Below are 70,898 nucleotides of genomic sequence, written 5' to 3'. Positions count from 1 at the left end.
TGGGGAATTTGGCGGGGGTGGGGGGGCGGGGGTGTCCGGGTCTTTCTCGCCTCCGGCGGCTCCCGGCTCCCTCCTGCAGCCGCGAAGGCAGAGGCGGGATGGTTTCTGACTACAGAAACGCAGTCCTCAGGACTGGCTGGCAGTGCGGGGTGCCGGGGACGCTAGGAGGACTGTGGCACTCCTAAAGGGCCGCTGGCACCTCCAGGTTTTGTTGACAGAGTCTCCCCTAAGGTACTAGCACAATCTGCTGCAGTGCAACTCTTCTGACTGGCAGCACAGTCCTGGGGGAGATCAACTGTTCCTCCCGAGGCTGTGATGCCTGCAGACCTGCTGAGGGTGCGCTCTGTCCAATCGTCCACGTCATCTACAAAGATGTGAACCTCTGCTGGCCCCAGCATCAGCCCCAGGGCGCACTGCTAGTGGTGGCTTTGTGCTCCTGATCGTAACCCTCTGAGCCCTTCCGAAGCCGCCTGGCCCTCCACCTACCTCGCCTGCACCTCATCAGTTTGTCTAGGCGGATGGCAGGGGAGACGGTGCTGAAAGCCTTGCTGAAGGCAAGGTAAACACCATCGCCTGCCTTCCCCTTGTCCACAGAGTTTGTGGCTGTGTTGTAGAAGGCTTTCAGGTTGCTCAGGCCTGGTTTCCCCCTTTGTAAATCCATGCTGACTACTCCTAGTCATGTTTCTCCTGCCCTTGGGAGCCCAGCACTGAAGGAAGCACTCCATCTTTGCCCTTCCCTGTGCTCAGTATCACAGATCTGCAGTCAAGAGTCGGCCTTTTGCATAGCACAGACCTTACTACAGCAGCATGTGCTGGTGCATTCTCCCGGCTGGCAGTCACCTGCGGTTGCTATGGCTGGAGGCACCGTACCTCAGAAGTATGTGGGAATATAGTGATAAGAAATGAGATGACACTGGAGAAACCCTCAACTCTGGGAGGACTTTTCTGGAATGTAGTCATAAGAAATAGAAACAGAAATCGTAAGGGAAACGTGTAACCTGTTTGGACAAAAAAAGCAATTTGCCTTGCGAGCGGTTTCAGCCGCTACTTTTGAGGGGAACAGCAGGGGTAACTGTGAAAGAATAATGCCATCTTGCACAGTGTGAACCCTGCTTTGGACTGGTGGCCTGACTACAGGACCCCACCCTGCGAGAGGGGAGCGCTCGCATCAGGGTTCCTCCACGACTGACAGGGCACTGAGGCATTGCCCTCCTAAGATAGCAGCTTAGTTGTGAACCCAAAGCGCACATAGCAATATAGCCTGGCTACGGTGGATTAGGCTGAGAGATTAATCTAAGAGTGAATAATACAAACTTACTGCTTGCTGCCCTGCTACGTTTGGAGTCCTCGCTCTTTCTACAGTTCCCCTTAAGGTAGAGAACATTCAGAAGAATCTGTGGCACACACCCTAGCTCTTGACATGATGTTAGTGGCAAAGCGTTGTACGTATATTCCTGACAATAACGAAAAGATATGTGATGTCTTGGAAAAAAATTGTAAATTGACCGCACAACTGCATCAGGAAGACAGCTGGAGTTTGTGGGACTGGTTCAGCTCTCTGGAAACTAAGCTCATCTATAGGTGTCTTATTGTTTTCTGTGGTATAGTAGTGTTACCCTTGCACGTTTTCTTCTTAAGCGTCGTCCGTTATATTTTTGTAACCATTGCTTACACTAGAAATATCCATCAAGCCAGCAAAAGGTTGAAGATAAACAGGGTATCTGCCTGGCTATGCTGGAAGCTCACGAGCAACAGAAGGGAAAAATTGATAAACTTATGCTCATCTCAATCAAATGAGGGAACCTAAAGGCAAGAGCGATGAAGGGACAGAATGGCCTAAGCAGAGAGAGGTCCTGTTTGGGAGCCTTGAGCTAAGCATCTGTGGCTCTTCTACTGCACTCGAGGTGTGAGACTGGTAGCCTTGTTCCTACGTGGTATGCGGAGACCACATTGGTGAGGCTTATTGTTACCATTGCTGCCATGTGCTCTCTCTTACAGCTAGCTGTAGCAAATAAAGCTGCTCTTCTGACCAAAACCAGAAGTATTAAGAATTACTTTGACAATGGGAAATTTTTCCTGCAAAGGCACTTTACCTTGGCAGTAAAACTCTTTTTTTTCTTCCTCAGAAGTAGGACAGCTGTCATCACTCTCCTCTTGCTTGCACATTCTTAAAAAGGGAAAGAAAAAAAAAAAGAAAGAAAGAAAGAGGAGGAGGACTTTCTCAAACCTTTCCTCTTTTAGCTAGGTAAAGACATCTGGGAAAAGATATTGTTTGAGTCTCACATTCCTGAGGGAAAAGCCATCTCACTGTTCTAATATTAATTGACATATTTAGCATGCCAGATAGTCTCATTTCAACAAAACATACAAACATTTACATCTCTACAAGTAGTACTAGAGTGAACCGCAGGATAGTGAACTGATTTTTCAAAACGTACTGAACTTCTCTCTCTCTCTCTCTCTATATATATTTATAAGTGCAGTTACATTTCCTTTCAGTTCTTATACCAAGTTCAGGAAACATTTCTAAGCACTAGTGCGGCTAGTGAGCAGACAGTTAACTGATGGTGGTGGTGGTTTAAGAGGACAATAACGAAATACTGAACTATTCATACCACACATGCAACATCACAGGCAGGGACTTCTTTTCTTTTTTTCCAACACGTGCTTGAAAATGCCGTAAACTACCCTGCATTTGCCACTCTCTACAGCCCTCCATGGGTCACTCTGAAAATTGAACAGCATCGCCAGAATCAGAGGACTATCCTCATGGGGAAGAAGCACCAGCGAATCTCTACTCCGTACCAAAGGGTCTGCGACAGGCAAGAGGGACCTAGCTGTGCCATTGTGTATCACACTCCAAGCTCTTAGCCGTGGGATGAAGCCAACCTGCGCTCGGGCTCGCTGGATAATTCAGGTCGGAAGGGACTTCAGCCCTGCAGCGGCTCTCCCAGGCTGCGACCACCGGTCAGGGCTGGGCTCCTCCGAGCCCGCTGCCCCCTCAGCTCTCTGCGCTACCTGTCTCAGTGGATCAGAAGGGCTGCTCACTCGGGCAGCACCACGCTGCTCACAGACATACAGCCCAGGAGTCAGCAATGGCCCGGAGCGGGGGAGCAGTGAAAAGCGATTCCATCCCACAAAACACACACGCACACACAGCGCTAAGAGCGAAACACAGCAGACCCAGGGGAACGGAGCAGTCACTGCCGCTGGTGGCGGTGGCGGAGCGGTGCTAAGGGCCGGGCCGGCTCGGCTCGGCTCGGCTCGGCCCGGCCCGGCCCGGCTCCGCCCCCTCCCAGCAGGAGCGGCTGCCGGGCTCTGGTCCCGAGGTCGTTCGCCTGCTGGCCCCGGCAGCCAATGGGCTCGCGGCGCGTGTCGCCCTGAGGCGGCCGCAGGTGCCGCTCGCCCTCACTGCTCCCGCCGGCTCGACGCGGCCGCTGGAGCCGCGTGGCGGTCCGCGCCTGGTGTGCCTGGGCCGCGGCTCGGGGCTGGCGGGGCCTGCGGTAAAGACCACGCTGAGGGCGTGAAAAACCCGTGGCCCAAAGGGCTGCGGTGTGCCTGTTCCAGTTAGATTCCCGGGGCCCGAACATCCAGTTTGGCAAGCCAGCACGCACACACGCACACACACACACACACACACGCACACACAGACACACAAACACGCTACAGTAGCAAGCAGCTTATTAGTAGATACTTACAGACAGACTGACCCGATGGTGATCTCGAGAAGGACCACCCCAATGCTTGTCCCAATCGTCTGCCTGAGGAGAGAGAGTCGGCAGGCACAATCCTTTCAGGCGTCCCCAAGGAGGCAACGTGGTCCTCTGCCGTGTAGCAGCCTCTCTCTCCTTCAGAAAAACCCCGGTATTTATGATTATTTGCGGTAGGTGGGGGGTCCCGGCACATGGGACCAACAAGTGCAGGGAGTCTAGCCCAACTCCGCCCCCATTGCATAACCGGGCTGTGATACTGCGCACGCGTGCAGATTTATTTTGGGGGCCACATTGACTTTGGGGGTCGCTATTTCACCACTCTTCAACTTGTGACCTTCATGTTGACTGCTTCTCGGGGTTATTCTGTGGCTGGAAGCCACAGAACCTATATGTAACCAACCGCTGTTCTTTCTCACACCTTTCCAAGACCTTCTTAGTTGCTTCTTTGTGTTCCGCTTAACACAGCCGTACTGTTCCAGGCACCAAAAAGTTACAGCACCGACTATTCTCACCAAGTATCACACAGTACAGATACAAAAGTTACAACACGGACCATTCCCACCAAGTATCACCTAGTACGGATCCAAAGGAGAAGTCTTTCTGCACTTGCCTTTGCTTTGGAGAGAGAAGAGCAAGGGCCCAGCACTGAACAGAAGGTTGGCTTTGCCTGTCACACTGCAGGGCAGAGAAATTGCTTCCCCCGCACACTCGCAGACTGGGTGAGGTTGGAAGGGGCCTCTGCAGATCATCTAGTCCAACCTCCCTGCTCAGCCAAGGTCACCACCGCATGCGGGTGGGTTTTGAGTTATCTCCAGAGACGGAGACTCCGCAACCTCTCTGGGCAACCTGTTCCAGTTTGCTGAAAAATCAGACTCCCTGACTGGGAATTCAACCTGGACCACGGTGCTGAGAGCACCAGATCCTAACCACTAGAGCACCAGGGAGCTTTGTTCTTTCCCCTTTGCACACTGCACATGGACCTAATACCCTTCCAGGCTTTAAAACCTCTCACCGCTGCCAGAAGATCCCCCCCTCCCCTCTGCCCAGACCACAGGGAGCCTCCTTCTACAAGGCAGCAGGAGTCAAGAGCCCCAGTAGCAGCAGGACCTGAACTCGAGGCCCCCGTCTCAACACACTCCTGCTTGCAGCCTCCACTGGGGAAAAGGACACAGTCCGCCTTCTGGCCCTTGGCTGGGCTGCCGGGGCAGGCTGAAGGAGCAGCCGGCAAGCCAAACGAAGGCAGCGGAGGAGAGCTCTCCCTTGCTCCAACGGCCTCTCTTCCCACAGCCCTGCACGTACCTGATTCTAGGCCAGATCAAGGTGAGAGAGGGCGAGGGAGGGAGGGAGAAGGGCTAACCGCCTGCCCAGACTAAGCCTTCAAAACCACAACTTTCATTGTGCGTTCTGGTTAGGGCTGAGCAACGCCAGTCCTGGGACAAAACACAGCTGTTCCCCTACAATGCAGCAACAGGCCAGACTCCCACCAGCTTTGCCCCTCCGGCACCAAGACGGCAGGTACTGTTCTGGAAGAGACAAGCGGCGGGAGTAAGAGGGTACAGTCATATGGGCAGGGCCGCCTAGGGCAGGAAGGGGAATGGAAGAAAACAAACACACGTACTGGATTACAACATTTAGTAAATACAAAGCTGGGACAGAACACGTTCAGTTCAACACAGCATGTTGTTATGGACACACCACGCCATTAAGAGGTACAAGGCACATTTCCTCAGGCTTCCTTCGTCTCATCTGTCCACACTCAGCCTTCTGCAAAGGTGAATTCCTGTGCGCCAGCATCTTCCAGTCAGCTGATGACGACTGCTGCAGGCGTGAAATGACAAAGGCAGCTGTTCCCGAGCGGCGGCTCCCCAGCATCTTTTGTCAAATCAGATCACATCCTTTTGGGTCAAAACATCGCAGTGCTCATGGGTTGCCCTCGAAAGCGGCTCCTGCTCTACGTTCTCGGAAGAGCCTTCAGAAGATGCCCAGGCAGCACCTCCCACCGATGCAGTTTTCACTTCAGCCACTGCTGAGGAGGCCAGGTGGGGCAGGGGGAAGAAAATGCCCTCGTTAGTGTTACAGGAGGAAAAGGCAACAAGTCCCCAAACCAAACAAACCAGATCAGCCCCAGCAGACAGGCACCTCCATTCACAACGCAAGCGGATTCCAGGCACCAGACTTGCGTCCGTCCAAGCAAAAGCAAAGACCTATAAAGCAGCAGCCGGCCACTCGCTAGGAGCTTAAGGAGCTCTGGAACAGAAGGAATTGCTCTCAGGGGCTACCCGCTTGGAAACAGGCCCAGGCACTGCAAAGCCGTGACTCTGCGGGAACGATTTTCATGAAGAGCTGGCATTACACAGGGCTCTGCGGGTCTGTGGGTACGCGCCCGTACCTTGTTCTTCCCTCTCCCTCTTGTGTAAGGCAGCTGCATTATATTCCGTACCACTATTATTCGGATAAGCAGGAAGTTTGCACATCAAGCGCCTTGTTGGAAAGCTACTAGAAAACAACTGTGCTTAGCACAGCAGCTTGACAGCTTTCAAGTGGTTGTGTTCAAAAGCTAGGGACCGTCATCTTCCTTCATTACACTGCTAGCGTATCCCCACAAAGTACCTTGCTCGAGCTCTTCAGCGATAGCTTTGACCACTCCCGCCGCACCTGGAAGCATAGACAGGATTCCCTCAAGACCTCACAGTTACCCGCTTGCAGGACTAGCTTCTACAGCCTTTGGAAACCCAGCTGTAACGTGGAATAACAACTGGAAACACCATCCCCCACACTGAGAAATACTTTGTCCACCACAACGCAGCATTCTCATTACTGCGTGGCATTAACTGCAGCACAAAGCAGCCTGCAGTTCAGCCGTTTTCTCACATTCTGCTTTTTAAAGAGGACAGCAAAAAGCACAAAGACTTCACAGCAGCGGAGGCCTAGAGGGCTATCCACAAGGGCACAAGCAGCACGGTTACACCGTTACATAAGGCTTGTGAGGGTTCATCACGATGCAGGCCGAGACCCCTAGAAGCGACTGTCCAAACCGAGAGCGTACAGCTTCCGGGCTTAGGCAAAGAGCAAACAGCGCAAGCTGAACCCCTGTGGGCATCACCACTAATTCTGGCACACACACAGGCTCACCCACCAACACACCCACCCAGAGAAGAACCAAAACGCTGCCGAATTTAATTTAACGGCTCTTTTTCAGCCAGCACTGCTGGCTTACTATTTAGCCACCGGGCTGGCCCAAGGACGGTCATCTGGATCACCCTGTGAGACTCCACAAGACAACGCTCACAGCTTAGCAACTCAACTCGACAACATTACCGGCACGGGTACAGGCACAGGTACAGTACCCAGGCACGTCACTGAAACAGGATCCTTGCTATGCGTGGGGCACCACAGCACCCATTTAGAATCAGAGGTGCCCGTACACTTCTCACGGATAGAACAGACGGAAGAGGCGACCTTGCCCAGGCCTCCACTCAGTGCAAAGGGGGCAACGGATCACTGAAGATGCACTTACAGTGCCTTACCTCAGCCATATGAGCTTCCACTCGCTCTTCCACAGAGGAAGCATTGCCCACTGGGTTCATCAGCAGAGAGTGGCTTCTGCAGCGCTCATGAGCAGGTGCGGCAACGGCTTCCACAAACCTCTCACTAGCTCTGGCTCGATGCAGGCGTTTTGTGAGGGCCAGTTCCCATTCTAAATCGCTAACTCTCCGCTGCAGTCGGCCTACCGTGGAAGCTTCAGTAGCGGCTCTGATCTGATCCACTCGCTCCTGGGTGGCTGCCTGTGTCTGAAGCAGATCACGCAATTTCAACCCCCAGGAAAGAAAAAGAGAACGCCCACCCCTAGTCAGCTTCACACACCCAATTTCAAGAGCACAACCTTACTCAGCGAGGCAACAGTGCCTCCTCACTGCCCTCAACAATCAGGGCTCAAACTCTAAGGCACCAACTTTTAGAGTTTTCAATCAAAGCTCGGACTAAGCAACCTCTGTCTCGGCAAGACACTACTCTCCTTGCAATTCTTCTCTTGGTGCTGTTACCTGATTCCCCAGTGACCCGTGTGTGCAAAGAAGAGTATTCATAGACTCTCAGGGGGGGTTCAGGAGAACCATTCAACAAGCTCACAGCCTTCAACAGCCTCCTGAAGACAGAAGGAGCCCTTGACTCCACAGCCCTGACCGGCAGAAGCAGGAAGTACTGAGAAATGACCACAGTAAGGAAGAGAGGAATGACAAGGCACAGATGCACTGCACATACTAGAGGGAAGGAAGCTTACGCGCAGAAAGAGATTGACTTCCTCCAGTTTTTGCCTTAGCTCTTGCTCTGCTCTTTCTTCAATCTCCCTTCTATAGTCTTCACTGTGCCTGGGATCCATCTTCTTGGCCTCTAAATGACGCCTGAGGGCAACCACCTCCTCTTCCAGCAGCCGCTTGCTCTTCCGCAGACTTTCGCGGCTCCCATGCATCCAGGCCAACTCTTCTCGCAAACCTTCATTTGCTTTCTCTAGCTGCCTCGATCTTCTCCGCTCTCTCGCCAGCCAGTTGGAAAGTTCGTGGACCTGTACACAGTGGAAGGACAGGCTCACTTAACCAGAGGCATGTTACATGCCTGCCACACACGCAGGACAGAACCCACAAGAAACACATCCTCTTCTGCCCATGACACTGAATGCCCATGACAGCTGTGCTCCAGAGAGTAGCTTTTCAAGCAGTGCAGGAAGAAGGCATTTTCTCTTCTAGATCCAGGGGGCTGTTTCTTTTCAGAAACTCTTAGCAAGCACCAGGACTTCAGGAGGCCCCAATGGGCAACTCAAACTCTGTCTTCCTTCTTCTCCTTTCTTCTCCTCTCCGCAGAAATTCACCTTTTCCACACCAGCACCCTGGTATTGCAACATCTCTTCACTTACCAAAGGATTAGGCAGAGGTTTTCAGGGAACATATGGAAAAGCCATTTGTTTCAAGACACAGCCACCAGGTAATTAACAACACCAGACAAAATTGGGGAAAAAAAATCCTACAGGTTTCCAAAAAAAAAAATAACCAAAAAAAAAAAAGACAAACAGATCAAAGCTCACCTTTGCTCTTAATCTACCAACTTCATCGCCCTTTCCAGAACATGCGCCCTCTGTTTTGCTCTGGAAATCCAACTGGGACTCACTCTCTCGCCTCTCATACGCCCTCAGTTTCTTCATAGCTGTTTCCAGGAGCCTCTTGGACCTGCAGCAATTTGTAAAGTAAGTCAGCAAGTAAAATGGGAAGCCCAAGGACAGTCAGCCTCTGCCTGAAAACACAGGTACAGAGCTTCTTCCTGCCCTGCAACCCTCCCTTCCCACAACAACTGCAGGGCAGCCTGCACTTCCACCTACCTAAGGCCATACGCTTACGTACAAAGCCACCTGCAAGATCTAAAGCAAGGCTTGAAGTTGCTTACACTCCTGTGCTCAAAGTCACAGGCTCAGGTAAAGCTTGAACCCAGCCTAGCCGCTACGTCTTGCAAGTACGGAAATCCTGCACCTACCTGTTGCACTCTTTCTGCAATTCGATGTTTCTTTGCATTTCTTCCTCCAGGCGGGCTTCTGCTGGTTGTTCCCACTCTGCCAGCTTCTTCACGGACTTTCCGTTGCTCTCACACTTCCCAAGCAGAAAGGAGAAATGGCACACGCGACTCAGTAACGGCCTCTATACGCACTCGCTGCAGGCAGCGTTCCTCACAAAGCTGCTACAGGACGTCTCCCTCTGCTAGCCAAGGGATGGCCGCGGAACTCCAGGGCACAGAATTCCCACGTAAAGGGCAGCGCCTCAGCCTTCCCACCACACAGGCCAATTCCGAGGGACAGAAAGAGTTGCCCGTCAGCCCTCCTCCCGCTCCCCTCCTCCCCCTCAAAAGTGAACGCCACTCGCTATGAGGGGCTCGCGGGGGGGAAAACACACTGGAAGAAGAAATTCACAGCAACCGTTGATGTACCTGCTGATTTTGGTCTTCCCCCAAAGGCACCCGTCTTGTCCCTAAGCCAGGCATCAGGTCCTCCAGGCCATTATGAACCTACGGAAGCATTAAAAGAAGTCAAAAAGCCATACGGACTCCTTCCAGGCAGAAGCTGACACCTCACTCAAGGGGTATGACCAAAAAGAAATGCCACAGACCTTTCTCCATCTCCCTACTCCTTTACTAATCTAACCCCAGTTCCAGTCATCCAGCAGTTCCCCTTCACTGAGGGCTTGTCTCTACCCACCTAGCCCCAGCACACCAGAATAAAGCTGCCCACGGATGGAGCAGGACAATATTACTTGCACCTTGGCTTCTTTGGAGTTCTTTGAGTCACTCCACGGACTTACACCTCTGAGCCGAGGAATCCATCGGCACTACACAGGCAAGGGGCTCAGAGGCCGGGAATGGAATTCTTGTCACAGCCTGAGCTCGCCAGTTAGGAGGGCTCGGCGACAAAGCGCTCGGCACCAAGGCAATGCCACAAGCTAACTTGCAGAGTGCCTTGAAGGCAGGAACGTCTGAAGTGCTGCTGCCTGATGCCTTACGCACCACGACGGGGATAAAGCAGCAAACATTTAAACCAGCACACGAGTGTCAAACCCGGACCTCAGCCAGTGTTAAGGAAGACTCAGCAGAGTACCCCGTGAAAACTCTCAAAACCAGGAAGCCGGGCAGTGCACCAACAGCAGCCGATCCTCGGTGGGCTGCAGCAAATGCTTTCTTTCCCCCGGCCTCCCCAGGAAAATCCCTTCTGAACATCCCCCCACATACACACACACACACACACACACACACACACACACACACACATAACTAGGCTCAGTAGCTCATCAAAAAGGAAGGCCATGACCAGCTTACAGAGGCTGAGCTGTGCAGCTCTTCCTGAAGAGCTTCCAGGCGAGCAGTCTGTTCCTGGGCTCTGCCTTCCAGGCTGGCCTTTGCCTGTTCAAGCCTTGACAAGAAACACAGGTCTCGTTAACGGGAGCCCACAAGAGCACAAACACTGACACAACAGCGTGAAATAACGTAAGCTAAAGCAAAAGCCTCTCTCAAAATCACATACTGACTGGCTGCCATGCAGCAAGGTGATCCTGCTGCTTTTGCACCATCCCAGAAAGCTTCACTGCGACAGCTCCTTACCGTGCCACTCGCTCTTCCACGTCCTTCCGGCTAATGGCTCCCGAGGAGCCCGAGGAGGCTTCCGGAAGGTCTTGCAGTTGCCGGCAAGAAGCCATCGCTTCCCTTTGCTCGTCTTCCAGGGCCCTCTTCAAATCCTGAGCACAACGCTCGGACTGAACGCGCTGTTCTTCCAACTCCTGCAGCTGTAAAACCCCAACCAGGACCCACGGTAGGCAGCTTGTTCTCATACAGACAAGTCGACTCCTTCGACTCCCGAGTCGACGCTCCAAAACCCTGGTGCTTCATCCTCTTGCATACTGGCCTCTCCCATCCCCAGCTCAACTTCCTACAAGCGGCCCTAAACACTGCTGCAGCACCAGCCCTACTCTTTCAATGACCCGTGACGCTCCTGGCCTCCAGCCGGTCGCCCCTCCCAGGGGAAGCATTACTCGCAACGTTCACCCTTCTCCTGCAGCGACTTCCCAGCTCCATAATAACGGCCGTGAGCACAGCAGTCTGAACAGCAAAATGCACAACACACTCCGGGCATCTCTAGCTCACCCACTGTCACCTTCAAGTCAGCCTCAAAGCTCAGGCGGCTTGTGACAGGCAACCAACAGCTTTCTTCAGACCTACCCACCAGAGGGCTGCTCCCCACACACTGCTTCGCCCCTCACGCTTGAAACAGGCTCCTTCAAGAGCCCGTTGTGTTTGCCACCGCCTTCATGCCTTACCACAGCCTAGAATGACTGACTTCCTCAGACTCCCCAGGCGCTTGGTCACAGAATACTGCTGGGCCCCTTTTCATCGGTTACAGGGAAAAACAACATTCTCCTCACAGCCATTAATATAGTTACAGCCTTTGCCTACCTTGCCTTTAACCCTGACCAGCTCCTTCTGCAGCCGCAGTTTGTCTTCTTCCAGGTCCCTGAGATAACGCGTGGCAACCGCCAGCAAAGCTTCTGACGTCGACCGCTTTTCAAGGGCGTCGGTAACCTCCTGCTGCACCTGTCCGGCCATACCCTGATGAAACGGTTACACGCGCATGAAGAAAAGGGTACGAACACGGACTATGCTTTTACTTTCACCAATCAGATTACGTAAATACGTCAGTCTTCAGAGTGAACTCAAAGATGAGCAGTTTTGCCCACCACCAGTGTGCATCTGCACAGCTGCTCACTGCTATCCATCCTGGCCCACTGAGGGCAGCTGAACTATCGCTGTCTCTTAAGGAGGGTCGTGGTTTCCTAATACTTCATTTAGTATTGGGACTTTAGTTCCTTGTTTCTCTCCTCCATCAGCTAAGCTTGCTTTTCAGTGTCAGCTCTGAGTTTATTGAAAATAGCTTCAGATGTGCCCTGACACCCCTCACTACCTTTCCTTTGATGATCCTCTTGTTCTGCCTATCTCCTAGCTGCTGACAGAGGAAAAGGTTTTCACTGTGGAGCAGAGCCAGTCGTTCCTGCAGAGGTTCTTGCCTTATCGTATACTTGCTTACCTGATCTTTCTCAGGCTGGCGAGCACGGTCACATTCCTTCGCCCGACTTTGCGCTGGACTTGAGTCTTTCGGCACCACTTCTGAAAGCAATGTTCTTTCTCTAAGCCTCCCTTTCAGTTGGTGAAGTTCACTTTCTAGACTACTAGCCTTGCTCTCAGCTTTGCTCAGCTGCTGAGACAAGCTCTCGCTAGCGTCTCGTGCATCACAGAGGTCACGACGGAGCTTGTCCTGCAAACGAAGCCACTCGTCACGCTCTCTCTGAAACGTTTGCTCAACATTGCTTTTCGATGCCTCATGACGTTCAAGTTCCTCAAGAGCAGAGCTCAGGCGGGAGCGCAGCAATTCCACCTCTGCCTCCAGTTGATCTTTGCTTTCTTTTGCCTGCTCCAGTTTGCCAGTCAGCACTGCCGATTCCGTCTTTACTGAGTTCAGCTGCCCGTTGTACCGACGAACGGTTCGTGTTAAAGCCTCCTCGTTCAGCTTAAGTTCCTTTCGAAGATCTTCATTCTTTTCTTTCAAGGTCCCATTTGACCCTAAATGTTTTGCTTCTTCCTCCTGGCTCCTGCGCCTTTCTTGATCAGCCTCGAGTCTTAGTACGGCAATCTCATCTCGTACTAATCGATGCTTGTACAACAGCTCCTTTTCTCTCGCATTGCTGCCCGACACCTACGTGATAAAGAATACAAATAAATAGAGAGTGGGGAAATGAACCCACAAGAACGCTTGAGCAGCAAACTGCTTTTTAACATTTGCAATACTGAAGCAGGACTCAGACAGCAGCTTAGGTATTACCACAAATATCATTCTCATCCCTGAGCCTATGCACCCCTACAAGCAATGCACACACTGGAAGCAGAACATGCCCTCAAAACCCTAGTGAATGCCCCAAGTCTAAAATGTCTTTTCTCCCCCCGCTAAATCCGGCAACCCAACAATAAACTTAATTTAAAAAGCTTAACAAAATACTTTTTGCCTTCTTTTTAAAAGTGACAGTGCTAGGTTGCATATGCATGGTATATTGTCTATTACAGGCCTTCAAAATATTTCTTTAAAGGTAAATGTAGGTGTGCTATGAAGTCTGGGAAAACAGGCCTAGCAAAGGTATTTTGCTTCTCTGACATTTAGCTGAACTGCACTAAACATGAATGCTGCTTCTCAAACGCCTCCTTCACACTGTAGCCTTCTGTATCACGACAGGTTAGCTATACAACCACAACCTACCACCCCGGGGGTGTAGTACTCTGATTAATTTCCTTCCTTGTTTATTATATATGCAACCTTCTTGTGCATATATAATCTTGTGCTCTCTGGGTACTGTAGCATAGCACAAATAATGCTTTCAAGCACTGGATCTGCACAATGCCTTCCGTTAACTCTTTTCAGGATTTCTTTAAGGAGCATTCTTATGATCCTTTCTCCTCCTCCTCCTCCTCCAATTATTTTAATTCCTAGAGAGAACTTCATTCACTGGCGATACTCCTTCATACCATTTCCAGTGGTTGAGGTGGAAAAGACACTCCCCCCCCCAATGCACGTTTTCCTTTCCTTTTCTTTTCAAGTAATTTTGATGAGGATATAAAGAAAAGCACGCAACAGGATCAGATGATGCTCTGCAACTAAAACTTTCAGACATACTGCACAACAACTACTTTCCCGGTCAATCTCAGGATACCTAGGTACCTGAGCACTGCTAGAAACCTTAAAATTCAGGATAGCAGGTCTACACAATGGAAAAAAAAAACAGCAGACAGCTTAACAAATTGGGGAAAGAGTGTCTTCCTTTGTGTTGGTTTCCTACTTGCACTTGCGCTTCAGCTACATACAAGACTGATGCGGTCTTGTATGCTGGTCCAGAATTTTTAGAGACAGAAGGAAAAACAAACAAACAAAATGGTATTTCCACAGTCAACTTACTTGACACACCAGAAGTGATCTGGCAAAAAGCACAGAAGTTATTGCCAGGAAGATCTATCACGATTTTAGAACAAATATGGTGAAATCAAAATCACTAGAAATAAAACTGCCTACCTCTGAAACTTTCACTAGAGTTCTTCTTTCTTCTTCTGGGCCCTTCCGTCTCCAAGCAGGGCTGTTCAAAATTCCTTCTCGTAGGGCTCTGGCACTCTTCTCTTGAGGAAGCGCTCTCTGTGTTTCATCACGCTCTTCTTCAGCCTACCATAACATATTTGAACTACTTAAACCTTGAGAAAAATCAGAGCCAGCAACTCTTTCCCCATTTTAGATTTAGTATTCTTTTGAAAAAAAAACTACTTTGAATGGCAATTCGGAAGATTTCTCTTTTCTTTTTTTTTTTTTTTTTCTCTTTTTTTTTTTTTTTTCTGAACTGGTGTCAGTTTCTGTGGTGGGGGCCAACAGGAACTGCCAGCCCCCTTAGAGCCCTCCAAACACATCCATAGATTAACACCTGGACAATACTAACGCTCTTCTATTTCAACACCAGCTTATGGACTACGTTCCTCTTTTCACTCTCTACATCAGTCTACAGAGCGATTTTTCAGTTTGCCTGCACATTATTTCCCTGTCCATCAAAGCCAGGGCTTCCTACTCCCAACCCATGGCTTTCATCTTTCGTGCGGGTCTTTCATTTCACAGATGTAAAGAAACGATTTCTGCAATACATCTGAAGCACATTTGGAATCTGCTACTCTCTGTGGTCTTCCTCCCGCGCTCATTTGGGAAGCACAGCTTGCTTTACGCTAACACCTTCATACGTCTTTAACACAGTCACCTGTCCGTCACCCTCAAAGTCTGTCTTTGTGGCAGCAGCCTCGTGTCCTTCACGCTTCCCTCCCTCCTTTGCAGACACCTGCGTGAGCGAGAACACAAACGAGCAGAGAGTGGGGCAAGGTATCTCCAGGAACCTTCCGCATCAACCTCCATTTTAACTGGTGGCATACCCAGCCAGCACTTGCATCGTCGCTTAAGCATTACCTGCAGTTTCACGGCTGCTTCTGCACTCAGGCAGGATGTCAAGGAATGCAGGCTCTGCAAGCACAACAGCCCTTTCAGAACCCAAAACACTGCTCGGAGCCTACCCCGACTGACTTTTTTTTGTCCTGGTGATTACTTGGCTGCACGGTGCCAAAAACACTCCTTTCTTTGCATACCGGGGCAAAGAAGCGGCAGCCCTTCCAGCCACTTGCAGAACCAGAATCTTCACTCTTTCAACCTTACACTAGAAATCACACTCAAAGGCCAGTTGCCGTCACCCCTGCGACATTAGCACACCCGAGCTAGTCACAGGGCTCACTGAACAGCTTGCACAGAGCAGAAGCTGCTCAAGTTCACAGGAACAAACGGATGGCGGAAGCAGCCCAAGAGGGAAGTGAGCCTCATCACTGCTCGGGCCCATGTCCAAAGCGAGATCCCGAGCGATTCCCCCCACTGGGACCCCACTGCGCCCCTCACTGAAAGCACCTCCGAATCCCAGGGAGAGTCGCTCTCTTCCTCCTGCTCCACTCCTGCTGCCGATGTAACACCTACAAAGGAAGCAAGAAAAGACGCACCGTGAGTCCTCCTTTCATTCTGCTGCTCTCCTGCTTCAACCAAGCCTTGCACCAGAATGCTTGAACTGGCAATAGTTCAGCTACAGAGGCAAAACATACAACTGTCATGCAAGGGCATCTCCACTCCCAGCTGCACCACCCTGTTCGCACCACTCCCTCTGCCCTTCTCTGCAGCAGAGGATGACAAGCCCAGCATGACCCCTCTCACGGCTACAATGAACAGCCCCCAACAGGTGGCCACGGAGCAGCCAAACGAGGCTCTGGCATGTCAGAGTCCGGCAGCAGCCACCTTGGGGACAGCTCCCCTCCTAAACAGGGCACCACACTCGGGCACTCACTATCACTTTGCACATCAGTAGAGGAGGAACCCTCAAAGCATGAGCCAAAACATCCTCACACACACAGGAACGCACCAGGACACAAGACTCCTTGCCTAGCACTACCACAAAACATCGCCCTCACTTGATGGTCCCTTCCCCCCTGGCACTTGCTGGCAAGGCAACAATTGGGTGCTGGCCCATCTCACAAGCAGGTCACCATTTCCCTTTGCTGACTCCGCACAACGAGCAGAGAAACAAGGGCGATCAATGTTTATTAACTCACCTCTCACATCAGCAGGGGCTGCTGCAGTATGGGCCACTTCAGGACCACCACTAGCCACTACTCCATCCCTTTCAGGGGATGCTTCCTAAATGAGGCCAGACAAAAGAGTTGGAGAGGACAGAAACAAGCATCCCCGGCACAGGCAGTCAACACCTGCCAAAATACTTCTCTTCTCTCCACCTGCACACGGAACTCTTCTGACTTCTCTTCTGTGAGGCAGAACCTTAGTCAGACCTCCTCCTCCTCCTACCTCACTTTCACTCTTCACACCACAAGCACATCTTACTGTCCTGCAGGACCTCTTCACACGCAGCATCTGCAACACTCTCGCAAAGGTCACTGAGAAAGACGGAACCAGGTTACAAACCAAACACGCCTCCACCTCCTGCAGTACAGGCTGGGTTCCAGCATCACTCTCGGAGTCCTCATCACTGCACAGTCCCAAGGCCACACACCGCAACTGGAAAACAAAAACAATCAAAAAGAAAATAAAGAGGCGAAACAGGTAGCACAAGATCACCTGCAAGCCTGGAATGCCATCCTCATCTCACCTGGCTGGGGGGAAAAGAGACCTGCTTGAGCAAACCCCAGCCCCCTCCCACAAAGCACACCCGAGGAACCTGACCAGGAAGAAGGGAGAGCCAGGGGACAAAGCATTTCAGCCGATTTTGAACAATAAATGCCCTTTTGCCACATCAGTCAGGATTCTATCACCAAAGCTACCGGAAACAAAGAGCAACGTCTGCAGCACAAAAGAAGACGTAATCTAGGAGCTGAGCCACTTTGATGGTCTAGAAATGTGACTCCCAGGAAGCAAACCATGTGGTCTTTTATCTAGTCTCCTACTCTCTTTCGCGCCCAAGCACAAGACTGCTGCATGCTCTGCCGTACCTACAAGTCTTTGAGGACACAGCGCAGAGCAGCAGAGAGGGTGGCACACAGGAGTAAAATGTCTTTTCTCCCCCCGCTAAATCCGGCAACCCAACAATAAACTTAATTTAAAAAGCTTAACAAAATACTTTTTGCCTTCTTTTTAAAACTGACAGTGCTAGGTTGCATATGCATGGTATATTGTCTATTACAGGCCTTCAAAATATTTCTTTAAAGGTAAATGTAGGTGTGCTATGAAGTCTGGGAAAACAGGCCTAGCAAAGGTATTTTGCTTCTCTGACATTTAGCTGAACTGCACTAAACATGAATGCTGCTTCTCAAACGCCTCCTTCACACTGTAGCCTTCTGTATCACGACAGGTTAGCTATACAACCACAACCTACCACCCCGGGGGTGTAGTACTCTGATTAATTTCCTTCCTTGTTTATTATATATGCAACCTTCTTCCACATTAGCACAGGCATCTTGTGCTCTCTGGGTACTGTAGCATAGCACAAATAATGCTTTCAAGCACTGGATCTGCACAATGCCTTCCGTTAACTCTTTTCAGGATTTCTTTAAGGAGCATTCTTATGATCCTTTCTCCTCCTCCTCCTCCTCCAATTATTTTAATTCCTAGAGAGAACTTCATTCACTGGCGATACTCCTTCATACCATTTCCAGTGGTTGAGGTGGAAAAGACACTCCCCTCCCCAATGCACGTTTTCCTTTCCTTTTCTTTTCAAGTAATTTTGATGAGGATATAAAGAAAAGCACGCAACAGGATCAGATGATGCTCTGCAACTAAAACTTTCAGACATACTGCACAACAACTACTTTCCCGGTCAATCTCAGGATACCTAGGTACCTGAGCACTGCTAGAAACCTTAAAATTCAGGATAGCAGGTCTACACAATGGAAAAAAAAACAGCAGACAGCTTAACAAATTGGGGAAAGAGTGTCTTCCTTTGTGTTGGTTTCCTACTTGCACTTGCGCTTCAGCTACATACAAGACTGATGCGGTCTTGTATGCTGGTCCAGAATTTTTAGAGACAGAAGGAAAAACAAACAAACAAAATGGTATTTCCACAGTCAACTTACTTGACACACCAGAAGTGATCTGGCAAAAAGCACAGAAGTTATTGCCAGGAAGATCTATCACGATTTTAGAACAAATATGGTGAAATCAAAATCACTAGAAATAAAACTGCCTACCTCTGAAACTTTCACTAGAGTTCTTCTTTCTTCTTCTGGGCCCTTCCGTCTCCAAGCAGGGCTGTTCAAAATTCCTTCTCGTAGGGCTCTGGCACTCTTCTCTTGAGGAAGCGCTCTCTGTGTTTCATCACGCTCTTCTTCAGCCTACCATAACATATTTGAACTACTTAAACCTTGAGAAAAATCAGAGCCAGCAACTCTTTCCCCATTTTAGATTTAGTATTCTTTTGAAAAAAAACTACTTTGAATGGCAGTTCGGAAGATTTCTCTTTTCTTTTTTTTTTTTTTTCTCTTTTTTTTTTTTTTTCTGAACTGGTGTCAGTTTCTGTGGTGGGGGCCAACAGGAACTGCCAGCCCCCTTAGAGCCCTCCAAACACATCCATAGATTAACACCTGGACAATACTAACGCTCTTCTATTTCAACACCAGCTTATGGACTACGTTCCTCTTTTCACTCTCTACATCAGTCTACAGAGCGATTTTTCAGTTTGCCTGCACATTATTTCCCTGTCCATCAAAGCCAGGGCTTCCTACTCCCATCCCATGGCTTTCATCTTTCGTGCGGGTCTTCCATTTCACAGATGTAAAGAAACGATTTCTGCAATACATCTGAAGCACATTTGGAATCTGCTACTCTCCGTGGTCTTCCTCCCGCGCTCATTTGGGAAGCACAGCTTGCTTTACGCTAACACCTTCATACGTCTTTAACACAGTCACCTGTCCGTCACCCTCAAAGTCTGTCTTTGTGGCAGCAGCCTCGTGTCCTTCACGCTTCCCTCCCTCCTTTGCAGACACCTGCGTGAGCGAGAACACAAACGAGCAGAGAGTGGGGCAAGGTATCTCCAGGAACCTTCCGCATCAACCTCCATTTTAACTGGTGGCATACCCAGCCAGCACTTGCATCGTCGCTTAAGCATTACCTGCAGTTTCACGGCTGCTTCTGCACTCAGGCAGGATGTCAAGGAATGCAGGCTCTGCAAGCACAACAGCCCTTTCAGAACCCAAAACACTGCTCGGAGCCTACCCCGACTGACTTTTTTTTGTCCTGGTGATTACTTGGCTGCACGGTGCCAAAAACACTCCTTTCTTTGCATACCGGGGCAAAGAAGCGGCAGCCCTTCCAGCCACTTGCAGAACCAGAATCTTCACTCTTTCAACCTTACACTAGAAATCACACTCAAAGGCCAGTTGCCGTCACCCCTGCGACATTAGCGCACCCGAGCTAGTCACAGGGCTCACTGAACAGCTTGCACAGAGCAGAAGCTGCTCAAGTTCACAGGAACAAACGGATGGCGGAAGCAGCCCAAGAGGGAAGTGAGCCTCATCACTGCTCGGGCCCACGTCCAAAGCGAGATCCCGAGTGATTCCCCCCACTGGGACCCCACTGCGCCCCTCACTGAAAGCACCTCCGAATCCCAGGGAGAGTCGCTCTCTTCCTCCTGCTCCACTCCTGCTGCCGATGTAACACCTACAAAGGAAGCAAGAAAAGACGCACCGTGAGTCCTCCTTTCATTCTGCTGCTCTCCTGCTTCAACCAAGCCTTGCACCAGAATGCTTGAACTGGCAATAGTTCAGCTACAGAGGCAAAACATACAACTGTCATGCAAGGGCATCTCCACTCCCAGCTGCACCACCCTGTTCGCACCACTCCCTCTGCCCTTCTCTGCAGCAGAGGATGACAAGCCCAGCATGACCCCTCTCACGGCTACAATGAACAGCCCCCAACAGGTGGCCACGGAGCAGCCAAACGAGGCTCTGGCATGTCAGAGTCCGGCAGCAGCCACCTTGGGGACAGCTCCCCTCCTAAACAGGGCACCACACTCTGGCACTCACTATCACTTTGCACATCAGGAGAGGAGGAACCCTCAAAGCATGAGCCAAAACATCCTCACACGCACAGGAACGCACCAGGACACAACACTCCTTGCCTAGCACTACCACAAAACATCGCCCTCACTTGATGGTCCCTTCCCCCCTGGCACTTGCTGGCAAGGCAACAATTGGGTGCTGGCCCATCTCACAAGCAGGTCACCATTTCCCTTTGCTGACTCTGCACAACGAGCAGAGAAACAAGGGCGATCAATGTTTATTAACTCACCTCTCACATCAGCAGGGGCTGCTGCAGTATGGGCCACTTCAGGACCACCACTAGCCACTACTCCATCCCTTTCAGGGGATGCTTCCTAAATGAGGCCAGACAAAAGAGTTGGAGAGGACAGAAACAAGCATCCCCGGCACAGGCAGTCAACACCTGCCAAAATACTTCTCTTCTCTCCACCCGCACACGGAACTCTTCTGACTTCTCTTCTGTGAGGCAGAACCTTAGTCAGACCTCCTCCTCCTCCTACCTCACTTTCACTCTTCACACCACAAGCACATCTTACTGTCCTGCAGGACCTCTTCACACGCAGCATCTGCAACACTCTCGTAAAGGTCACTGAGAAAGACGGAACCAGGTTACAAACCAAACACGCCTCCACCTCCTGCAGTACAGGCTGGGTTCCAGCATCACTCTCGGAGTCCTCATCACTGCACAGTCCCAAGGCCACACACCGCAACTGGAAAACAAAAACAATCAAAAAGAAAATAAAGAGGCGAAACAGGTAGCACAAGATCACCTGCAAGCCTGGAATGCCATCCTCATCTCACCTGGCTGGGGGGAAAAGAGACCTGCTTGAGCAAACCCCAGCCCCCTCCCACAAAGCACACCCGAGGAACCTGACCAGGAAGAAGGGAGAGCCAGGGGACAAAGCATTTCAGCCGATTTTGAACAATAAATGCCCTTTTGCCACATCAGTCAGGATTCTATCACCAAAGCTACCGGAAACAAAGAGCAACGTCTGCAGCACAAAAGAAGACGTAATCTAGGAGCTGAGCCACTTTGATGGTCTAGAAATGTGACTCCCAGGAAGCAAACCATGTGGTCTTTTATCTAGTCTCCTACTCTCTTTCGCGCCCAAGCACAAGACTGCTGCATGCTCTGCTGTACCTACAAGTCTTTGAGGACACAGCGCAGAGCAGCAGAGAGGGCGGCACACAGGAGACCGCTTTGCAGGAGAAAATCACCTGCCTGCAAACACCGTTTTGCCCCAGTCCAGACAGGTCTCCCCTGAAAATCAGTCCTTCCACGGGAAACTCTGCCTCTGGAGGCACTTTACCTTGGCAGCTAAACTGCGTTTTGCTTTCTCAGAAGCAGGACAGCTGTCATCGCTCTCCTCTTCCTGCCACACTGGAGGGAAACATTCGTGCGAGACAGCATGAACAAAAGCATGCCCCAAACCACCAGTTCTTCTCACCATTCGGAATCCTCTCCTCCCTCCCCCAAAATAAGGAACTACATAAAATCAACGCTCTCCTTCTATAGCCTTCCAACCAAACAACTAGCATGGCACTAGAATGTGAGGAGCAATTTCTTCACCGTGAGAGTGACAGAGCACTGGAACAGCTTGCCCAGAGAGGTTGTGCAGTCTCCTTCTCTGGAGATACTCAAAACCCGTCTGGACGCAATCCTGTGCAGCATGTTCCAGGTGACCCTGCTTGAGTTGCACTAGGTGATCTCCAGAGGTCCCTTCCAACCTTACCGATTCTGTGATGCTGTGTTCTTTCTCCTTCTCTCTTTGTATCCCCCACCTCCTCCTCCTCCCCGCCACCCCACGGTTGAAAATGCCACCTACTACGCAGTATTTCGGGGGGCTGGTTTTGCTTTTGTTCTTTCAAGAAGAAAAGCAAAGCCCCTACCTAGAAGCATGGCGAATCCAATAGGCAACAACCCTCCTAAGGGACGGCTCACACATTAACCGCAGAAGCACCCCCTCAGCCTTGCAGGACGCACGTCCAGTCGGCAACACCGAAGCACATTTACAAAGCTTTGCCTGCTATTCCCTCTGCGGCCTCTGCTGAAGCCAACGGTGAACACGATAAGCTTCAACAACACAAGCCACCAAAAGAAAAGGCCGTACGGATCCTCCTCCTCAGCCCCTCCCTCCACGGTTAAGGATCCTACCTCCGCTGGCCACAGCACAAGCACCCAGTGCAGAGACAGCAGCAGCTCCTGCTCCGGCAGGCGTGCTAAGCACTGCCTCGTCCCTTGCACCGCCTGAAGAAGCTTCTCCCGCCTTCTCCTCGGCTGCACTCTCTGCCAGGTGTTGACTAACACTATAGGCGGAAAGAAAGGAAATACTCCCGCTAAAAACAACAACATCCTTGCGTACACCGCTTCCAGAATACAAAGAGCCATTTATTCTCCCTGCTACCCCTATTCAGGGACAAGCGGAAAGGTAACGCACACGGGCTAGTTGTACGTGCCAGGCACCCTTCCTTCCTGCTTCCCCTCCACACAGGCTACGACAAAAGGGGAAGCGGCAGAGGAAAGGAGCTCTAGATTTGGGGCCAAGTGCGCGTCTGCGGGGGCACTTATATACACTTCACTTGGCAGAGACACACTTCCCAGACTTGGCATTGCTCAGATGTGAGCTCAGCAGAAACAAACTTGAAAGCTAACAGAGCATTTGGGGCGGAAGTCGGGAAAATGTCCCAATTCACACTCGACACGGCAATGATACGTGCCACAGGATTCCATCCAGCCCAGCTTCAACAAAGGTCTCCACACACCATTAAACCCGGCAGCTGTTACCAGCTGTGCCCGTAAGCCAACACGCACACACGGACAACTTAGCGACTCGAACGGTGACTCCAAAGCACTTACCGAGCATGCCCGGAAATTTGAGCATACTTCTCCGCTGTCCATCCAAGAACGTCTTTCTCGGAAGGATCAGCACCGTAGCGAAGAAGAACTTCTATCATGCTCGTGTGCCCAGCAGAAGCAGCAAGCATAAGAGGCGTCCTGGAGCATCCAAAAGATGAGACGAAATGTATCAGCCCACACAGACATTTCACCGGCATTATTTTCATCTCTGTCTGCTCCCACAACAATTACTTTCCCCCTTTCCCAAACGTAGAAGGAAAGCAAAGCCAACTACAGGGAAGCACAGGAGAACTCCGCTCGGAAGGGGCCTCAGCACCTCTCTCGGCCAAACACCTCCCCAAAGCTCGCTCAGCTACGAGGCCGGACCGCGTTGCTCAGGGCTTTACTTGGGCTGTCCTTCAACGCCACCAGGGAGGGAGCCTGCACAACCTTCTCGCGCACTGTCCTCCGGGTGAACAACTTTCTCCTCACATCCAGTTGGAATCTCTCGTTTCAACACACACCCGTTGTCAAAGCAAACGTCAGGACACAGAGACTATGCTGCCCGCCACACAGCACCTACGTACCAACTACTGCCTGCGTTCTAAAAACCCACTCCTGCCTAACAGCACCGCTGCGAACTAGCTGCAGGTTCCCTGCCTTGCGGCCACCAGGCACAAGGCTTGCTGGTGCTCCTGAAGGCGGAAGCCATCCCGTCAGGCACCACGGCGGCCACGTGCAGACCACTTGTCAAAAGGCACCCACCCACAAAGAACTGCTTCTGCGTGGCTACTCCGGCCTTGCAGAGAGGCTCACGCCCACGCCTCTCTTCAGGTAACCTTGCAGAACACTCAGGGGACCCAGGCCCTCTTTGGACAAGCCCTTCACCTTTCAGACTGATCTCGAGCGTGCACGTCAGCTCCTTTTCGGAGCAGGAACTCCACCATCTCCTCGTGGTGTTCGGTCACAGCAAGAGCAAGGGGAGTGTAGCCCATCTGGAAGCGTAAATCCCCTCAGTTAGAAAAAACACAGCAAAGCAAAGCAACCTTTTCTTCCCAACAGCGGCCCTGCCCAAATTCTACCCGTACCTTATTCTGCGCATCAACATGCGCGTTGTGCTCCAGTAACTGCCCTGCCAGAGAGGTGCTAGGAGCAATGGCAGCGAGGTGAAGGGCAGTGTTGCCGTTAGCATCGGCAAGGTTAGGGTTGGCACCACGCGCTAGCAGAATGGCAACACATTGCTCTTGCTGGCACTGCACCGCCTGCAAACAGCACAGGACAAAAGGAAACGTTTCCCGCAACTCCCCTTCCCTCTGTCACAGCTCCCGCAGCTTGCCACCCTCACTAAACAGCAACACCCTCAAAGAGCAGGAAACCTGCGCCCATTCAGCGCCACTCACCACGCAATCTCCACCCACACCTAGGCCGAGAACCACCCAAGAGATCGACCGCTCAGCACGCAGCTTAGAAGCCCTACCTGCAACATCGCATACTCCACCTACCTTCATCAGCGGCGATCTCTTGAAGCCGTCACGAGGATCCAGCTTGCACTTCTTTTCTACCAAATAGGACACAACCTCCGAATGTCCATTAGCGCAAGCCAGATGCAGAGGTGTCCTAGAAGTTAAATAGATCGCATTGACACAGACAGGCAGACAGCTGAAGAGACCGCTCCTGCCTATGTGACGGGCGTAGGGCGTAGACCGGTTTCCGGTTCCAAAAAAAACAAGCTTAGACAAAGTTTCTCATTCCTGCACCAGGGACAGCACCCAAAGCCCGAGGCGGGCTAGGAAAAGGGCACCCTGCAACCCCCCAGCCCTCCTTCCAACCTCGGCGCTCACGGCGCGGCGCCTGCCAGAGGCGAAGGCGACGCCTTCGGGGCACCAGCACGTCAGCCGCGCGCGGCGCGTTTCGGCAGTTCGTGCCTTCGGCCCTCTGCCCCAGCTCACCGCTGCAGCAAGCGCGGGCGCACGCTCGCTCCCAAGGGCCTCGCTGACGCCCAGCAAAGCGCCCAGCGCAGACCTGCCCCCGCAGCGCCGTCACGCCGACGGCAGCACAGCAGCGCTCCGGCTTGCTCGCAGCTGTCGCTGCCCTTCTCGGGTGCCAAGTGCCCCGGGGGAAGCCCTCTCCAGGGCGGCAGAGCTGCCGGGCACCGCCCCTCACCCCCCGCGGGAAACGGCACTGCCTCCCTCCCTCCCTCCCCGCCAGGCAAAGCCCTGCCGGGCCGCGCCGCGCCGGGGGAGCGGCCGCCCCCGGGAAAGGAGCCCTCTCTGCTCGCAGCTCGGCCCGCTGGAGCCTCGCGGCGGCGCCAGCGCCGTCGGGCCCGCGGCCGAGCCGACACCGCCCCCCGCGACGCCGCCGCCGCCGCCGCCGCCGCCCGGCCCTCGCGGCCGCCCCCCGCGCTCCCCCCGCGCCCGCGCTCGCGCCGCCGCCGCCCCCTCACCGCTTCGCCTTGTCCCGACCGTCGATGCCGAGGATCGGCAGCCACCGCGGCCGCCGCAGCCGCGCCAGGTCGCCGCTGGCGGCCGCGCGGTGCAGCTTGCCCAGCTCCTCCTCGCGGAGCTCGTAGGCAGCGCGGACGCAGGCCAGCGAAGCGCCGCCGGACGGCGGCCCCCGCGCCTTGCTGAAGAGCCCCAAGAGCCTCTCCATGCTGCGGCGGGGACGCGCAGGCGGACGCGCCCGCGGACACGGACGCGGACACGGAGGCGGCCCCGCCTCGGGCGGGGCAGAGGAGCCGAGCGCCGAGCAGCGGCCGCGGCCCGGCACAGCTGCTGCGGGGCTGAGCCCCGGCGGGCTGCGCGGCCGCGGGCGGCGGGCTCGGAGCCCCCGGGGCGGGGGCAGAGGCGCGGGCCGAGGGCAGGGACGCAGCGAGGCTCCCAGCGAGGCACGCGCCGTCGCTCCGGCAGCGGCGGCCGCAGCACTCAGGGCCGCCGCCTGCAGAGGCCGCGCAACAGCCGCGGCGGGGGCGTCACAGGGCCGCGGGGCGACGCCGCGGCGGGGGCGTCACAGCGCCCCGGGGCGACGCCGCGCCGGAGCCGGGCGGCCGCCGCGCGCCTGCGCAGTGCGGCCGGGGCGGAGCGTCGGGGGCGGGGCGGGGCCTCGGGGTGGGCGGTGCTGCCGCCTCCGCAGGGCGCTGCCGGGCCGGCACCGCGCCGCCTCGCCACGGTCGAGGGCCGCCGCCGCCGGCGCCGCACAGCGCGGGGCGGGGCGGGGCGGGGCGGACGGAAACACGCCGGTGCCCGCCGCTGCTGCCCCCACGCACGCGGGGCCGCTGCGGCCCGACGGCTGGCGGCGGGGGCTGGCGCCTGCTGCGCTCGCCCCGGCCCGCCCGGCTGCTGCCCCCGGCACCTCGCAGCCCGCGGCCGGGGGCAGCCGGCAGGACGGCGCGGAAAGCTCCTGCGGACAGGGCCCGACGAGAGCGCCCCTACGCAAGGGCTGCGCCGAGCAGGCAGCGCCGCGGCCTCCGCGGCCTCCGCGGCCGCTGCTCTCCTCGGCTCGGGCCCTTCCGCCCAGGCTTTCGCTGCTGCCCCCTCCTCTTTGTCAGCGGGGCTTGGGGAATTTGGCGGGGGTGGGGGGCGGGGGTGTCCGGGTCTTTCTCGCCTCCGGCGGCTCCCGGCTCCCTCCTGCAGCCGCGAAGGCAGAGGCGGGATGGTTTCTGACTACAGAAACGCAGTCCTCAGGACTGGCTGGCAGTGCGGGGTGCCGGGGACGCTAGGAGGACTGTGGCACTCCTAAAGGGCCGCTGGCACCTCCAGGTTTTGTTGACAGTCTCCCCTAAGGTACTAGCACAATCTGCTGCAGTGCAACTCTTCTGACTGGCAGCACAGCCCTGGGGGAGATCAACTGTTCCTCCCGAGGCTGTGATGCCTGCAGACCTGCTGAGGGTGCGCTCTGTCCAATCGTCCACGTCATCTACAAAGATGTGAACCTCTGCTGGCCCCAGCATCAGCCCCAGGGCGCACTGCTAGTGGTGGCTTTGTGCTCCTGATCGTAACCCTCTGAGCCCTTCCGAAGCCGCCTGGCCCTCCACCTACCTCGCCTGCACCTCATCAGTTTGTCTAGGCGGATGGCAGGGGAGACGGTGCTGAAAGCCTTGCTGAAGGCAAGGTAAACACCATCGCCTGCCTTCCCCTTGTCCACAGAGTTTGTGGCTGTGTTGTAGAAGGCCTTCAGGTTGCTCAGGCCTGGTTTCCCCCTTTGTAAATCCATGCTGACTACTCCTAGTCATGTTTCTCCTGCCCTTGGGAGCCCAGCACTGAAGGAAGCACTCCATCTTTGCCCTTCCCTGTGCTCAGTATCACAGATCTGCAGTCAAGAGTCGGCCTTTTGCATAGCACAGACCTTACTACAGCAGCACGTGCTGGTGCATTCTCCCGGCTGGCAGTCACCTGCGGTTTCTATGGCTGGAGGCACCATACCTCAGAAGTATGTGGGAATACAGTGATAAGAAATGAGATGACACTGGAGAAACCCTCAACTCTGGGAGGACTTTTCTGGAATGTAGTCATAAGAAATAGAAACAGAAATCGTAAGGGAAACGTGTAACCTGTTTGGACAAAAAAAGCAATTTGGCTTGCGAGCGGTTTCAGCCGCTACTTTTGAGGGGAACAGCAGGGGTAACTGTGAAAGAATAATGCCATCTTACGCAGTGTGAACCCTGCTTTGGACTGGTGGCCTGACTACAGGACCCCACCCTGCGAGAGGGGAGCGCTCGCATCAGGGTTCCTCCACGACTGACAGGGCACTGAGGCATTGCCCTCCTAAGATAGCAGCTTAGTTGTGAACCCAAAGCGCACATAGCAATATAGCCTGGCTACGGTGGATTAGGCTGAGAGATTAATCTAAGAGTGAATAATACAAACTTACTGCTTGCTGCCCTGCTACGTTTGGAGTCCTCGCTCTTTCTACAGTTCCCCTTAAGGTAGAGAACATTCAAAAGAATCTGTGGCACACACCCTAGCTCTTGACATGATGTTAGTGGCAAAGCGTTGTACGTATATTCCTGACAATAACGAAAAGATATGTGATGTCTTGGAAAAAAATTGTAAATTGACCGCACAACTGCATCGGGAAGACAGCTGGAGTTTGTGGGACTGGTTCAGCTCTCTGGAAACTAAGCTCATCTATAGGTGTCTTATTGTTTTCTGTGGTATAGTAGTGTTACCCTTGCACGTTTTCTTCTTAAGCGTCGTCCGTTATATTTTTGTAACCATTGCTTACACTAGAAATATCCATCAAGCCAGCAAAAGGTTGAAGATAAACAGGGTATCTGCCTGGCTATGCTGGAAGCTCACGAGCAACAGAAGGAAAAAATTGATAAACTTATGCTCATCTCAATCAAATGAGGGAACCTAAAGGCAAGAGCGATGAAGGGACAGAATGGCCTAAGCAGAGAGAGGTCCTGTTTGGGAGCCTTGAGCTAAGCATCTGTGGCTCTTCTACTGCACTCGAGGTGTGAGACTGGTAGCCTTGTTCCTTCGTGGTATGCGGAGACCACATTGGTGAGGCTTATTGTTACCATTGCTGCCATGTGCTCTCTCTTACAGCTAGCTGTAGCAAATAAAGCTGCTCTTCTGACCAAAACCAGAAGTATTAAGAATTACTTTGACAATGGGAAATTTTTCCTGCAAAGGCACTTTACCTTGGCAGTAAAACTCTTTTTTTTCTTCCTCAGAAGTAGGACAGCTGTCATCACTCTCCTCTTGCTTGCACATTCTTAAAAAGGGAAAGAAAAAAAAAAAAGAAAGAAAGAAAGAGGAGGAGGACTGTCTCAAACCTTTCCTCTTTTAGCTAGGTAAAGGCATCTGGGAAAAGATATTGTTTGAGTCTCACATTCCTGAGGGAAAAGCCATCTCACTGTTCTAATATTAATTGACATATTTAGCATGCCAGATAGTCTCATTTCAACAAAACATACAAACATTTACATCTCTACAAGTAGTACTAGAGTGAACCGCAGGATAGTGAACTGATTTTTCAAAACGTACTGAACTTCTCTCTCTCTCTCTCTATATATATATTTATAAGTGCAGTTACATTTCCTTTCAGTTCTTATACCAAGTTCAGGAAACATTTCTAAGCACTAGTGCGGCTAGTGAGCAGACAGTTAACTGATGGTGGTGGTGGTTTAAGAGGACAATAACGAAATACTGAACTATTCATACCACACATGCAACATCACAGGCAGGGACTTCTTTTCTTTTTTTCCAACACGTGCTTGAAAATGCCGTAAACTACCCTGCATTTGCCACTCTCTACAGCCCTCCATGGGTCACTCTGAAAATTGAACAGCATCGCCAGAATCAGAGGACTGTCCTCATGGGGAAGAAGCACCAGCGAATCTCTACTCCGTACCAAAGGGTCTGCGACAGGCAAGAGGGACCTAGCTGTGCCATTGTGTATCACACTCCAAGCTCTTAGCCGTGGGATGAAGCCAACCTGCGCTCGGGCTCGTTGGATAATTCAGGTCGGAAGGGACTTCAGCCCTGCAGCGGCTCTCCCAGGCTGCGACCACCGGTCAGGGCTGGGCTCCTCCGAGCCCGCTGCCCCCTCAGCTCTCTGCGCTACCTGTCTCAGTGGATCAGAAGGGCTGCTCACTCGGGCAGCACCACGCTGCTCACAGACATACAGCCCAGGAGTCAGCAATGGCCCGGAGCGGGGGAGCAGTGAAAAGCGATTCCATCCCACAAAACACACACGCACACACAGCGCTAAGAGCGAAACACAGCAGACCCAGGGGAACGGAGCAGTCACTGCCGCTGGCGGCGGTGGCGGAGCGGTGCTAAGGGCCGGCTCGGCTCGGCTCGGCTCGGCCCGGCCCCGCCCGGTTCCGCCCCCTCCCAGCAGGAGCGGCTGCCGGGCTCTGGTCCCGAGGTCGTTCGCCTGCTGGCCCCGGCAGCCAATGGGCTCGCGGCGCGTGTCGCCCTGAGGCGGCCGCAGGTGCCGCTCGCCCTCACTGCTCCCGCCGGCTCGACGCGGCCGCTGGAGCCGCGTGGCGGTCCGCGCCTGGTGTGCCTGGGCCGCGGCTCGGGGCTGGCGGGGCCTGCGGTAAAGACCACGCTGAGGGCGTGAAAAACCCGTGGCCCAAAGGGCTGCGGTGTGCCTGTTCCAGTTAGATTCCCGGGGCCTGAACATCCAGTTTGGCAAGCCAGCACGCGCACACACACACACACACACACACACGCACACACAGACACACAAACACGCTACAGTAGCAAGCAGCTTATTAGTAGATACTTACAGACAGACTGACCCGATGGTGATCTCGAGAAGGACCACCCCAATGCTTGTCCCAATCGTCTGCCTGAGGAGAGAGAGTCGGCAGGCACAATCCTTTCAGGCGTCCCCAAGGAGGCAACGTGGTCCTCTGCCGTGTAGCAGCCTCTCTCTCCTTCAAAAAAACCCCGGTATTTATGATTATTTGCGGTAGGTGGGGGGTCCCGGCACATGGGGCCAACAAGTGCAGGGAGTCTAGCCCAACTCCGCCCCCATTGCATAACCGGGCTGTGATACTGCGCACGCGTGCAGATTTATTTTGGGGGCCACATTGACTTTGGGGGTCGCTATTTCACCACTCTTCAACTTGTGACCTTCATGTTGACTGCTTCTCGGGGTTATTCTGTGGCTGGAAGCCACAGAACCTATATGTAACCAACCGCTGTTCTTTCTCACACCTTTCCAAGACCTTCTTAGTTGCTTCTTTGTGTTCCGCTTAACACAGCCGTACTGTTCCAGGCACCAAAAAGTTACAGCACCGACTATTCTCACCAAGTATCACACAGTACAGATACAAAAGTTACAACACGGACCATTCCCACCAAGTATCACCTAGTACGGATCCAAAGGAGAAGTCTTTCTGCACTTGCCTTTGCTTTGGAGAGAGAAGAGCAAGGGCCCAGCACTGAACAGAAGGTTGGCTTTGCCTGTCACACTGCAGGGCAGAGAAATTGCTTCCCCCGCACACTCGCAGACTGGGTGAGGTTGGAAGGGGCCTCTGCAGATCATCTAGTCCAACCTCCCTGCTCAGCCAAGGTCACCACCGCATGCGGGTGGGTTTTGAGTTATCTCCAGAGACGGAGACTCCGCAACCTCTCTGGGCAACCTGTTCGAGTGTGCTGAAAAATCAGACTCCCTGACTGGGAATTCAACCTGGACCATGGTGCTGAGAGCACCAGATCCTAACCACTAGAGCACCAGGGAGCTTTGTTCTTTCCCCTTTGCACACTGCACATGGACCTAATACCCTTCCAGACCAGTGGGCTTTAAAACCTCTCACCGCTGCCAGAAGATCCCCCCCTCCCCTCTGCCCAGACCACAGGGAGCCTCCTTCTACAAGGCAGCAGGAGTCAAGAGCCCCAGTAGCAGCAGGACCTGAACTCGAGGCCCCCGTCTCAACACACTCCTGCTTGCAGCCTCCACTGGGGAAAAGGACACAGTCCGCCTTCTGGCCCTTGGCCGGGCTGCCGGGGCAGGCTGAAGGAGCAGCCGGCAAGCCAAACGAAGGCAGCAGAGGAGAGCTCTCCCTTGCTCCAACGGCCTCTCTTCCCGCAGCCCTGCACGTACCTGATTCTAGGCCAGATCAAGGCGAGAGAGGGCGAGGGAGGGAGGGAGAAGGGCTAACCGCCTGCCCAGACTAAGCCTTCAAAACCACAACTTTCATCGTGCGTTCTGGTTAGGGCTGAGCAACGCCAGTCCTGGGACAAAACATAGCTGTTCCCCTACAATGCAGCAACAGGCCAGACTCCCACCAGCTTTGCCCCTCCGGCACCAAGCCGGCAGGTACTGTTCTGGAAGAGACAAGCGGCGGGAGTAAGAAGGTACAGTCATATGGGCAGGGCCGCCTAGGGCAGGAAGGGGAATGGAAGAAAACAAACACACGTACTGGATTACAACATTTAGTAAATACAAAGCTGGGACAGAACACGTTCAGTTCAACACAGCATGTTGTTATGGACACACCACGCCATTAAGAGGTACGAGGCACATTTCCTCAGGCTTCCTTCGTCTCATCTGTCCACACTCAGCCTTCTGCAAAGGTGAATTCCTGTGCGCCAGCATCTTCCAGTCAGCTGATGACGACTGCTGCAGGCGTGAAATGACAAAGGCAGCTGTTCCCGAGCGGCGGCTCCCCAGCATCTTTTGTCAAATCAGATCACATCCTTTTGGGTCAAAACATCGCAGTGCTCATGGGTTGCCCTCGAAAGCGGCTCCTGCTCTACGTTCTCGGAAGAGCCTTCAGAAGATGCCCAGGCAGCACCTCCCACCGATGCAGTTTTCACTTCAGCCACTGCTGAGGAGGCCAGGCGGGGCAGGGGGAAGAAAATGCCCTCGTTAGTGTTACAGGAGGAAAAGGCAACAAGTCCCCAAACCAAACAAACCAGATCAGCCCCAGCAGACAGGCACCTCCATTCACAACACAAGCAGATTCCAGGCACCGGACTTGCGTCCGTCCAAGCAAATGCAAAGACCTATAAAGCAGCAGCCGGCCACTCGCTAGGAGCTTAAGGAGCTCTGGAACAGAAGGAATTGCTCTCAGGGGCTACCCGCTTGGAAACAGGCCCAGGCACTGCAAAGCCGTGACTCTGCGGGAACGATTTTCATGAAGAGCTGGCATTACACAGGGCTCTGCGGGTCTGTGGGTACGCGCCCGTACCTTGTTCTTCCCTCTCCCTCTTGTGTAAGGCAGCTGCATTATATTCCGTACCACTATTATTCGGATAAGCAGGAAGTTTGCACATCAAGCACCTTGTTGGAAAGCTACTAGAAAACAACTGTGCTTAGCATAGCAGCTTGACAGCTTTCAAGTGGTTGTGTTCAAAAGCTAGGGACCGTCATCTTCCTTCATTACACTGCTAGCGTATCCCCACAAATTACCTTGCTCGAGCTCTTCAGCGATAGCTTTGACCACTCCCGCCGCACCTGGAAGCATAGACAGGATTCCCTCAAGACCTCAGTTACCCACTTGCAGGACTAGCTTCTACAGCCTTTGGAAACCCAGCTGTAACGTGGAATAACAACTGGAAACACCATCCCCCACGCTGAGAAATACTTTGTCCACCACAACGCAGCATTCTCATTACTGCGTGGCATTAACTGCAGCACAAAGCAGCCTGCAGTTCAGCTGTTTTCTCACATTCTGCTTTTTAAAGAGGACAACAAAAAGCACAAAGACTTCACAGCAGCGGAGGGCTAGAGGGCTATCCACAAGGGCACAAGCAGCACGGTTACACCGTTACATAAGGCTTGTGAGGGTTCATCACGATGCAGGCCGAGACCCCTAGAAGCGACTGTCCAAACCGAGAGCGTACAGCTTCCGGGCTTAGGCAAAGAGCAAACAGCGCAAGCTGAACCCCTGTGGGCATCACCACTAATTCTGGCACACACACAGGCTCACCCACCAACACACCCACCCAGAGAAGAACCAAAACGCTGCCGAATTTAATTTAACGGCTCTTTTTCAGCCAGCACTGCTGGCTTACTATTTAGCCACCGGGCTGGCCCAAGGACGGTCATCTGGATCACCCTGTGAGACTCCACAAGACAACGCTCACAGCTTAGCAACTCAACTCGACAACATTACCGGCACGGGTACAGGCACAGGTACAGTACCCAGGCACGTCACTGAAACAGGATCCTTGCTATGCGTGGGGCACCACAGCACCCATTTAGAATCAGAGGTGCCCGTACACTTCTCACGGATAGAACAGACGGAAGAGGCGACCTTGCCCAGGCCTCCACTCAGTGCAAAGGGGGCAACGGATCACTGAAGATGCACTTACAGTGCCTTACCTCAGCCATATGAGCTTCCACTCGCTCTTCCACAGAGGAAGCATTGCCCACTGGGTTCATCAGCAGAGAGTGGCTTCTGCAGCGCTCATGAGCAGGTGCGGCAACGGCTTCCACAAACCTCTCACGAGCTCTGGCTCGATGCAGGCGTTTTGTGAGGGCCAGTTCCCATTCTAAATCGCTAACTCTCCGCTGCAGTCGGCCTACCGTGGAAGCTTCAGTAGCGGCTCTGATCTGATCCACTCGCTCCTGGGTGGCTGCCTGTGTCTGAAGCAGATCACGCAATTTCAACCCCCAGGAAAGAAAAAGAGAACGTCCACCCCTAGTCAGCTTCACACACCCAATTTCAAGAGCACAACCTTACTCAGCGAGGCAACAGTGCCTCCTCACTGCCCTCAACAATCAGGGCTCAAACGCTAAGGCACCAACTTTTAGAGTTTTCAATCAAAGCTCGGACTAAGCAACCTCTGTCTCGGCAAGACACTACTCTCCTTGCAATTCTTCTCTTGGTGCTGTTACCTGATTCCCCAGTGACCCGTGTGTGCAAAGAAGAGTATTCATAGACTCTCAGGGGGGTTCAGGAGAACCATTCAACAAGCTCACAGCCTTCAACAGCCTCCTGAAGACAGAAGGAGCCCTTGACTCCACAGCCCTGACCGGCAGAAGCAGGAAGTACTGAGAAATGACCACAGTAAGGAAGAGAGGAATGACAAGGCACAGATGCACTGCACATACTAGAGGGAAGGAAGCTTACGCGCAGAAAGAGATTGACTTCCTCCAGTTTTTGCCTTAGCTCTTGCTCTGCTCTTTCTTCAATCTCCCTTCTATAGTCTTCACTGTGCCTGGGATCCATCTTCTTGGCCTCTAAATGACGCCTGAGGGCAACCACCTCTTCTTCCAGCAGCCGCTTGCTCTTCCGCAGACTTTCGCGGCTTCCGTGCATCCAGGCCAACTCTTCTCGCAAACCTTCATTTGCTTTCTCTAGCTGCCTCGATCTTCTCCGCTCTCTTGCCAGCCAGTTGGAAAGTTCGTGGACCTGTACACAGGGGAAGGACAGGCTCACTTAACCAGAGGCATGTTACATGCCTGCCACACACTCAGGACAGAACCCACAAGAAACACATCCTCTTCTGCCCATGACACTGAATGCCCATGACAGCTGTGCTCCAGAGAGTAGCTTTTCAAGCAGTGCAGGAAGAAGGCATTTTCTCTTCTAGATCCAGGGGGCTGTTTCTTTTCAGAAACTCTTAGCAAGCACCAGGACTTCAGGAGGCCCCAATGGGCAACTCAAACTCTGTCTTCCTTCTTCTCCTTTCTTCTCCTCTCCGCAGAAATTCACCTTTTCCACACCAGCACCCTGGTATTGCAACATTTCTTCACTTACCAAAGGATTAGGCAGAGGTTTTCAGGGAACATATGGAAAAGCCATTTGTTTCAAGACACAGCCACCAGGTAATTAACAACACCAGACAAAATTGGGAAAAAAAAATCCTACAGGTTTCCAAAAAAAAAAAAAAAAAAAAAAAAAAAAAAAAAAAAAAAAAAGACAAACAGATCAAAGCTCACCTTTGCTCTTAATCTACCAACTTCATCGCCCTTTCCAGAACATGCGCCCTCTGTTTTGCTCTGGAAATCCAACTGGGACTCACTCTCTCGCCTCTCATACGCCCTCAGTTTCTTCATAGCTGTTTCCAGGAGCCTCTTGGACCTGCAGCAATTTGTAAAGTAAGTCAGCAAGTAAAATGGGAAGCCCAAGGACAGTCAGCCTCTGCCTGAAAACACAGGTACAGAGCTTCTTCCTGCCCTGCAACCCTCCCTTCCCACAACAACTGCAGGGCAGCCTGCACTTCCACCTACCTAAGGCCATACGCTTACGTACAAAGCCACCTGCAAGATCTAAAGCAAGGCTTGAAGTTGCTTACACTCCTGTGCTCAAAGTCACAGGCTCAGGTAAAGCTTGAACCCAGCCTAGCCGCTACGTCTTGCAAGTACGGAAATCCTGCACCTACCTGTTGCACTCTTTCTGCAATTCGATGTTTCTTTGCATTTCTTCCTCCAGGCGGGCTTCTGCTGGTTGTTCCCACTCTGCCAGCTTCTTCACGGACTTTCCGTTGCTCTCACACTTCCCAAGCAGAAAGGAGAAATGGCACACGCGACTCAGTAACGGCCTCTGTACGCACTCGCTGCAGGCAGCGTTCCTCACAAAGCTGCTACAGGACGTCTCCCTCTGCTAGCCAAGGGACGGCCGCGGAACTCCAGGGCACAGAATTCCCACGTAAAGGGCAGCGCCTCAGCCTTCCCACCACACAGGCCAATTCCGAGGGACAGAAAGAGTTGCCCGTCAGCCCTCCTCCCGCTCCCCTCCTCCCCCTCAAAAGTGAACGCCACTCGCTATGAGGGGCTCGCGGGGGGAAAACACACTGGAAGAAGAAATTCACAGCAACCGTTGATGTACCTGCTGATTTTGGTCTTCCCCCAAAGGCACCCGTCTTGTCCCTAAGCCAGGCATCAGGTCCTCCAGGCCATTATGAACCTACGGAAGTATTAAAAGAAGTCAAAAAGCCACACGGACTCCTTCCAGGCAGAAGCTGACACCTCACTCAAGGGTATGACCAAAAAGAAATGCCACAGACCTTTCTCCATCTCCCTACTCCTTTACTAATCTAACCCCAGCTCCAGTCATCCAGCAGTTCCCCTTCACTGAGGGCTTGTCTCTACCCACCTAGCCCCAGCACACCAGAATAAAGCTGCCCACGGATGGAGCAGGACAATATTACTTGCACCTTGGCTTCTTTGGAGTTCTTTGAGTCACTCCACGGACTTACACCTCTGAGCCAAGGAATCCATCGGCACTACACAGGCAAGGGGCTCAGAGGCCGGGAATGGAATTCTTGTCACAGCCTGAGCTCGCCAGTTAGGAGGGCTCGGCGACAAAGCGCTCGGCACCAAGGCAATGCCACAAGCTAACTTGCAGAGTGCCTTGAAGGCAGGAACGTCTGAAGTGCTGCTGCCTGATGCCTTACGCACCACGACGGGGATAAAGCAGCAAACATTTAAACCAGCACACGAGTGTCAAACCCGGACCTCAGCCAGTGTTAAGGAAGACTCAGCAGAGTACCCCGTGAAAACTCTCAAAACCAGGAAGCCGGGCAGTGCACCAACAGCAGCCGATCCTCGGTGGGCTGCAGCAAATGCTTTCTTTCCCCCAGCCTCCCCAGGAAAATCCCTTCTGAACATCCCCCCCCCCCCCCCCCCACACACACACATAACTAGGCTCAGTAGCTCATCAAAAAGGAAGGCCATGACCAGCTTACAGAGGCTGAGCTGTGCAGCTCTTCCTGAAGAGCTTCCAGGCGAGCAGTCTGTTCCTGGGCTCTGCCTTCCAGGCTGGCCTTTGCCTGTTCAAGCCTTGACAAGAAACACAGGTCTCGTTAACGGGAGCCCACAAGAGCACAAACACTGACACAACAGCGTGAAATAACGTAAGCTAAAGCAAAAGCCTCTCTCAAAATCACATACTGACTGGCTGCCATGCAGCAAGGTGATCCTGCTGTTTTTGCACCATCCCAGAAAGCTTCACTGCGACAGCTCCTTACCGTGCCACTCGCTCTTCCACATCCTTCCGGCTAATGGCTCCCGAGGAGCCCGAGGAGGCTTCCGGAAGGTCTTGCAGTTGCCGGCAAGAAGCCATCGCTTCCCTTTGCTCGTCTTCCAGGGCCCTCTTCAAATCCTGAGCACAACGCTCGGACTGAACGCGCTGTTCTTCCAACTCCTGCAGCTGTAAAACCCCAACCAGGACCCACGGTAGGCAGCTTGTTCTCATACAGACAAGTCGACTCCTTCGACTCCCGAGTCGACGCTCCAAAACCCTGGTGCTTCATCCTCTTGCATACTGGCCTCTCCCATCCCCAGCTCAACTTCCTACAAGCGGCCCTAAACACTGCTGCAGCACCAGCCCTACTCTTTCAATGACCCGTGACGCTCCTGGCCTCCAGCCGGTCGCCCCTCCCAGGGGAAGCATTACTCGCAACGTTCACCCTTCTCCTGCAGCGACTTCCCAGCTCCATAATAACGGCCGTGAGCACAGCAGTCTGAACAGCAAAATGCACAACACACTCCGGGCATCTCTAGCTCACCCACTGTCACCTTCAAGTCAGCCTCAAAGCTCAGGCGGCTTGTGACAGGCAACCAACAGCTTTCTTCAGACCTACCCACCAGAGAGCTGCTCCCCACACACTGCTTCGCCCCTCACGCTTGAAACAGGCTCCTTCAAGAGCCCGTTGTGTTTGCCACCGCCTTCATGCCTTACCACAGCCTAGAATGACTGACTTCCTCAGACCCCCCAGGCGCTTGGTCACAGAATACTGCTGGGCCCCTTTTCACCGGTTACAGGGAAAAACAACATTCTCCTCACAGCCATTAATGTAGTTACAGCCTTTGCCTACCTTGCCTTTAACCCTGACCAGCTCCTTCTGCAGCCGCAGTTTGTCTTCTTCCAGGTCCCTGAGATAACGCGTGGCAACCGCCAGCAAAGCTTCTGACGTCGACCGCTTTTCAAGAGCGTCGGTAACCTCCTGCTGCACCTGTCCGGCCATACCCTGATGAAACGGTTACACGCGCATGAAGAAAAGGGTACGAACACGGACTATGCTTTTACTTTCACCAATCAGATTACGTAATTACGTCAGTCTTCAGAGTGAACTCAAAGATGAGCAGTTTTGCCCACCACCAGTGTGCATCTGCACAGCTGCTCACTGCTATCCATCCTGGCCCACTGAGGGCAGCTGAACTATCGCTGTCTCTTAAGGAGGGTCGTGGTTTCCTAATACTTCATTTAGTATTGGGACTTTAGTTCCTTGTTTCTCTCCTTCATCAGCTAAGCTTGCTTTTCAGTGTCAGCTCTGAGTTTATTGAAAATAGCTTCAGATGTGCCCTGACACCCCTCACTACCTTTCCTTTGATGATCCTCTTGTTCTGCCTATCTCCTAGCTGCTGACAGAGGAAAAGGTTTTCACTGGAGCAGAGCCAGTCGTTCCTGCAGAGGTTCTTGCCTTATCGTATACTTGCTTACCTGATCTTTCTCAAGCTGGCGAGCACGGTCACATTCCTTCGCCCGACTTTGCGCTGGACTTGAGTCTTTCGGCACCACTTCTGAAAGCAATGTTCTTTCTCTAAGCCTCCCTTTCAGTTGGTGAAGTTCACTTTCTAGACTACTAGCCTTGCTCTCAGCTTTGCTCAGCTGCTGAGACAAGCTCTCGCTAGCGTCTCGCGCATCACAGAGGTCACGACGGAGCTTGTCCTGCAAACGAAGCCACTCGTCACGCTCTCTCTGAAACGTTTGCTCAACATTGCTTTTCGATGCCTCATGACGTTCAAGTTCCTCAAGAGCAGAGCTCAGGCGGGAGCGCAGCGATTCCACCTCTGCCTCCAGTTGATCTTTGCTTTCTTTTGCCTGCTCCAGTTTGCCAGTCAGCACTGCCGATTCCGTCTTTACTGAGTTCAGCTGCCCGTTGTACCGACGAACGGTTCGTGTTAAAGCCTCCTCGTTCAGCCTAAGTTCCTTTCGAAGATCTTCATTCTTTTCTTTCAAGGTCCCATTTGACCCTAAATGTTTTGCTTCTTCCTCCTGGCTCCTGCGCCTTTCTTGATCAGCCTCGAGTCTTAGTACGGCAATCTCATCTCGTACTAATCGATGCTTGTACAACAGCTCCTTTTCTCTCGCATTGCTGCCCGACACCTACGTGATAAAGAATACAAATAAATAGAGAGTGGGGAAATGAACCCACAAGAACGCTTGAGCAGCAAACTGCTTTTTAACATTTGCAATACTGAAGCAGGACTCAGACAGCAGCTTAGGTATTACCAAAAATATCATTCTCATCCCTGAGCCTATGCACCCCTACAAGCAATGCACACACTGGAAGCAGAACATGCCCTCAAAACCCTAGTGAATGCCCCAAGTCTAAAATGTCTTTTCTCCCCCCGCTAAATCCGGCAACCCAACAATAAACTTAATTTAAAAAGCTTAACAAAATACTTTTTGCCTTCTTTTTAAAAGTGACAGTGCTAGGTTGCATATGCATGGTATATTGTCTATTACAGGCCTTCAAAATATTTCTTTAAAGGTAAATGTAGGTGTGCTATGAAGTCTGGGAAAACAGGCCTAGCAAAGGTATTTTGCTTCTCTGACATTTAGCTGAACTGCACTAAACATGAATGCTGCTTCTCAAACGCCTCCTTCACACTGTAGCCTTCTGTATCACGACAGGTTAGCTATACAACCACAACCTACCACCCCGGGGGTGTAGTACTCTGATTAATTTCCTTCCTTGTTTATTATATATGCAACCTTCTTCCACATTAGCACAGGCATCTTGTGCTCTCTGGGTACTGTAGCATAGCACAAATAATGCTTTCAAGCACTGGATCTGCACAATGCCTTCCGTTAACTCTTTTCAGGATTTCTTTAAGGAGCATTCTTATGATCCTTTCTCCTCCTCCTCCTCCTCCAATTATTTTAATTCCTAGAGAGAACTTCATTCACTGGCGATACTCCTTCATACCATTTCCAGTGGTTGAGGTGGAAAAGACACTCCCCCCCCCAATGCACGTTTTCCTTTCCTTTTCTTTTCAAGTAATTTTGATGAGGATATAAAGAAAAGCACGCAACAGGATCAGATGATGCTCTGCAACTAAAACTTTCAGACATACTGCACAACAACTACTTTCCCGGTCAATCTCAGGATACCTAGGTACCTGAGCACTGCTAGAAACCTTAAAATTCAGGATAGCAGGTCTACACAATGGAAAAAAAAAACAGCAGACAGCTTAACAAATTGGGGAAAGAGTGTCTTCCTTTGTGTTGGTTTCCTACTTGCACTTGCGCTTCAGCTACATACAAGACTGATGCGGTCTTGTATGCTGGTCCAGAATTTTTAGAGACAGAAGGAACAACAAACAAACAAAATGGTATTTCCACAGTCAACTTACTTGACACACCAGAAGTGATCTGGCAAAAAGCACAGAAGTTATTGCCAGGAAGATCTATCACGATTTTAGAACAAATATGGTGAAATCAAAATCACTAGAAATAAAACTGCCTACCTCTGAAACTTTCACTAGAGTTCTTCTTTCTTCTTCTGGGCCCTTCCGTCTCCAAGCAGGGCTGTTCAAAATTTCTTCTCGTAGGGCTCTGGCACTCTTCTCTTGAGGAAGCGCTCTCTGTGTTTCATCACGCTCTTCTTCAGCCTACCATAACATATTTGAACTACTTAAACCTTGAGAAAAATCAGAGCTAGCAACTCTTTCCCCATTTTAGATTTAGTATTCTTTTGAAAAAAAAACTACTTTGAATGGCAATTCGGAAGATTTCTCTTTTCTTTTTTTTTTTTCTCTCTTTTTTTTTTTCCTGAACTGGTATCAGTTTCTGTGGTGGGGGCCAACAGGAACTGCCAGCCCCCTTAGAGCCCTCCAAACACATCCATAGATTAACACCTGGACAATACTAACGCTCTTCTATTTCAACACCAGCTTATGGACTACGTTCCTCTTTTCACTCTCTACATCAGTCTACAGAGCGATTTTTCAGTTTGCCTGCACATTATTTCCCTGTCCATCAAAGCCGGGGCTTCCTACTCCCAACCCATGGCTTTCATCTTTCGTGCGGGTCTTTCATTTCACAGATGTAAAGAAACGATTTCTGCAATACATCTGAAGCATATTTGGAATCTGCTACTCTCTGTGGTCTTCCTCCCGCGCTCATTTGGGAAGCACAGCTTGCTTTACGCTAACACCTTCATACGTCTTTAACACAGTCACCTGTCCGTCACCCTCAAAGTCTGTCTTTGTGGCAGCAGCCTCGTGTCCTTCACGCTTCCCTCCCTCCTTTGCAGACACCTGCGTGAGCGAGAACACAAACGAGCAGAGAGTGGGGCAAGGTATCTCCAGGAACCTTCCGCATCAACCTCCATTTTAACTGGTGGCATACCCAGCCAGCACTTGCATCGTCGCTTAAGCATTACCTGCAGTTTCACGGCTGCTTCTGCACTCAGGCAGGATGTCAAGGAATGCAGGCTCTGCAAGCACAACAGCCCTTTCAGAACCCAAAACACTGCTCGGAGCCTACCCCGACTGACTTTTTTTTGTCCTGGTGATTACTTGGCTGCACAGTGCCAAAAACACTCCTTTCTTTGCATACTGGGGCAAAGAAGCGGCAACCCTTCCAGCCACTTGCAGAACCAGAATCTTCACTCTTTCAACCTTACACTAGAAATCACACTCAAAGGCCAGTTGCCGTCACCCCTGCGACATTAGCGCACCCGAGCTAGTCACAGGGCTCACTGAACAGCTTGCACAGAGCAGAAGCTGCTCAAGTTCACAGGAACAAACGGATGGCGGAAGCAGCCCAAGAGGGAAGTGAGCCTCATCACTGCTCGGGCCCACGTCCAAAGCGAGATCCCGAGCGATTCCCCCCACTGGGACCCCACTGCGCCCCTCACTGAAAGCACCTCCGAATCCCAGGGAGAGTCGCTCTCTTCCTCCTGCTCCACTCCTGCTGCCGATGTAACACCTACAAAGGAAGCAAGAAAAGACGCACCGTGAGTCCTCCTTTCATTCTGCTGCTCTCCTGCTTCAACCAAGCCTTGCACCAGAATGCTTGAACTGGCAATAGTTCAGCTACAGAGGCAAAACATACAACTGTCATGCAAGGGCATCTTCACTCCCAGCTGCACCACCCTGTTCGCACCACTCCCTCTGCCCTTCTCTGCAGCAGAGGATGACAAGCCCAGCATGACCCCTCTCACGGCTACAATGAACAGCCCCCAACAGGTGGCCACGGAGCAGCCAAACGAGGCTCTGGCATGTCAGAGTCCGGCAGCAGCCACCTTGGGGACAGCTCCCCTCCTAAACAGGGCACCACACTCTGGCACTCACTATCACTTTGCACATCAGGAGAGGAGGAACCCTCAAAGCATGAGCCAAAACATCCTCACACGCACAGGAACGCACCAGGACACAACACTCCTTGCCTAGCACTACCACAAAACATCGCCCTCACTTGATGGTCCCTTCTCCCCTGGCACTTGCTGGCAAGGCAACAATTGGGTGCTGGCCCATCTCACAAGCAGGTCACCATTTCCCTTTGCTGACTCTGCACAATGAGCAGAGAAACAAGGGCGATCAATGTTTATTAACTCACCTCTCACATCAGCAGGGGCTGCTGCAGTATGGGCCACTTCAGGACCACCACTAGCCACTACTCCATCCCTTTCAGGGGATGCTTCCTAAATGAGGCCAGACAAAAGAGTTGGAGAGGACAGAAACAAGCATCCCCGGCACAGGCAGTCAACACCTGCCAAAATACTTCTCTTCTCTCCACCCGCACACGGAACTCTTCTGACTTCTCTTCTGTGAGGCAGAACCTTAGTCAGACCTCCTCCTCCTCCTCCTCCCTCACTTTCACTCTTCACACCACAAGCACATCTTACTGTCCTGCAGGACCTCTTCACACGCAGCATCTGCAACACTCTCGCAAAGGTCACTGAGAAAGACGGAACCAGGTTACAAACCAAACACGCCTCCACCTCCTGCAGTACAGGCTGGGTTCCAGCATCACTCTCGGAGTCCTCATCACTGCACAGTCCCAAGGCCACACACCGCAACTGGAAAACAAAAACAATCAAAAAGAAAATAAAGAGGCGAAACAGGTAGCACAAGATCACCTGCAAGCCTGGAATGCCATCCTCATCTCACCTGGCTGGGGGGAAAAGAGACCTGCTTGAGCAAACCCCAGCCCCCTCCCACAAAGCACACCCGAGGAACCTGACCAGGAAGAAGGGAGAGCCAGGGGACAAAGCGTTTCAGCCGATTTTGAACAATAAATGCCCTTTTGCCACATCAGTCAGGATTCTATCACCAAAGCTACCGGAAACAAAGAGCAACGTCTGCAGCACAAAAGAAGACGTAATCTAGGAGCTGAGCCACTTTGATGGTCTAGAAATGTGACTCCCAGGAAGCAAACCATGTGGTCTTTTATCTAGTCTCCTACTCTCTTTCGCGCCCAAGCACAAGACTGCTGCATGCTCTGCCGTACCTACAAGTCTTTGAGGACACAGTGCAGAGCAGCAGAGAGGGTGGCATACAGGAGTAAAATGTCTTTTCTCCCCCCGCTAAATCCGGCAACCCAACAATAAACTTAATTTAAAAAGCTTAACAAAATACTTTTTGTCTTCTTTTTAAAAGTGACAGTGCTAGGTTGCATATGCATGGTATATTGTCTATTACAGGCCTTCAAAATATTTCTTTAAAGGTAAATGTAGGTGTGCTATGAAGTCTGGGAAAACAGGCCTAGCAAAGGTATTTTGCTTCTCTGACATTTAGCTGAACTGCACTAAACATGAATGCTGCTTCTCAAACGCCTCCTTCACACTGTAGCCTTCTGTATCACGACAGGTTAGCTATACAACCACAACCTACCACCCCGGGGGTGTAGTACTCTGATTAATTTCCTTCCTTGTTTATTATATATGCAACCTTCTTCCACATTAGCACAGGCATCTTGTGCTCTCTGGGTACTGTAGCATAGCACAAATAATGCTTTCAAGCACTGGATCTGCACAATGCCTTCCGTTAACTCTTTTCAGGATTTCTTTAAGGAGCATTCTTATGATCCTTTCTCCTCCTCCTCCTCCTCCAATTATTTTAATTCCTAGAGAGAACTTCATTCACTGGCGATACTCCTTCATACCATTTCCAGTGGTTGAGGTGGAAAAGACACTCCCCCCCCCAATGCACGTTTTCCTTTCCTTTTCTTTTCAAGTAATTTTGATGAGGATATAAAGAAAAGCACGCAACAGGATCAGATGATGCTCTGCAACTAAAACTTTCAGACATACTGCACAACAACTACTTTCCCGGTCAACCTCAGGATACCTAGGTACCTGAGCACTGCTAGAAACCTTAAAATTCAGGATAGCAGGTCTACACAATGGAAAAAAAAAACAGCAGACAGCTTAACAAATTGGGGAAAGAGTGTCTTCCTTTGTGTTGGTTTCCTACTTGCACTTGCGCTTCAGCTACATACAAGACTGATGCGGTCTTGTATGCTGGTCCAGAATTTTTAGAGACAGAAGGAACAACAAACAAACAAAATGGTATTTCCACAGTCAACTTACTTGACACACCAGAAGTGATCTGGCAAAAAGCACAGAAGTTATTGCCAGGAAGATCTATCACGATTTTAGAACAAATATGGTGAAATCAAAATCACTAGAAATAAAACTGCCTACCTCTGAAACTTTCACTAGAGTTCTTCTTTCTTCTTCTGGGCCCTTCCGTCTCCAAGCAGGGCTGTTCAAAATTCCTTCTCGTAGGGCTCTGGCACTCTTCTCTTGAGGAAGCGCTCTCTGTGTTTCATCACGCTCTTCTTCAGCCTACCATAACATATTTGAACTACTTAAACCTTGAGAAAAATCAGAGCCAGCAACTCTTTCCCCATTTTAGATTTAGTATTCTTTTGAAAAAAAACTACTTTGAATGGCAATTCGGAAGATTTCTCTTTTCTTTTTTTTTTTTCTCTTTTTTTTTTTTCTGAACTGGTGTCAGTTTCTGTGGTGGGGGCCAACAGGAACTGCCAGCCCCCTTAGAGCCCTCCAAACACATCCATAGATTAACACCTGGACAATACTAACGCTCTTCTATTTCAACACCAGCTTATGGACTACGTTCCTCTTTTCACTCTCTACATCAGTCTACAGAGCGATTTTTCAGTTTGCCTGCACATTATTTCCCTGTCCATCAAAGCCAGGGCTTCCTACTCCCAACCCATGGCTTTCATCTTTCGTGCGGGTCTTCCATTTCACAGATGTAAAGAAACGATTTCTGCAATACATCTGAAGCACATTTGGAATCTGCTACTCTCTGTGGTCTTCCTCCCGCGCTCATTTGGGAAGCACAGCTTGCTTTACGCTAACACCTTCATACGTCTTTAACACAGTCACCTGTCTGTCACCCTCAAAGTCTGTCTTTGTGGCAGCAGCCTCGTGTCCTTCACGCTTCCCTCCCTCCTTTGCAGACACCTGCGTGAGCGAGAACACAAACGAGCAGAGAGTGGGGCAAGGTATCTCCAGGAACCTTCCGCATCAACCTCCATTTTAACTGGTGGCATACCCAGCCAGCACTTGCATCGTCGCTTAAGCATTACCTGCAGTTTCACGGCTGCTTCTGCACTCAGGCAGGATGTCAAGGAATGCAGGCTCTGCAAGCACAACAGCCCTTTCAGAACCCAAAACACTGCTCGGAGCCTACCCCGACTGACTTTTTTTTGTCCTGGTGATTACTTGGCTGCACGGTGCCAAAAACACTCCTTTCTTTGCATACCGGGGCAAAGAAGCGGCAACCCTTCCAGCCACTTGCAGAGCCAGAATCTTCACTCTTTCAACCTTACACTAGAAATCACACTCAAAGGCCAGTTGCCGTCACCCCTGCGACATTAGCGCACCCGAGCTAGTCACAGGGCTCACTGAACAGCTTGCACAGAGCAGAAGCTGCTCAAGTTCACAGGAACAAACGGATGGCGGAAGCAGCCCAAGAGGGAAGTGAGCCTCATCACTGCTCGGGCCCACGTCCAAAGCGAGATCCCGAGCGATTCCCCCCACTGGGACCCCACTGCGCCCCTCACTGAAAGCACCTCCGAATCCCAGGGAGAGTCGCTCTCTTCCTCCTGCTCCACTCCTGCTGCCGATGTAACACCTACAAAGGAAGCAAGAAAAGACGCACCGTGAGTCCTCCTTTCATTCTGCTGCTCTCCTCCTCCAGACAACTCCTGCAGCCAAGAGACGGAAAACACTTCAACTACACAGGGAAAGCAAAGTACTGCCAGTCTCCCTCGGCTGCACCACCCTGTTCGCACCACTCCCTCTGCCCTTCTCTGCAGCAGAGGATGACAAGCCCAGCATGACCCCTCTCACGGCTACAATGAACAGCCCCCAACAGGTGGCCACGGAGCAGCCAAACGAGGCTCTGGCATGTCAGAGTCCGGCAGCAGCCACCTTGGGGACAGCTCCCCTCCTAAACAGGGCACCACACTCTGGCACTCACTATCACTTTGCACATCAGGAGAGGAGGAACCCTCAAAGCATGAGCCAAAACATCCTCACACGCACAGGAACGCACCAGGACACAACACTCCTTGCCTAGCACTACCACAAAACATCACCCTCACTTGATGGTCCCTTCCCCCCTGGCACTTGCTGGCAAGGCAACAATTGGGTGCTGGCCCATCTCACAAGCAGGTCACCATTTCCCTTTGCTGACTCTGCACAACGAGCAGAGAAACAAGGGCGATCAATGTTTATTAACTCACCTCTCACATCAGCAGGGGCTGCTGCAGTATGGGCCACTTCAGGACCACCACTAGCCACTACTCCATCCCTTTCAGGGGATGCTTCCTAAATGAGGCCAGACAAAAGAGTTGGAGAGGACAGAAACAAGCATCCCCGGCACAGGCAGTCAACACCTGCCAAAATACTTCTCTTCTCTCCACCCGCACACGGAACTCTTCTGACTTCTCTTCTGTGAGGCAGAACCTTAGTCAGACCGCCTCCTCCTCCTACCTCACTTTCACTCTTCACACCACAAGCACATCTTACTGTCCTGCAGGACCTCTTCACACGCAGCATCTGCAACACTCTCGCAAAGGTCACTGAGAAAGACGGAACCAGGTTACAAACCAAACACGCCTCCACCTCCTGCAGTACAGGCTGGGTTCCAGCATCACTCTCGGAGTCCTCATCACTGCACAGTCCCATGGCCACACACCGCAACTGGAAAACAAAAACAATCAAAAAGAAAATAAAGAGGCGAAACAGGTAGCACAAGATCACCTGCAAGCCTGGAATGCCATCCTCATCTCACCTGGCTGGGGGGAAAAGAGACCTGCTTGAGCAAACCCCAGCCCCCTCCCACAAAGCACACCCGAGGAACCTGACCAGGAAGAAGGGAGAGCCAGGGGACAAAGCGTTTCAGCCGATTTTGAACAATAAATGCCCTTTTGCCACATCAGTCAGGATTCTATCACCAAAGCTACCGGAAACAAAGAGCAACGTCTGCAGCACAAAAGAAGACGTAATCTAGGAGCTGAGCCACTTTGATGGTCTAGAAATGTGACTCCCAGGAAGCAAACCATGTGGTCTTTTATCTAGTCTCCTACTCTCTTTCGCGCCCAAGCACAAGACTGCTGCATGCTCTGCCGTACCTACAAGTCTTTGAGGACACAGCGCAGAGCAGCAGAGAGGGCGGCACACAGGAGACCGCTTTGCAGGAGAAAATCACCTGCCTGCAAACACCGTTTTGCCCCAGTCCAGACAGGTCTCCCCTGAAAATCAGTCCTTCCACGGGAAACTCTGCCTCTGGAGGCACTTTACCTTGGCAGCTAAACTGCGTTTTGCTTTCTCAGAAGCAGGACAGCTGTCATCGCTCTCCTCTTCCTGCCACACTGGAGGGAAACATTCGTGCGAGACAGCATGAACAAAAGCATGCCCCAAACCACCAGTTCTTCTCACCATTCGGAATCCTCTCCTCCCTCCCCCAAAATAAGGAACTACATAAAATCAACGCTCTCCTTCTATAGCCTTCCAACCAAACAACTAGCATGGCACTAGAATGTGAGGAGCAATTTCTTCACCGTGAGAGTGACAGAGCACTGGAACAGCTTGCCCAGAGAGGTTGTGCAGTCTCCTTCTCTGGAGATACTCAAAACCCGTCTGGACGCAATCCTGTGCAGCATGTTCCAGGTGACCCTGCTTGAGTTGCACTAGGTGATCTCCAGAGGTCCCTTCCAACCTTACCGATTCTGTGATGCTGTGTTCTTTCTCCTTCTCTCTTTGTATCCCCCACCTCCTCCTCCTCCCCGCCACCCCACGGTTGAAAATGCCACCTACTACGCAGTATTTCGGGGGGCTGGTTTTGCTTTTGTTCTTTCAAGAAGAAAAGCAAAGCCCCTACCTAGAAGCATGGCGAATCCAATAGGCAACAACCCTCCTAAGGGACGGCTCACACATTAACCGCAGAAGCACCCCCTCAGCCTTGCAGGACGCACGTCCAGTCGGCAACACCGAAGCACATTTACAAAGCTTTGCCTGCTATTCCCTCTGCGGCCTCTGCTGAAGCCAACGGTGAACACGATAAGCTTCAACAACACAAGCCACCAAAAGAAAAGGCCGTACGGATCCTCCTCCTCAGCCCCTCCCTCCACGGTTAAGGATCCTACCTCCGCTGGCCACAGCACAAGCACCCAGTGCAGAGACAGCAGCAGCTCCTGCTCCGGCAGGCGTGCTAAGCACTGCCTCGTCCCTTGCACCGCCTGAAGAAGCTTCTCCCGCCTTCTCCTCGGCTGCACTCTCTGCCAGGTGTTGACTAACACTATAGGCGGAAAGAAAGGAAATACTCCCGCTAAAAACAACAACATCCTTGCGTACACCGCTTCCAGAATACAAAGAGCCATTTATTCTCCCTGCTACCCCTATTCAGGGACAAGCGGAAAGGTAACGCACACGGGCTAGTTGTACGTGCCAGGCACCCTTCCTTCCTGCTTCCCCTCCACACAGGCTACGACAAAAGGGGAAGCGGCAGAGGAAAGGAGCTCTAGATTTGGGGCCAAGTGCGCGTCTGCGGGGGCACTTATATACACTTCACTTGGCAGAGACACACTTCCCAGACTTGGCATTGCTCAGATGTGAGCTCAGCAGAAACAAACTTGAAAGCTAACAGAGCATTTGGGGCGGAAGTCGGGAAAATGTCCCAATTCACACTCGACACGGCAATGATACGTGCCACAGGATTCCATCCAGCCCAGCTTCAACAAAGGTCTCCACACACCATTAAACCCAGCAGCTGTTACCAGCTGTGCCCGTAAGCCAACACGCACACACGGACAACTTAGCGACTCGAACGGTGACTCCAAAGCACTTACCGAGCATGCCCGGAAATTTGAGCATACTTCTCCGCTGTCCATCCAAGAACGTCTTTCTCGGAAGGATCAGCACCGTAGCGAAGAAGAACTTCTATCATGCTCGTGTGCCCAGCAGAAGCAGCAAGCATAAGAGGCGTCCTGGAGCATCCAAAAGATGAGACGAAATGTATCAGCCCACACAGACATTTCACCGGCATTATTTTCATCTCTGTCTGCTCCCACAACAATTACTTTCCCCCTTTCCCAAACGTAGAAGGAAAGCAAAGCCAACTACAGGGAAGCACAGGAGAACTCCACTCGGAAGGGGCCTCAGCACCTCTCTCGGCCAAACACCTCCCCAAAGCTCGCTCAGCTACGAGGCCGGACCGCGTTGCTCAGGGCTTTACTTGGGCTGTCCTTCAACGCCACCAGGGAGGGAGCCTGCACAACCTTTTCGCGCACTGTCCTCCGGGTGAACAACTTTCTCCTCACATCCAGTTGGAATCTCTCGTTTCAACACACACCCGTTGTCAAAGCAAACGTCAGGACACAGAGACTACGCTGCCTGCCACACAGCACCTACGTACCAACTACTGCCTGCGTTCTAAAAACCCACTCCTGCCTAACAGCACCGCTGCAAACTAGCTGCAGGTTCCCTGCCTTGCGGCCACCAGGCACAAGGCTTGCTGGTGCTCCTGAAGGCGGAAGCCATCCCGTCAGGCACCACGGCAGCCACGTGCAGACCACTTGTCAAAAGGCACCCACCCACAAAGAACTGCTTCTGCGTGGCTACTCCGGCCTTGCAGAGAGGCTCACGCCCACGCCTCTCTTCAGGCAACCTTGCAGAACACTCAGGGGACCCAGGCCCTCTTTGGACAAGCCCTTCACCTTTCAGACTGATCTCGAGCGTGCACGTCAGCTCCTTTTCGGAGCAGGAACTCCACCATCTCCTCGTGGTGTTCGGTCACAGCAAGAGCAAGGGGAGTGTAGCCCATCTGGAAGCGTAAATCCCCTCAGTTAGAAAAAACACAGCAAAGCAAAGCAACCTTTTCTTCCCAACAGCGGCCCTGCCCAAATTCTACCCGTACCTTATTCTGCGCATCAACGTGCGCGTTGTGCTCCAGTAACTGCCCTGCCAGAGAGGTGCTAGGAGCAATGGCAGCGAGGTGAAGGGCAGTGTTGCCGTTAGCATCGGCAAGGTTAGGGTTGGCACCACGCGCTAGCAGAATGGCAACACATCGCTCTTGCTGGCACTGCACCGCCTGCAAACAGCACAGGACAAAAGGAAACGTTTCCCGCAACTCCCCTTCCCTCTGTCACAGCTCCCGCAGCTTGCCACCCTCACTAAACAGCAACACCCTCAAAGAGCAGGAAACCTGCGCCCATTCAGCGCCACTCACCACGCAATCTCCACCCACACCTAGGCCGAGAACCACCCAAGAGATCGACCGCTCAGCACGCAGCTTAGAAGCCCTACCTGCAACATCGCATACTCCACCTACCTTCATCAGCGGCGATCTCTTGAAGCCGTCACGAGGATCCAGCTTGCACTTCTTTTCTACCAAATAGGACACAACCTCCGAATGTCCATTAGCGCAAGCCAGATGCAGAGGTGTCCTAGAAGTTAAATAGATCGCATTGACACAGACAGGCAGACAGCTGAAGAGACCGCTCCTGCCTATGTGACGGGCGTAGGGCGTAGACCGGTTTCCGGTTCCAAAAAAAACAAGCTTAGACAAAGTTTCTCATTCCTGCACCAGGGACAGCACCCAAAGCCCGAGGCGGGCTAGGAAAAGGGCACCCTGCAACCCCCCAGCCCTCCTTCCAACCTCGGCGCTCACGGCGCGGCACCTGCCAGAGGCGAAGGCGACGCCTTCGGGGCACCAGCACGTCAGCCGCGCGCGGCGCGTTTCGGCAGTTCGTGCCTTCGGCCCTCTGCCCCTGCTCACCGCTGCAGCAAGCGCGGGCGCACGCTCGCTCTCAAGGGCCTCGCTGACGCCCAGCAAAGCGCCCAGCGCAGACCTGCCCCCGCAGCGCCGTCACGCCGACGGCAGCACAGCAGCGCTCCGGCTTGCTCGCAGCTCTCGCTGCCCTTCTCGGGTGCCAAGTGCCCCGGGGGAAGCCCTCTCCAGGGCGGCAGAGCTGCCGGGCACCGCCCCTCACCCCCCGCGGGAAACGGCACTGCCTCCCTCCCTCCCTCCCCGCCAGGCAAAGCCCTGCCGGGCCGCGCCGCGCCGCGCCGGGGGAGCGGCCGCCCCCGGGAAAGGAGCCCTCTCTGCTCGCAGCTCGGCCCGCTGGAGCCTCGCGGCGGCGCCAGCGCCGTCGGGCCCGCGGCCGAGCCGACACCGCCCCCCGCGACGCCGCCGCCGCCGCCGCCGCCCGGCCCTCGCGGCCGCCCCCCGCGCTCCCCCCGCGCCCGCGCTCGCGCCGCCGCCGCCCCCTCACCGCTTCGCCTTGTCCCGACCGTCGATGCCGAGGATCGGCAGCCACCGCGGCCGCCGCAGCCGCGCCAGGTCGCCGCTGGCGGCCGCGCGGTGCAGCTTGCCCAGCTCCTCCTCGCGGAGCTCGTAGGCAGCGCGGACGCAGGCCAGCGAAGCGCCGCCGGACGGCGGCCCCCGCGCCTTGCTGAAGAGCCCCAAGAGCCTCTCCATGCTGCGGCGGGGACGCGCAGGCGGACGCGCCCGCGGACACGGACGCGGACACGGAGGCGGCCCCGCCTCGGGCGGGGCAGAGGAGCCGAGCGCCGAGCAGCGGCCGCGGCCCGGCACAGCTGCTGCGGGGCTGAGCCCCGGCGGGCTGCGCGGCCGCGGGCGGCGGGCTCGGAGCCCCCGGGGCGGGGGCAGAGGCGCGGGCCGAGGGCAGGGACGCAGCGAGGCTCCCAGCGAGGCACGCGCCGTCGCTCCGGCAGCGGCGGCCGCAGCACTCAGGGCCGCCGCCTGCAGAGGCCGCGCAACAGCCGCGGCGGGGGCGTCACAGGGCCGCGGGGCGACGCCGCGGCGGGGGCGTCACAGCGCCCCGGGGCGACGCCGCGCCGGAGCCGGGCGGCCGCCGCGCGCCTGCGCAGTGCGGCCGGGGCGGAGCGTCGGGGGCGGGGCGGGGCGGGGCCTCGGGGTGGGCGGTGCTGCCGCCTCCGCAGGGCGCTGCCGGGCCGGCACCGCGCCGCCTCGCCACGGTCGAGGGCCGCCGCCGCCGGCGCCGCACAGCGCGGGGCGGGGCGGACGGAAACACGCCGGTGCCCGCCGCTGCTGCCCCCACGCACGCGGGGCCGCTGCGGCCCGACGGCTGGCGGCGGGGGCTGGCGCCTGCTGCGCTCGCCCCGGCCCGCCCGGCTGCTGCCCCCGGCACCTCGCAGCCCGCGGCCGGGGGCAGCCGGCAGGACGGCGCGGAAAGCTCCTGCGGACAGGGCCCGACGAGAGCGCCCCTACGCAAGGGCTGGGCCGAGCAGGCAGCGCCGCGGCCTCCGCGGCCTCCGCGGCCGCTGCTCTCCTCGGCTCGGGCCCTTCCGCCCAGGCTTTCGCTGCTGCCCCCTCCTCTTTGTCAGCGGGGCTTGGGGAATTTGGCGGGGGTGGGGGGGCGGGGGTGTCCGGGTCTTTCTCGCCTCCGGCGGCTCCCGGCTCCCTCCTGCAGCCGCGAAGGCAGAGGCGGGATGGTTTCTGACTACAGAAACGCAGTCCTCAGGACTGGCTGGCAGTGCGGGGTGCCGGGGACGCTAGGAGGACTGTGGCACTCCTAAAGGGCCGCTGGCACCTCCAGGTTTTGTTGACAGAGTCTCCCCTAAGGTACTAGCACAATCTGCTGCAGTGCAACTCTCCTGGTGGCCTGAGCTGAAGGGCAAAGCTTAGTCTTTCGGTATTCGTCCTCAAAGCTGCCCGTCTTCAGGGGAAGCTGCAAGCTTTTTGCCAGGGCAAGTAGAAAACTTCTGAACTGAGGAAGACGTAGCGAGGAATGTCTTTGATCCTTGTGCCGGGTGGTGACCGAGAATCTGGTCAGTAAGGCTGCGGGACTATATGCTAGCCGTCGTCTGGATTCAGTTCTCCAGCTCTTCAGCTGCTCTGCAAGTCTTCAGCTGCATGTGTAAACGCAAGCTTTTGTCAGCTGGGCTTTGGGAGCTGCCGTCGGGAACTGTTCAGAAGAGGAACGCAAGGCCTGCGTTAAGCCCTCAAGCGCTGTGCGCCCAAAGGCAGGCTGTAATTGGCTACGGACGCATGGGTTCAGCTGTTGTGTGGTTCCTGGGAGGCCTTATTGCAAGAGTAAAAGGAAATGACATGCTTTCTTCTTTTGTTCTTCTCTTTGTTTTAACTCGTGTTTTAGAAATCGTTTTTATTAAAAAGAGTAAAAAAACTATGGCAAAGTAGAAGAGCATCTCTCTCTAACGCGGCTGGTTAACGGGCGATCGAGTCGTTCTGAGAGGCAGCTCGGCTGTGCCGCCAAGTCTGCTTTAGTTATCCTGTCTTGATTCTGGGATAAAAATTCCTTCAAAACCTCGAGTCCTGTTCTCAAATATTCTGAGGTCTCAAGCAAATAGTTGTGCTCCAATGACAAACTGGCACGCCAAGTCCTCCCAAGGTCACCTTCCTGCAAATGTGATGCAGAGCTCAAACTGCGTGGAAGACGAACCCAAGGGCTGTACACTAGTGGCAACTTTCAGGTTCTCTTTCAAGAAAAAGAAAAAGCAGGCATTCTTAAGGAGGCTTTCCCTTTTTAAGGTCCATTTGCAAACTGAAAATATGCCGTTTCTGGGTTTGGAGTTACTAGTTGTATTCTGCGTGTCATAATGTTTTGTTATTTGCCGATAGAACCAACTGCAAAAATGAAAGCTTTTGGTCCTTTCCTCAATCTAAGGGATTCAAATGTGTTTTCATCTTTGTTTCGCTTGTAGAGTATTCAAGGACCTATTAGTTGCTATCGTAATGTACGGCAGAAAAGACAGGGTGCCCTGTGTTTTCGTTCAAGAAAGAATGGCTCACATCCTGGTAGCCCAAGTGTAAGCACAAAAACGTCCCCTCGGTACCTTTAGGTTGTGTTAAATGGTTGGGTTCGGTTACCGCTTGCTGTTAGCTGCACAGGTAAAGCGCATGCGTAGACTGTTTGGCTTAGTGTAATGGAAGCGTGTCCACAAGCAGTCTAAAGGTGTACCGTGGAGGTGTTACGGAAGAGCTCAGGAATGGGAATTGGGTAGCGTACCTTCAGAGAAAGCCCATAAAGAAGACAGGAGTCCGTGCTAGGGGTAGGCACGTGTAAGGACTGCAGAACAGAAGGTTTCTGACAGGCACAGATGCAAAGCTGGGAAAGGAAGAGCTGAACAAGGCCTTGAAGATGGTGACCCTTTTAGCATGTTCAAAGTAACGAATGTCATTGGAGCATCTGCATTTCGTGTGTCCTCAGATATCGTGGCTTCTGGAAGCCAACGAAGACTATGCTAGTATTAGGAGAGGGGGAGAATGAGCAACAAAGCAGGGAAAGACCCAGGAACAAGATAAGGGAGGTAAAGAGGCATCCACAGCTCTGCAGAACTGAGATGCGAAGTATGCAATACGAAGTATGAACACACCTGGAATCTATGGTAAGAGATACATGGAGCAACTGGAGAAAGTCCAGCGGAGGGGTATGAGGATGATCAGAGGGCTGGGGCATCTGTCGTATGAGGAACAGCTGTGAGAGCTGGGTCTGCTTAGCCTGGAGAAGAGAAGACTGAGGGGGGGTCTTGTCAATGTCTCTAAGTACCTTATAGGGTGTCAAGGGAGGGTGTCAAGGGGATGGGGACAAACTCTTTTCATTTGTCCCACGTGAAAGGACAAGAGGAAATGGGCAAAAACTGAACCACAGGAAGTTCTGCCTGAATATGAGGAGGAATTTCTTCACTGTGAGAGTGACAGAGCGCTGGCACAGTGCAACCAGGAGAGATTGTGAAGTCTCCTTCTCTGGAGATATTCAAAGCTTGCCAGGATGCAACCCTGTCTGACACGCTCTAGGTGACCCTGCTTGAGCAGGGAGGTTGGACTAGGTGATCCCCACAGGTCCCTTCCAACCTTACTGATTCTATGATTCTACGGAAAGGAGGAATAGGGAAGCGGAAGACCCCCAACTCTAATGTTTCTATTGATTGCAAAATATCACGCGAAGGATGGGATATTTTATAGGGAGGATTTATATTGTAAAGGTACAACTGCCCAGGAATTTCTTTATTTGGAGTCCCTCTTCAGCGGCACCAGGCTCAGGCTGTAATTGCTGCAGATGTGCCATTAAAACTTACTTTGCTTTGATTTGGCTTTGAACTCCTGTCTCAGCAGGAACCTAGGGTCGGACTTTGTAATGGTGGCCGGTGAGCCTAATTTTCCATGACAGCACCTGCGGCACCAGTTCTAACTTTCCTGGTGATCCGGGCTGCCACGTGAGCCTGGCTGCCACCGCCAGGACTAAGATCCTCCCAGAGCCATGTCTTCTCCAGGCTGAGCAGGCCCAGCTCTTGTAGCCTCTCCATGCAAGGCAGATGCTCCAAGCCCCTCATCGCCTTTGTGGCCCTTCGCTGCCCACGCTCTGGCAGGTCCCTGTCCAGGGCCCAGCACTCCGGCTGTGGCCTGCCCAGTGCTGCGGAGAGGCCAAGGCTCCCCGCCCTCCACCGCTGGCCTCCACTCTTCCTGGTGTGACCCAGGAAGCCGTTCGCCACCTTTGCTGCAAGGCTGTATTGCTGCTCCTTACAGCTTTGCAGCCGGCAGCCCCACAGCCTGCGCCAGTGCACGGGGTTGTTTGTCCCCAAGTGCAGCATGTGGCAGTTCCCGTTGTTGAACCTCACGAGATTCCTGCTTGCCTGCTTCTCCAGGGCATTGAGGTCCTTCTGACTGGCAGCACAGCCCTGGGGGAGATCAACTGTTCCTCCCGAGGCTGTGATGCCTGCAGACCTGCTGAGGGTGCGCTCTGTCCTATCGTCCATGTCATCTACAAAGATGTGAACCTCTGCTGGCCCCAGCATCAGCCCCAGGGCGCACTGCTAGTGGTGGCTTTGTGCTGCTGATCGTAACCCTCTGAGCCCTTCCGAAGCCGCCTGGCCCTCCACCTACCTCGCCTGCACCTCATCAGTTTGTCTAGGCGGATGGCAGGGGAGACGGTGCTGAAAGCCTTGCTGAAGGCAAGGTAAACACCATCGCCTGCCTTCCCCTTGTCCACAGAGTTTGTGGCTGTGTTGTAGAAGGCCTTCAGGTTGGTCAGGCCTGGTTTCCCCCTTTGTAAATCCATGCTGACTACTCCTAGTCATGTTTCTCCTGCCCTTGGGAGCCCAGCACTGAAGGAAGCACTCCATCTTTGGCCTTCCCTGTGCTCAGTATCACAGATCTGCAGTCAAGAGTCGGCCTTTTGCATAGCACAGACCTTACTACAGCAGCACGTGCTGGTGCATTCTCCCGGCTGGCAGTCACCTGCGGTTTCTATGGCTGGAGGCACCATACCTCAGAAGTATGTGGGAATATAGTGATAAGAAATGAGATGACACTGGAGAAACCCTCAACTCTGGGAGGACTTTTCTGGAATGTAGTCATAAGAAATAGAAACAGAAATCGTAAGGGAAACGTGTAACCTGTTTGGACAAAAAAAGCAATTTGCCTTGCGAGCGGTTTCAGCCACTACTTTTGAGGGGAACAGCAGGGGTAACTGTGAAAGAATAATGCCATCTTACACAGTGTGAACCCTGCTTTGGACTGGTGGCCTGACTACAGGACCCCACCCTGTAGGGGTGTAGGAGAGAGGTCCTGTTTGGGAGCCTTGAGCTAAGCATCTGTGGCTCTTCTACTGCACTCGAGGTGTGAGACTGGTAGCCTTGTTCCTACGTGGTATGCGGAGACCACATTGGTGAGGCTTATTGTTACCATTGCTGCCATGTGCTCTCTCTTACAGCTAGCTGTAGCAAATAAAGCTGCTCTTCTGACCAAAACCAGAAGTATTAAGAATTACTTTGACAATGGGAAATTTTTCCTGCAAAGGCACTTTACCTTGGCAGTAAAACTCTTTTTTTTCTTCCTCAGAAGTAGGACAGCTGTCATCACTCTCCTCTTGCTTGCACATTCTTAAAAAGGGGGGAAAAAAAGAAAGAAAGAAAGAAAGAGGAGGAGGACTGTCTCAAATCTTTCCTCTTTTAGATAAGTAAAGGCATCTGGGAAAAGATATTGTTTGAGTCTCACATTCCTGAGGGAAAAGCCATCTCACTGTTCTAATATTAATTGACATATTTAGCATGCCAGATAGTCTCATTTCAACAAAACATACAAACATTTACATCTCTACAAGTAGTACTAGAGTGAACTGCAGGATAGTGAACTGATTTTTCAAAACATACTGAACTCTCTCTCTCTCTATATATATATATATATAAGTGCAGTTACATTTCCTTTCAGTTCTTATACCAAGTTCAGGAAACATTTCTAAGCACTAGTGCGGCTAGTGAGCAGACAGTTAACTGATGGTGGTGGTGGTTTAAGAGGACAATAACGAAATACTGAACTATTCATACCACACATGCAACATCACAGGCAGGGACTTCTTTTCTTTTTTTCCAACACGTGCTTGAAAGTGCCGTAAACTACCCTGCATTTGCCACTCTCTACAGCCCTCCATGGGTCACTCTGAAAATTGAACAGCATCGCCACAATCAGAGGACTATCCTCATGGGGAAGAAGCACTGGCCCAAAGGGCTGCGGTGTGCCTGTTCCAGTTAGATTCCCGGGGCCCAAACATCCAGTTTGGCAAGCCAGCACGCACACACGCACACACACGCACACACACAAACACTCTACAGTAGCAAGCAGCTTATTAGTAGATACTTACAGACAGACTGACCCGATGGTGATCTCGAGAAGGACCACCCCAATGCTTGTCCCAATCGTCTGCCTGAGGAGAGAGAGTCGGCAGGCACAATCCTTTCAGGCGTCCCCAAGGAGGCAACGTGGTCCTCTGCCGTGTAGCAGCCTCTCTCTCCTTCAGAAAAACCCCGGTATTTATGATTATTTGCGGTAGGTGGGGGGTCCCGGCACATGGGACCAACAAGTGCAGGGAGTCTAGCCCAACTCCGCCCCCATTGCATAACCGGGCTGTGATACTGCGCACGCGTGCAGATTTATTTTGGGGGCCACATTGACTTTGGGGGTCGCTATTTCACCACTCTTCAACTTGTGACCTTCATGTTGACTGCTTCTCGGGGTTATTCTGTGGCTGGAAGCCACAGAACCTATATGTAACCAACCGCTGTTCTTTCTCACACCTTTCCAAGACCTTCTTAGTTGCTTCTTTGTGTTCCGCTTAACACAGCCGTACTGTTCCAGGCACCAAAAAGTTACAGCACCGACTATTCTCACCAAGTATCACACAGTACAGATACAAAAGTTACAACACGGACCATTCCCACCAAGTATCACCTAGTACGGATCCAAAGGAGAAGTCTTTCTGCACTTGCCTTTGCTTTGGAGAGAGAAGAGCAAGGGCCCAGCACTGAACAGAAGGTTGGCTTTGCCTGTCACACTGCAGGGCAGAGAAATTGCTTCCCCCGCACACTCGCAGACTGGGTGAGGTTGGAAGGGGCCTCTGCAGATCATCTAGTCCAACCTCCCTGCTCAGCCAAGGTCACCACCGCATGCGGGTGGGTTTTGAGTTATCTCCAGAGACGGAGACTCCGCAACCTCTCTGGGCAACCTGTTCGAGTGTGCTGAAAAATCAGACTCCCTGACTGGGAATTCAACCTGGACCATGGTGCTGAGAGCACCAGATCCTAACCACTAGAGCACCAGGGAGCTTTGTTCTTTCCCCTTTGCACACTGCACATGGACCTAATACCCTTCCAGACCAGTGGGCTTTAAAACCTCTCACTGCTGCCAGAAGATCCCCCCCTCCCCTCTGCCCAGACCACAGGGAGCCTCCTTCTACAAGGCAGCAGGAGTCAAGAGCCCCAGTAGCAGCAGGACCTGAACTCGAGGCCCCCGTCTCAACACACTCCTGCTTGCAGCCTCCACTGGGGAAAAGGACACAGTCCGCCTTCTGGCCCTTGGCCGGGCTGCCGGGGCAGGCTGAAGGAGCAGCCGGCAAGCCAAACGAAGGCAGCAGAGGAGAGCTCTCCCTTGCTCCAACGGCCTCTCTTCCCGCAGCCCTGCACGTACCTGATTCTAGGCCAGATCAAGGCGAGAGAGGGCGAGGGAGGGAGGGAGAAGGGCTAACCGCCTGCCCAGACTAAGCCTTCAAAACCACAACTTTCATCGTGCATTCTGGTTAGGGCTGAGCAACGCCAGTCCTGGGACAAAACACAGCTGTTCCCCTACAATGCAGCAACAGGCCAGACTCCCACCAGCTTTGCCCCTCCGGCACCAAGCCGGCAGGTACTGTTCTGGAAGAGACAAGCGGCGGGAGTAAGAAGGTACAGTCATATGGGCAGGGCCGCCTAGGGCAGGAAGGGGAATGGAAGAAAACAAACACACGTACTGGATTACAACATTTAGTAAATACAAAGCTGGGACAGAACACGTTCAGTTCAACACAGCATGTTGTTATGGACACACCACGCCATTAAGAGGTACAAGGCACATTTCCTCAGGCTTCCTTCGTCTCATCTGTCCACACTCAGCCTTCTGCAAAGGTGAATTCCTGTGCGCCAGCATCTTCCAGTCAGCTGATGACGACTGCTGCAGGCGTGAAATGACAAAGGCAGCTGTTCCCGAGCGGCGGCTCCCCAGCATCTTTTGTCAAATCAGATCACATCCTTTTGGGTCAAAACATCGCAGTGCTCACGGGTTGCCCTCGAAAGCGGCTCCTGCTCTACGTTCTCGGAAGAGCCTTCAGAAGGTGCCCAGGCAGCACCTCCCACCGATGCAGTTTTCACTTCAGCCACTGCTGAGGAGGCCAGGCGGGGCAGGGGGAAGAAAATGCCCTCGTTAGTGTTACAGGAGGAAAAGGCAACAAGTCCCCAAACCAAACAAACCAGATCAGCCCCAGCAGACAGGCACCTCCCTTCACAACACAAGCAGATTCCAGGCACTGGACTTGCGTCCGTCCAAGCAAATGCAAAGACCTATAAAGCAGCAGCCGGCCACTCGCTAGGAGCTTAAGGAGCTCTGGAACAGAAGGAATTGCTCTCAGGGGCTACCCGCTTGGAAACAGGCCCAGGCACTGCAAAGCCGTGACTCTGCGGGAACGATTTTCATGAAGAGCTGGCATTATACAGGGCTCTGGGGGTCTGTGGGTACGCGCCCGTACCTTGTTCTTCCCTCTCCCTCTTGTGTAAGGCAGCTGCATTATATTCCGTACCACTATTATTCGGATAAGCAGGAAGTTTGCACATCAAGCACCTTGTTGGAAAGCTACTAGAAAACAACTGTGCTTAGCATAGCAGCTTGACAGCTTTCAAGTGGTTGTGTTCAAAAGCTAGGGACCGTCATCTTCCTTCATTACACTGCTAGCGTATCCCCACAAAGTACCTTGCTCGAGCTCTTCAGCGATAGCTTTGACCACTCCCGCCGCACCTGGAAGCATAGACAGGATTCCCTCAAGACCTCACAGTTACCCGCTTGCAGGACTAGCTTCTACAGCCTTTGGGAACCCAGCTGTAACGTGGAATAACAACTGGAAACACCATCCCCCACGCTGAGAAATACTTTGTCCACCACAACGCAGCATTCTCATTACTGCGTGGCATTAACTGCAGCACAAAGCAGCCTGCAGTTCAGCCGTTTTCTCACATTCTGCTTTTTAAAGAGGACAGCAAAAAGCACAAAGACTTCACAGCAGCGGAGGCCTAGAGGGCTATCCACAAGGGCACAAGCAGCACGGTTACACCGTTACATAAGGCTTGTGAGGGTTCATCACGATGCAGGCCGAGACCCCTAGAAGCGACTGTCCAAACCGAGAGCGTATAGCTTCCGGGCTTAGGCAAAGAGCAAACAGCGCAAGCTGAACCCCTGTGGGCATCACCACTAATTCTGGCACACACACAGACTCACCCACCAACACACTCACCCAGAGAAGAACCAAAACGCTGCCGAATTTAATTTAACGGCTCTTTTTCAGCCAGCACTGCTGGCTTACTATTTAGCCACCGGGCTGGCCCAAGGACGGTCATCTGGATCACCCTGTGAGACTCCACAAGACAACGCTCACAGCTTAGCAACTCAACTCGACAACATTACCGGCACGGGTACAGGCACAGGTACAGTACCCAGGCACGTCACTGAAACAGGATCCTTGCTATGCGTGGGGCACCACAGCACCCAGTTAGAATCAGAGGTGCCCGTACACTTCTCACGGATAGAACAGACGGAAGAGGCGACCTTGCCCAGGCCTCCACTCAGTGTAAAGGGGGCAACGGATCACTGAAGATGCACTTACAGTGCCTTACCTCAGCCATATGAGCTTCCACTCGCTCTTCCACAGAGGAAGCATTGCCCACTGGGTTCATCAGCAGAGAGTGGCTTCTGCAGCGCTCATGAGCAGGTGCGGCAACGGCTTCCACAAACCTCTCACTAGCTCTGGCTCGATGCAGGCGTTTTGTGAGGGCCAGTTCCCATTCTAAATCGCTAACTCTCCGCTGCAGTCGGCCTACCGTGGAAGCTTCAGTAGCGGCTCTGATCTGATCCACTCGCTCCTGGGTGGCTGCCTGTGTCTGAAGCAGATCACGCAATTTCAACCCCCAGGAAAGAAAAAGAGAACGTCCACCCCTAGTCAGCTTCACACACCCAATTTCAAGAGCACAACCTTACTCAGCGAGGCAACAGTGCCTCCTCACTGCCCTCAACAATCAGGGCTCAAACGCTAAGGCACCAACTTTTAGAGTTTTCAATCAAAGCTCGGACTAAGCAACCTCTGTCTCGGCAAGACACTACTCTCCTTGCAATTCTTCTCTTGGTGCTGTTACCTGATTCCCCAGTGACCCGTGTGTGCAAAGAAGAGTATTCATAGACTCTCAGGGGGGTTCAGGAGAACCATTCAACAAGCTCACAGCCTTCAACAGCCTCCTGAAGACAGAAGGAGCCCTTGACTCCACAGCCCTGACCGGCAGAAGCAGGAAGTACTGAGAAATGACCACAGTAAGGAAGAGAGGAATGACAAGGCACAGATGCACTGCACATACTAGAGGGAAGGAAGCTTACGCGCAGAAAGAGATTGACTTCCTCCAGTTTTTGCCTTAGCTCTTGCTCTGCTCTTTCTTCAATCTCCCTTCTATAGTCTTCACTGTGCCTGGGATCCATCTTCTTGGCCTCTAAATGACGCCTGAGGGCAACCACCTCTTCTTCCAGCAGCCGCTTGCTCTTCCGCAGACTTTCGCGGCTCCCGTGCATCCAGGCCAACTCTTCTCGCAAACCTTCATTTGCTTTCTCTAGCTGCCTCGATCTTCTCCGCTCTCTTGCCAGCCAGTTGGAAAGTTCGTGGACCTGTACACAGGGGAAGGACAGGCTCACTTAACCAGAGGCATGTTACATGCCTGCCACACACTCAGGACAGAACCCACAAGAAACACATCCTCTTCTGCCCATGACACTGAATGCCCATGACAGCTGTGCTCCAGAGAGTAGCTTTTCAAGCAGTGCAGGAAGAAGGCATTTTCTCTTCTAGATCCAGGGGGCTGTTTCTTTTCAGAAACTCTTAGCAAGCACCAGGACTTCAGGAGGCCCCAATGGGCAACTCAAACTCTGTCTTCCTTCTTCTCCTTTCTTCTCCTCTCCGCAGAAATTCACCTTTTCCACACCAGCACCCTGGTATTGCAACATTTCTTCACTTACCAAAGGATTAGGCAGAGGTTTTCAGGGAACATATGGAAAAGCCATTTGTTTCAAGACACAGCCACCAGGTAATTAACAACACCAGACAAAATTGGGAAAAAAAAATCCTACAGGTTTCCAAAAAAAAAAAAAAAAAAAAAAACAAAAAAAAAGACAAACAGATCAAAGCTCACCTTTGCTCTTAATCTACCAACTTCATCGCCCTTTCCAGAACATGCGCCCTCTGTTTTGCTCTGGAAATCCAACTGGGACTCACTCTCTCGCCTCTCATACGCCCTCAGTTTCTTCATAGCTGTTTCCAGGAGCCTCTTGGACCTGCAGCAATTTGTAAAGTAAGTCAGCAAGTAAAATGGGAAGCCCAAGGACAGTCAGCCTCTGCCTGAAAACACAGGTACAGAGCTTCTTCCTGCCCTGCAACCCTCCCTTCCCACAACAACTGCAGGGCAGCCTGCACTTCCACCTACCTAAGGCCATACGCTTACGTACAAAGCCACCTGCAAGATCTAAAGCAAGGCTTGAAGTTGCTTACACTCCTGTGCTCAAAGTCACAGGCTCAGGTAAAGCTTGAACCCAGCCTAGCCGCTACGTCTTGCAAGTACGGAAATCCTGCACCTACCTGTTGCACTCTTTCTGCAATTCGATGTTTCTTTGCATTTCTTCCTCCAGGCGGGCTTCTGCTGGTTGTTCCCACTCTGCCAGCTTCTTCACGGACTTTCCGTTGCTCTCACACTTCCCAAGCAGAAAGGAGAAATGGCACACGCGACTCAGTAACGGCCTCTGTACGCACTCGCTGCAGGCAGCGTTCCTCACAAAGCTGCTACAGGACGTCTCCCTCTGCTAGCCAAGGGACGGCCGCGGAACTCCAGGGCACAGAATTCCCACGTAAAGGGCAGCGCCTCAGCCTTCCCACCACACAGGCCAATTCCGAGGGACAGAAAGAGTTGCCCGTCAGCCCTCCTCCCGCTCCCCTCCTCCCCCTCAAAAGTGAACGCCACTCGCTATGAGGGGCTCGCGGGGGGAAAACACACTGGAAGAAGAAATTCACAGCAACCGTTGATGTACCTGCTGATTTTGGTCTTCCCCCAAAGGCACCCGTCTTGTGCCTAAGCCAGGCATCAGGTCCTCCAGGCCATTATGAACCTACGGAAGTATTAAAAGAAGTCAAAAAGCCACACGGACTCCTTCCAGGCAGAAGCTGACACCTCACTCAAGGGTATGACCAAAAAGAAATGCCACAGACCTTTCTCCATCTCCCTACTCCTTTACTAATCTAACCCCAGCTCCAGTCATCCAGCAGTTCCCCTTCACTGAGGGCTTGTCTCTACCCACCTAGCCCCAGCACACCAGAATAAAGCTGCCCACGGATGGAGCAGGACAATATTACTTGCACCTTGGCTTCTTTGGAGTTCTTTGAGTCACTCCACGGACTTACACCTCTGAGCCAAGGAATCCATCGGCACTACACAGGCAAGGGGCTCAGAGGCCGGGAATGGAATTCTTGTCACAGCCTGAGCTCGCCAGTTAGGAGGGCTCGGCGACAAAGCGCTCGGCACCAAGGCAATGCCACAAGCTAACTTGCAGAGTGCCTTGAAGGCAGGAACGTCTGAAGTGCTGCTGCCTGATGCCTTACGCACCACGACGGGGATAAAGCAGCAAACATTTAAACCAGCACACGAGTGTCAAACCCGGACCTCAGCCAGTGTTAAGGAAGACTCAGCAGAGTACCCCGTGAAAACTCTCAAAACCAGGAAGCCGGGCAGTGCACCAACAGCAGCCGATCCTCGGTGGGCTGCAGCAAATGCTTTCTTTCCCCCAGCCTCCCCAGGAAAATCCCTTCTGAACATCCCCCCACATACACACACACACACACACACACACATAACTAGGCTCAGTAGCTCATCAAAAAGGAAGGCCATGACCAGCTTACAGAGGCTGAGCTGTGCAGCTCTTCCTGAAGAGCTTCCAGGCGAGCAGTCTGTTCCTGGGCTCTGCCTTCCAGGCTGGCCTTTGCCTGTTCAAGCCTTGACAAGAAACACAGGTCTCGTTAACGGGAGCCCACAAGAGCACAAACACTGACACAACAGCGTGAAATAACGTAAGCTAAAGCAAAAGCCTCTCTCAAAATCACATACTGACTGGCTGCCATGCAGCAAGGTGATCCTGCTGTTTTTGCACCATCCCAGAAAGCTTCACTGCGACAGCTCCTTACCGTGCCACTCGCTCTTCCACATCCTTCCGGCTAATGGCTCCCGAGGAGCCCGAGGAGGCTTCCGGAAGGTCTTGCAGTTGCCGGCAAGAAGCCATCGCTTCCCTTTGCTCGTCTTCCAGGGCCCTCTTCAAATCCTGAGCACAACGCTCGGACTGAACGCGCTGTTCTTCCAACTCCTGCAGCTGTAAAACCCCAACCAGGACCCACGGTAGGCAGCTTGTTCTCATACAGACAAGTCGACTCCTTCGACTCCCGAGTCGACGCTCCAAAACCCTGGTGCTTCATCCTCTTGCATACTGGCCTCTCCCATCCCCAGCTCAACTTCCTACAAGCGGCCCTAAACACTGCTGCAGCACCAGCCCTACTCTTTCAATGACCCGTGACGCTCCTGGCCTCCAGCCGGTCGCCCCTCCCAGGGGAAGCATTACTCGCAACGTTCACCCTTCTCCTGCAGCGACTTCCCAGCTCCATAATAACGGCCGTGAGCACAGCAGTCTGAACAGCAAAATGCACAACACACTCCGGGCATCTCTAGCTCACCCACTGTCACCTTCAAGTCAGCCTCAAAGCTCAGGCGGCTTGTGACAGGCAACCAACAGCTTTCTTCAGACCTACCCACCAGAGAGCTGCTCCCCACACACTGCTTCGCCCCTCACGCTTGAAACAGGCTCCTTCAAGAGCCCGTTGTGTTTGCCACCGCCTTCATGCCTTACCACAGCCTAGAATGACTGACTTCCTCAGACCCCCCAGGCGCTTGGTCACAGAATACTGCTGGGCCCCTTTTCACCGGTTACAGGGAAAAACAACATTCTCCTCACAGCCATTAATGTAGTTACAGCCTTTGCCTACCTTGCCTTTAACCCTGACCAGCTCCTTCTGCAGCCGCAGTTTGTCTTCTTCCAGGTCCCTGAGATAACGCGTGGCAACCGCCAGCAAAGCTTCTGACGTCGACCGCTTTTCAAGAGCGTCGGTAACCTCCTGCTGCACCTGTCCGGCCATACCCTGATGAAACGGTTACACGCGCATGAAGAAAAGGGTACGAACACGGACTATGCTTTTACTTTCACCAATCAGATTACGTAATTACGTCAGTCTTCAGAGTGAACTCAAAGATGAGCAGTTTTGCCCACCACCAGTGTGCATCTGCACAGCTGCTCACTGCTATCCATCCTGGCCCACTGAGGGCAGCTGAACTATCGCTGTCTCTTAAGGAGGGTCGTGGTTTCCTAATACTTCATTTAGTATTGGGACTTTAGTTCCTTGTTTCTCTCCTCCATCAGCTAAGCTTGCTTTTCAGTGTCAGCTCTGAGTTTATTGAAAATAGCTTCAGATGTGCCCTGACACCCCTCACTACCTTTCCTTTGATGATCCTCTTGTTCTGCCTATCTCCTAGCTGCTGACAGAGGAAAAGGTTTTCACTGGAGCAGAGCCAGTCGTTCCTGCAGAGGTTCTTGCCTTATCGTATACTTGCTTACCTGATCTTTCTCAAGCTGGCGAGCACGGTCACATTCCTTCGCCCGACTTTGCGCTGGACTTGAGTCTTTCGGCACCACTTCTGAAAGCAATGTTCTTTCTCTAAGCCTCCCTTTCAGTTGGTGAAGTTCACTTTCTAGACTACTAGCCTTGCTCTCAGCTTTGCTCAGCTGCTGAGACAAGCTCTCGCTAGCGTCTCGCGCATCACAGAGGTCACGACGGAGCTTGTCCTGCAAACGAAGCCACTCGTCACGCTCTCTCTGAAACGTTTGCTCAACATTGCTTTTCGATGCCTCATGACGTTCAAGTTCCTCAAGAGCAGAGCTCAGGCGGGAGCGCAGCGATTCCACCTCTGCCTCCAGTTGATCTTTGCTTTCTTTTGCCTGCTCCAGTTTGCCAGTCAGCACTGCCGATTCCGTCTTTACTGAGTTCAGCTGCCCGTTGTACCGACGAACGGTTCGTGTTAAAGCCTCCTCGTTCAGCTTAAGTTCCTTTCGAAGATCTTCATTCTTTTCTTTCAAGGTCCCATTTGACCCTAAATGTTTTGCTTCTTCCTCCTGGCTCCTGCGCCTTTCTTGATCAGCCTCGAGTCTTAGTACGGCAATCTCATCTCGTACTAATCGATGCTTGTACAACAGCTCCTTTTCTCTCGCATTGCTGCCCGACACCTACGTGATAAAGAATACAAATAAATAGAGAGTGGGGAAATGAACCCACAAGAACGCTTGAGCAGCAAACTGCTTTTTAACATTTGCAATACTGAAGCAGGACTCAGACAGCAGCTTAGGTATTACCACAAATATCATTCTCATCCCTGAGCCTATGCACCCCTACAAGCAATGCACACACTGGAAGCAGAACATGCCCTCAAAACCCTAGTGAATGCCCCAAGTCTAAAATGTCTTTTCTCCCCCCGCTAAATCCGGCAACCCAACAATAAACTTAATTTAAAAAGCTTAACAAAATACTTTTTGCCTTCTTTTTAAAAGTGACAGTGCTAGGTTGCATATGCATGGTATATTGTCTATTACAGGCCTTCAAAATATTTCTTTAAAGGTAAATGTAGGTGTGCTATGAAGTCTGGGAAAACAGGCCTAGCAAAGGTATTTTGCTTCTCTGACATTTAGCTGAACTGCACTAAACATGAATGCTGCTTCTCAAACGCCTCCTTCACACTGTAGCCTTCTGTATCACGACAGGTTAGCTATACAACCACAACCTACCACCCCGGGGGTGTAGTACTCTGATTAATTTCCTTCCTTGTTTATTATATATGCAACCTTCTTCCACATTAGCACAGGCATCTTGTGCTCTCTGGGTACTGTAGCATAGCACAAATAATGCTTTCAAGCACTGGATCTGCACAATGCCTTCCGTTAACTCTTTTCAGGATTTCTTTAAGGAGCATTCTTATGATCCTTTCTCCTCCTCCTCCTCCTCCAATTATTTTAATTCCTAGAGAGAACTTCATTCACTGGCGATACTCCTTCATACCATTTCCAGTGGTTGAGGTGGAAAAGACACTCCCCTCCCCAATGCACGTTTTCCTTTCCTTTTCTTTTCAAGTAATTTTGATGAGGATATAAAGAAAAGCACGCAACAGGATCAGATGATGCTCTGCAACTAAAACTTTCAGACATACTGCACAACAACTACTTTCCCGGTCAATCTCAGGATACCTAGGTACCTGAGCACTGCTAGAAACCTTAAAATTCAGGATAGCAGGTCTACACAATGGAAAAAAAAAACAGCAGACAGCTTAACAAATTGGGGAAAGAGTGTCTTCCTTTGTGTTGGTTTCCTACTTGCACTTGCGCTTCAGCTACATACAAGACTGATGCGGTCTTGTATGCTGGTCCAGAATTTTTAGAGACAGAAGGAAAAACAAACAAACAAAATGGTATTTCCACAGTCAACTTACTTGACACACCAGAAGTGATCTGGCAAAAAGCACAGAAGTTATTGCCAGGAAGATCTATCACGATTTTAGAACAAATATGGTGAAATCAAAATCACTAGAAATAAAACTGCCTACCTCTGAAACTTTCACTAGAGTTCTTCTTTCTTCTTCTGGGCCCTTCCGTCTCCAAGCAGGGCTGTTCAAAATTCCTTCTCGTAGGGCTCTGGCACTCTTCTCTTGAGGAAGCGCTCTCTGTGTTTCATCACGCTCTTCTTCAGCCTACCATAACATATTTGAACTACTTAAACCTTGAGAAAAATCAGAGCTAGCAACTCTTTCCCCATTTTAGATTTAGTATTCTTTTGAAAAAAAACTACTTTGAATGGCAATTCGGAAGATTTCTCTTTTCTTTTTTTTTTTTTTTTTTCTCTTTTTTTTTTTCTGAACTGGTGTCAGTTTCTGTGGTGGGGGCCAACAGGAACTGCCAGCCCCCTTAGAGCCCTCCAAACACATCCATAGATTAACACCTGGACAATACTAACGCTCTTCTATTTCAACACCAGCTTATGGACTACGTTCCTCTTTTCACTCTCTACATCAGTCTACAGAGCGATTTTTCAGTTTGCCTGCACATTATTTCCCTGTCCATCAAAGCCAGGGCTTCCTACTCCCAACCCATGGCTTTCATCTTTCGTGCGGGTCTTCCATTTCACAGATGTAAAGAAACGATTTCTGCAATACATCTGAAGCATATTTGGAATCTGCTACTCTCTGTGGTCTTCCTCCCGCGCTCATTTGGGAAGCACAGCTTGCTTTACGCTAACACCTTCATACGTCTTTAACACAGTCACCTGTCCGTCACCCTCAAAGTCTGTCTTTGTGGCAGCAGCCTCGTGTCCTTCACGCTTCCCTCCCTCCTTTGCAGACACCTGCGTGAGCGAGAACACAAACGAGCAGAGAGTGGGGCAAGGTATCTCCAGGAACCTTCCGCATCAACCTCCATTTTAACTGGTGGCATACCCAGCCAGCACTTGCATCGTCGCTTAAGCATTACCTGCAGTTTCATGGCTGCTTCTGCACTCAGGCAGGATGTCAAGGAATGCAGGCTCTGCAAGCACAACAGCCCTTTCAGAACCCAAAACACTGCTCGGAGCCTACCCCGACTGACTTTTTTTTGTCCTGGTTATTACTTGGCTGCACAGTGCCAAAAACACTCCTTTCTTTGCATACTGGGGCAAAGAAGCGGCAACCCTTCCAGCCACTTGCAGAACCAGAATCTTCACTCTTTCAACCTTACACTAGAAATCACACTCAAAGGCCAGTTGCCGTCACCCCTGCGACATTAGTGCACCCGAGCTAGTCACAGGGCTCACTGAACAGCTTGCACAGAGCAGAAGCTGCTCAAGTTCACAGGAACAAACGGATGGCGGAAGCAGCCCAAGAGGGAAGTGAGCCTCATCACTGCTCGGGCCCACGTCCAAAGCGAGATCCCGAGCGGTTCCCCCCACTGGGACCCCACTGCGCCCCTCACTGAAAACACCTCCGAATCCCAGGGAGAGTCGCTCTCTTCCTCCTGCTCCACTCCTGCTGCCGATGTAACACCTACAAAGGAAGCAA

At 52.5% G+C, this 70,898-nt stretch overlaps 1 protein-coding gene across 1 annotated transcript; it reads right to left on the bottom strand.

Annotated features, from left to right (window-relative positions):
* Positions 1 to 33,443: 33,443 nt before the first annotated feature.
* On the bottom strand, positions 33,444 to 52,605 carry ANKRD7 (ankyrin repeat domain 7). The gene is made up of 28 exons (XM_062597638.1): positions 52,400 to 52,605; positions 51,457 to 51,571; positions 51,043 to 51,216; positions 50,843 to 50,949; positions 49,976 to 50,113; positions 49,274 to 49,425; positions 48,429 to 48,499; positions 47,920 to 47,988; positions 47,736 to 47,828; positions 47,369 to 47,453; positions 46,685 to 46,755; positions 45,972 to 46,082; positions 43,759 to 43,827; positions 43,575 to 43,667; positions 43,205 to 43,289; positions 42,504 to 42,574; positions 41,791 to 41,901; positions 41,110 to 41,253; positions 39,077 to 39,742; positions 38,451 to 38,603; positions 37,602 to 37,783; positions 37,320 to 37,413; positions 36,461 to 36,538; positions 36,015 to 36,127; positions 35,572 to 35,713; positions 34,760 to 35,041; positions 34,009 to 34,272; positions 33,444 to 33,506 (listed from the first exon to the last, which is right to left on the bottom strand). The coding sequence occupies exons 1-28, from the start codon at positions 52,603 to 52,605 to the stop codon at positions 33,444 to 33,446; spliced, it is 4,002 nt and encodes a 1,333-aa protein (XP_062453622.1).
* Between the last annotated feature and the right edge of the window lie 18,293 nt (positions 52,606 to 70,898).

This window comes from Rhea pennata, chromosome 1, assembly GCF_028389875.1.
Source record: "Rhea pennata isolate bPtePen1 chromosome 1, bPtePen1.pri, whole genome shotgun sequence".
NCBI lineage: Eukaryota > Metazoa > Chordata > Aves > Rheiformes > Rheidae > Rhea > Rhea pennata.
The sequence above is the reverse complement of the archived record's forward strand: the minus strand, read 5'-3'. Positions and strand labels throughout refer to the sequence as shown.

Coding starts and splice junctions, on each gene's coding strand:
- ANKRD7 (XM_062597638.1), bottom strand. CDS start 52,605: ATGGAGAGGCTCTTGGGGCTCTTCAGCAAGGCGCGGGGGCCGCCGTCC. Junction 47,454..47,735: donor AGGAGGTGGAGGCGTGTTTG/GTTTGTAACCTG, acceptor GGCCTCATTTAG/GAAGCATCCCCTGAAAGGGA. Junction 34,273..34,759: donor AAGTCAATCTCTTTCTGCGC/GTAAGCTTCCTT, acceptor GATCTGCTTCAG/ACACAGGCAGCCACCCAGGA.